At 37.6% G+C, this 72089-nt stretch overlaps 2 protein-coding genes and 1 pseudogene across 2 annotated transcripts; 1 reads left to right on the top strand and 2 right to left on the bottom strand.

Moving 5' to 3' along the window:
* Nucleotides 1–17454: 17454 nt before the first annotated feature.
* Nucleotides 17455–19353, bottom strand: LOC100671211 (putative olfactory receptor 10D4). The gene has a single exon (XM_003418292.3). It carries the CDS (start codon nucleotides 18870–18872, stop codon nucleotides 17937–17939), a length of 936 nt encoding a protein of 311 aa, XP_003418340.2. The 5' UTR covers nucleotides 18873–19353; the 3' UTR covers nucleotides 17455–17936.
* A 14259-nt stretch (nucleotides 19354–33612) lies between these two features.
* On the bottom strand, nucleotides 33613–35209 carry LOC100671496 (olfactory receptor 10N1-like; annotated as a pseudogene).
* A 22191-nt stretch (nucleotides 35210–57400) lies between these two features.
* LOC100671782 (putative olfactory receptor 8G2) lies at nucleotides 57401–58276 on the top strand. Its single transcript, XM_023558239.2, has 2 exons — nucleotides 57401–57907; nucleotides 57996–58276. Exons 1-2 carry the CDS (start codon nucleotides 57427–57429, stop codon nucleotides 58274–58276), a joined length of 762 nt encoding a protein of 253 aa, XP_023414007.2. The 5' UTR covers nucleotides 57401–57426.
* The last annotated feature ends 13813 nt before the right edge of the window (nucleotides 58277–72089 follow it).

Genomic DNA, 72089 nt, shown 5'->3' with positions numbered 1-72089 from the left:
TGGCCCCGAACAAGTCATTGTACCTTGATGGCCTTGGTTTCCAACATTTATAAAATGAAAAGGTTAGACTAGATCATCTTTAAGGATTCTGTAACATCTAAAAATTGTTTGCCATTCTAGTAACTGTTATTTAGAAGAAGCTGCCCATGGTTTGGGGGAGGGAGGAACATGTCCAGAGACCTCCTAATTTCTGATTTTGGTGGGGCAATGAATTCTATCTCCAGTGCTACTCTGGTGAAGCACCCCATATTGGCCAACCACTTGTCACTATTAAGTTGGACACAATCTAGATTTATCTCTGCACTGACTAAAAAAACAAACAAATAAACAAACAAAATACCCACCACCATCAAGTCGATCTGACCCCATAAGTTTTCTGAGCTTGTAAATCTTTACAGGAGCAGACTGCTACATCTTTCTCCCTGGAGCCATGGTGGACACTGACTTCTCAGTTATCAGTCAGCGGCCCATAGATTTAACTACTAAGCCACCAGAACTCATTACTGCACTGACTAGTTGGTAGCAGTGCAGATTCTGGGACTGAACTGATAGGGTAAAGAATGGTTGAAATGATGACTAGACTGTGTGACAGAGGTCTATGATGATCATTGTTTTCTGATAGCAACACTATGTGTGAACCTCTTTTGAGAGCAACACCTTCAAATACCTAGTCACTATCACTTTAACGGAGTCCTGGTGGTGCAGTGGTTAAAAGCTACAACTAACTGCTAACCAAAAGATCAGCACTTTGAATTCACCCACTGCTCCTTTTTTTTTCCCTTGGAAACCCTGTGGGGCAGTCCTACTCTATCCTATAGAGTTGCTATGAGTCAGAATCCATTTGACAGCAATAGGTTTGGTTTTTGGTACTAGTGTTAAAAGTAATCAAGACTCACTGAAATTTGAACATAAGATTTATTCTGAGCAGTTAATCTATATGCATATACCAAACCTGTTGCCGTCAAGTGGATTCTAACTTATAGCGACCTTATAGGGAAGACATTCTCACTGCAGTAAAAGCAAATGGCTCAAAGAAGGTAGGTACAATGGGGTTTATAAAGAGAAGGGGAGGAGAAACAGAGATCAACTATTGCCCAATTTTCACACGACTGATTGAAGCTCATCCTCCCTTTTTTACTGACATCATTTTGGGGTATCAGTTCACAAGACAGTCTCTGGCCCTCCACCCAGCCATATCTTTTGAGATTCAAATTTAGTAAGCCTGGCTTCAAACAGAAAAGAAATTATTTGCAACTTCTGCTGAAAGAAAAGTGGCTGGCAGAGTGATTTTGGTCAAGAATTTCTTTAAAAAGAATATTTGGTTTCATGGATAAGAAAAACTTTAAAATCAAAATAAGATGTCTTTTATTAATTTTCCTATTCAATGCTAGACAAAAAAAGTTGGACTCAAGGACAGGCTTGGGGATCTGCATCTGAAAGGTCACAGCTTTGAAAACCCTATGAAACACTTCTACTCTGCACACAGGCCTTTTCCATGATTCAGAGTCATGTCAAGGGCACCCACCACCACCAGCACCACCAGCCACCACTTGGTGCTCTGTGTATGTGACAGCAGAGATTGGATACAAGAAGTAATTTAGGCAGAAAGAGAAAAAATCTTGATGAAATCTGACTTGTGATTTAGAAAATAATATTGGAATCATTATTCCCTGTCCTTGAGCATAGAGAGTGTGACCTAGCTGAAGTTGGGCCCACAAGGACTCACAAGGGCACATCAACTTGGCCCTGAGTTAAAGACAATAGGTGGGACAATCTTAGAAGTTATCTTTTAGGGAAGAAAAATATCTTTTAGGGAACTTTAAAGCCAATCAAACAGAACACAAAAGACTTTCAACTCTTATCTTTTTCTATTTACATTTAGTGAGTAGAAATTGGTTGGACCAATGAAGGCCCTCCTAACTGTCAGTTACTGAGACCTATACCAACGATTGTTTAGAAGGCAATTCAAAATGTAGGATCACAGTTTCTAGCCAAACTGTGAAAAGATGAAACTTTCAATGATTCCACCCATTTTTGTGATTCAAATACACTGATGATTCTGTAACCTTCCTTGGATTTGGGCTGACATTAGCTCTGGCAGCATATTTGTCCACTTTCCACATATGTCTTTTTGAATATGTGCTGAATAAAACTTTCTTTTTGTTTTACTAAACTTTTTGATGCTTTTCCCCTACAACACTTGTAAAGGTCATGTGACCCTGCATTGTGAACTGGTCCAATGCTATTGCGTGCTGTTTGCTGACCACATACCCTTATTGATCCCTGTCTCTGTTACTAAAAACCATGGAGTTGATTCCAGCTCATAATGACCCTACACTAGAGAAGGGAATTAGGCATTTTCTTCATCACAGGGTGAGCTTGATCTACTTTATCTGGAAGCCCCAGGGGTTAATTTTAGCCTAGGAAATTGTGAGGTGACAACACAAAAAATTTTAGCTTCATTAAAAAAAAAGAGAATTTCCCAGAGGATCTTATGAATATTTCTTGACATAAATGTTGATAAAAGTTACACTAAATCTGACTGAAATTTTTGTGGTGGGGAAAGAAAGAGAGAAGCAGCTGTTCTTCTGTCTTATCTAGTTCTGTCAAAGAGAGAAATCAATAACAGATACCTTACTTTCATTTTGGGATTTTCTTACCCAGGAAACCAAATATTCACTTTAAAGAAATCCCTGACAAAAATTAATCCATCAGTGGTTTTTATTTATCCAAAATTGCAAATGCATTCTTTCTTGTAGAAAGGTAGGCTTACTAAATTTGAATTTCAAAATATATGGCTGGGTGGAGGGCCAGAGACCATTTTGTGACCTGATACCCATTGATCTCTGTAAGAGAGGAAAGGGAGGGTTCAATCAATCATGTTAAGATTAGCCGGTCATCTATATTTCTGCCTTTTCTTTTTTTTTTTTTTTTATAAGCCTCACTTTCCTACCTTCTTTCAGCCATTTGTTTTTTCTGAAATTCAAGTGGTCTCCCTACCTGCATATAGAGTAACTGCTCGGAATAAACCTTATGTTCAAATTGTGCTGAGTTTTTAATTATTTTTAACAGTTCCAAGGTAGAAATGGAATTGCTTCTGCAGAAGCTTTTCCACTTCCTTTCCTTTTTGTTTCTTCTGATTTCCCATAATCCATCAGTTTTTTGCTTATCTACCTCCCCCTCCTTTTTTTTTGTTTGCTTTTCCAGAAAGAGAAAAAAAAAAAAAAAAAATCCCTGAAATATAGCCCCCCCCCTCTTCCCCAAGTCTGAGACGCTGATGGACTTGAGGATGCTTTCTCCCTTCTTTTACTCCCTGGTTACAAGTAAAAACATACCGTTATAAGCCCATGTTTCTCATGTTAAAATTTTTTCTACCCTTTTTGTTTTCCACATTCAAATTTTAAGATTCCTTTTGTGCTAGCTTGTTAAATTCAGAACTTAGCATTGAAAGCTTTTTCTTTTTTGTATTAACAACTACTAGTAAAGGGAATCTCAGAAGAATGAAAGGGAGGAAAGGTTCCCTCTTCCCTCACTGCTGCAGCAATAAACACCCTTCTGTACTGTCAAGCCCCTTCTGATAAAGTCACAAATGAAAGCATTCACAAAACTCTGAGCCTTGAGAAAATGTTCTGTACTTCTGTTTTATATTTTTACAAGTTTGTTCTTGCAAATGTTACTTTAATAGTGGAAACTTTTAAGACACCTGGGCTGGAGATATGTTCTATGTCCTCTAAAATGTAACTTTTAATGTCTACAATGTCTGGTTTTCTATTTGGTTTCTTTAGCTGATAATTTGTTTCCTTGGTTTTATCATTTAAACCTAAATATTTTTCTGCAAGAGTAAAGATTCTAAATACTTTTTATTATACAGAATTCATTTCCTCTTCTTCCTTTATTTTTAAACATATAATATAAACCTATGAACACAATGTGTTTCTTATTGTAACTTTGCTTCTTTTTAAGTTAACACAAGTCATACTTGGTAGTATTGGGCTGTATGTTTTATTTCTCGTTTTGCTGTTAGAAGAACATGAGCAGTGTAAGCAGAGGCAGGGGCGACACGCTCTGCTTTCCACATCTTTTTAAATGCATGCCTACCGGAACTCCCATGTGTCTGTCAGTTTGTTTTACTGTGTTGGCTTGCATGTTGCTATGATGCTTGAAGCTATGCCACCAGTAATCAGATACTAGCAGGATCACCCATGGCAGACAGGTTTCAGCTGAGCTTCCAGACTAAGACAGACCAAGAAGAAGGGCCCAGCAGTCTACTTCTGAAAAGGATTAGCCAGTGAGAACCTTATGAATAGCAGTGGAACATTGTCTAATATAGTGCCAGAAGATGAGCCCCTAGGTTGGAAGGTGGTCAAAAGATGATGAGGGAAGAGCTGCCTCCTCAAAGAAGAGTCAACCTTAATGATGTGGATGGAGTAAAGCTCTGGGGACCTTCATTTGCTGATGTGGCATGACTCAAAATGAGAAGAAATGGCTGCAAACATCCATTAATAATCAGAACCTGGAATGTATGAAGTCTGAATCTAGGAAAATTGGAAATTGTGAAAAATGAAATGGAATCCAGAAACATTAATATCCTAGGCATTATTGAGCTGAAATGGACTGGTATTGGCCATTCTGAATCTGACAATCATACAGTCTACTATGCCGAGAATGGCAACTTGAAGAGGAATGGTGTTGCATTCATCATCAAAAAGAACATTTCAAGTGGAAAATAGATCTATCCTGAATTACAACACTGACAGTGATAGGATAACACCCATATGCCTACAATGAAGACCTGTTAATACAACTCTTATTCACTAAGACAACCACTAAGGCGAAAGACAAACAAATTGAAGATTTTTACCAGCTTCTGCAGTCTGAAATTGATCAAACACGCAATCAGGATGCATTGATAATTACTGATGATTGGAATGTGAAAGTTGGAAACAAAGAATAAGGATTGACAGTTGGAAAATATGGCCTTGGTGCCAAAGATCTAATGACAGAATTTTCCAAGACCAATGACTTTTTCATTGCAAATACCTTCTTTCGCCAGATGGGACACACAGGAATCAAATCGACTACATCTATGGAAAGAGACAATGAAAAAGCTCAATATCATTAGTCACAAGAAGGCCAGGGCCTGACTATGGAACTAACCATCAATTGCTCATATGCAAGTTCAAGCTAAAACTGAAGAAACTCCAAGCAAGTCCACAAGAGCCAAAATATGATGTTGGGTATATGCCACCTGAATTTAGAGACCATCTCAAGAATAGATTTGATGCTTTGAACACTAATGTCCTAAGACCAGATGAGTTGTGGAATGATATCAAGAACATCATACCTGAAGAAAGCAAGAGGTAATTGAAAAGAAAGAAAAGAACAAGAAGTATGTCATAGGAGACTCTGAAACTTGCTCTTGAACATCGAGCAGCTAAAGCAAAAGGAAGAAATGATGAAGTAAAAGAACTGAACAGAAGATTTCAAAGGGCGGATCAAGAAGACAAAATAAAGTATTATAACGGCATGTGCAAAGAGCTGGAGATAGAACACCAAAATCGAAGAACACGCTCAACATTTCTCAAGCTGAAAAAACTGAAGAAAAATTTTAAGCCTCGAGTTACAATAGTGAAGGATACTACGCAGAAAATATTAAACGACACAGGAAACATCAAAAGAAAGTGGAAGGAATACACAGAGTCTTTATATCAAAAAGAATTAGTCGACATTCAACCATTTCAAGAGGTAGCATATGATCAGGAACCGATGGTACCGAAGGAAGAAGTGCAAGCTGCACTGAAGGCATTTTTGAAAAACAAAGCTCCAGAAATTGATGGAATATCAAGTGAGGTGTTTCAACACACAGATGCAGTGCTGAAAGTGCTCACTCACCTATGCGAATATGGAAGACAGCCTCCTAGGCAACTGATTGGAAAATATCCATATTTAAGCCAGTTTCCAAGAAAGGTGATCCAAAAGAATGTAGAAGTTATAGAACAATATCATTAATATCACATGTGAGCAAAATTTTGCTGAAGATCATTTAAAAATGGCTGCAGCAATATATCGACAGGGAACTGCCAGAAATTCAGGCCAGATTCAGAAGAGGTTGCAGAACCAGAGATGTCATTGCTGATGTCAAATGGATCCTGGTTGAAAGCAGAGAATACCAGAGGGATGTTTATCTGTGTTTTCCTGACTATGCAAAGGCATTCGAATGAGTGGATCATGACAAATTATGGATAAAATTGTGAAGAATGGGAATTCCAGAACACTTAATTGTGCTCATGAGGTACCTTTACATAGATCAGGAGGCAGTTGTTCAGACAGAACAAGGGGATATTGAGTGGTTTAAAGTCAGGAAAGGTGTGGATCATGTTTGTATCCTTTCACTATACCTATTCAATCTGTACGCTGAGCAAATAATCCGATAAAGCTGGATTATATGAAGAAGAATGGGGCATCACGATTGGAGGAAGACTCCTTAACAACCTGCCTTATGCAAATGACACAACCTTGCTTTCTGAAACTGAAGAGGGCTTGAAGCACTTACTGATGAAAATCAAAGATCACAGCCTTCAGTATGGTTTACACCTCAACATAAAAAAAAAAAAAAAAAATCCTCAAAACAGGACCAATAATCAACAGTGTGAAAAACAGAGAAAAGATTGAAGTTGTCAGGGATTTCATTTTACTTGAATCCACAACCAACACCCATGGAAGCAGCAGTCATGAAATCAAAAGATGCATTGCATTGGGCAGATCTGCTGCAAAGGACCTCTTTAAAGTGTTGAAAAGCAAAGATGTCACCTTGAAGACTAAGGTGCGCCTGACTCAAGCCATGGTATTTTCAATCGCATCATATGCATGTGAAAGCTGGACAATGAATAAAGAAGACCGAAGAAGAATTGATGCCTTCGAATTGTGGTGTTGGCGAAGAATATTGAATATACCATGGACTGCCAAAAGAACATACAAATCTGCCTTGGAAGAAGTACAACTAGAACGCTCCTTAGAAGCAAGGATTAGGAGACTGCCTCTTACATACTTTGGACACGTTGTCAGGAGTGATCAGTCCCTAGAGAAGGACATCATGCTTGGTAAAGTACAGGGTCAGTGGAAAAGAGGAAGACCCTTAACCAGGTAGATTGACACATTGGCTGCAACAATGGGCTCAAGCGTAACAACGATTGTAAGGATGATGCAGGACCTGGCAGCGTTTCATTGTTCTGTTGTGCACTGAGTCACCATGAGTCGGAACCAACTCAATGGCACCTAACAACAACAACCTATGGGAAAGGAGATCTATAATTTTCTTCCTAATATAACAAATTGAAATGATTTCCTTGTAAAGTCAGTTTTAATAGGAGGCTCTGATTATTGTCAGAATCATTTAATTGGCATGTGCCATGGTATGCTAGGTAAATTGATTTCATATGATCTCATCCTTCCTCCAGGATCATTTTATAGGATCTAATCTTTACTTCAAAGCAAATTTTAAGTTGCTTTGTATCTCTAAAAGCACACAGATTAATTCCTTAAATATCATAATTAATCAATAAATGTTTGTTGGTTGATTCTTGTTTATGAATATATTTGTTAATGGTACATTTCATTACTTTGTCAAGCATTTATTGAATGTTCACTATGTGAAGATATTATGTTAGGTGGTGGAGATATACAGTTCCATCAAGGATCCCGTACCCTAGCTAAGAAGAAGAGTAAAGGGAATTAATAATTAAGAATTAGTGTTACCTCCATGAGCCAGCAGTAGGATAGGTACTTAATCAATATTATCTAAATCTGTCCACATCCAGATGAGGGAGTGCTATTACCCAGAACTGAAAAGGAGAAAACTGAGGCCCAGGATGTAATAAGCCCAGTTTCCCACAGCCAGTAAGTAGTGTCTCTAGGAACTAAATGCAGGTCTGTATATGTCATGATCTTTTTTTGCTTTAAAAAAGAGAAGTTTATTTTCTTACAGTAAAGTAGGCTGAAAATCCAAATTCAGGGCATCAGCTCCAGGGGAAGGCTTTTTCTCTGTTGGCTCTGGAGGAAGGTCTTTCTGGTCAATCTTCTCCTAGGCTAGAAACTTCTCTGAGCAGGAGCCCGGGGACTAAAGGATGGTGCTTCTTTCTTGATGGTATGAGATCTCTGTCTCTCTGCTCACTTCTTTATTTCTCTCTCTCTTTTTTATTGTGCTTAGTATTTACCCCATTTTTCTAATTTTAAACCAACTTGTATTTCTTTATATTGCCTTGACTTCATCTCCATATGAAAGATCTATGACTACATTTTTTAATCTCTCTTTATCGTTTTAATGTTGTCTTCTTTTACATAATGACATTTCTGTTCCCCTGTTTTGAGCCTTTTTTTTAATCTTGATTTATTTTTGTGATTTCCCTATCTGTTGCTCTGTCCTGTATGCTAGTCTTGTGTTGATATCTGATATTATTGATTTAGTAACCAGAGAACTCCCTTTAGTATTTCTTGTAGTTTTGGTTTGTTTTTTAAAAATTCCCCAAACTTCTGTTTATCTGGAAATGTCCTAATTTCACCTTCATATTTGAGAGACAGTTTTGCTGGATATATGATTCTTGGCTGGCAATTTTTTTTCCTTCAGTGCTTCATATAAGTCATCCCATTGCTTTCTTTCCTGTGGAGTAGTCTGAGCTTATTCTTATTGACTCTCCTTTGTAGGTGACTTTTCATTTATCCTTAGCTGCTCTTAAAGTTCTCTCTTTATCTTTTGTTTTGGCAAGTTTGATTATAATGTCTTGTTGACTTTCTTTTGAGATCTGCCTTGTATGGGGTTTGATGAGCATCTTGAATAGATATCCTCCCATCTTCCATGATATCAGGGAAGTTTTCTGCCAACAAACCTTCAACAATTCTCTCTGTATTTTCTGCTATCCTCCCCTCTTCTGGTACTCCAATCACACATAGGTTATTTCTCTTGATAGAGTCCCATGTGATTCTTAGGGTTTCTTCATTTTTTTAAATTCTTTTATCTGATTTTTCTTTGAATATATTGGTACCAAGTGTTTTATCTTCAGTCTCATTAATTCTGCCTTCCACTTGCTCAATTCTGCTCCTCTGACTTTCTATTGAGTTTCCTAATTCTGAAATTTTGTTGTTAATCTTCTAAATTTCTGATTGCTGTCGCTCTCTGGTTTCTTTCAGCCTGTTAAATTTTTCATTATGTTCCTGAGTAACCTTTTTAATGTCTTCAACTGCTTTATTTGTGTGTTCCTTGGCTTATTCTGTGTTTTGCCTATCTCCTTCCTGATCTCTTGGGGAGTTCTGTATATTCTATATTCTACATCTGGTAGTTCCAGAAATACACCTTCATCTGGAAGATCCTTGATTCATTATTTTGAGGGTTTGTTGAAGTGATTGTGGTCTGCTGCTTTATGGGATTTAATATTGACTATTTTCTCTGAGCCATCTATAAGTTATTTTATTTATTTATTTTATGTTTACTTACTGTATCCTAGCTTCTTGCTTTTTTTTTGTTTTGGTATGCCCAAATAGGCTGCTTGAGCCAGCTAGCTTGATGATTTGTGCCTTTGAAGCTCTAACATCCAGATAGCTAGAGCTGTTACCAGGTATATCAGCCTAGGAGTCCATTCATTTTTCATTTGTGGATTTAGCTCAGGTGCCCAAGTAGCTGGTCATTTAGTGTGTGGTACAGGTTCTGTCCTACAGTCTTAGAGGGCCAGGGGTGATTTTTGTAAGTGCAGGTATCTGGTTGCAGCAGGGGGTCACACTCTGAACAAGGTAGGGGTCTGACAACCATCTGCTGAGTGTCTGTGAGGAAAGTGCAACCCTGTTCCCTACAGTGCACAGGTGGGTGGGTTCTGCAGCTGGACCATCAGCACCCAAAACTTTTGGTTGTAAGGACTGGGAGGCACCACTTATCCTTGGACCCCTGTCCCAGGTTTCTAGGTGATATGGGTGGAGCCACCAGTCCTCACGCCCCTGATGTGGGTAGGTGAGGACCCTGTTTAAAAGGCAAAGTGGTGTCAAACATCAAAACCCACCTCTCCATTACACAGCTGAAACAGCTGAAGTCAGATCTCAAGCGCATACACTGTTGTAGTCTACCAACAAGGGCCTACTCTCCTGAAATGAGCCTGCACAGGTCCATGCAGGGGTGAAGGGTATTCAAAGTCTGTGGACAATTTGTGCCTGGACAGGAGCCGCTTCTATCCTGAGCTCCCCAGCTTCATGGAGCTGGCAGATTTTCTTTTCCCCCAATTGTGAATTTATTCCTTCTCCAAGGCCAGGAGAATGGCTCAGAACACACAGCAGAACCTATGTCAGGCCCAGGAAAAGAGACAGCCACTGAAGCTGGCTTGGGGGCTGGAGGCATGGTAAAATAAATGCAAGTACTTAGCTTTTGCTGAGAGTACTCTTCTTCTGTGGTTCTGAAGGTGTGAGTAGACTGTACAGTTTCTGGTGTCTCCCTGAGGAAGCCATGCCCAGAATACCACCACCAGCCCCACTGTGGTTGCTCCAGGGGATTGTGCCTGAGGGGCGCTGGTTCCCACCGAGTCAGGTCTGGCAACTCTTTGCTGCTTCAAAACCATCTCTCCCTCCCCATGCCACTCATTCTGATCTCCTAACTTTGCCTTTGATGTTCAGGGCTCCTAGCCTGTCATATACATAATCGTTTCACTTGGTTTTTGGGGTCTATCTGCCATCTTGGCCCCACCTCCTGTATTTCTCAGTATCTTTAAAATACGTTGCTGAAAGAAGCCCATCAGTAACAATATATACAAGCTAGAGATACTCAGAGAAGAAATCACCTCTCTAAATTTGAGATCATGGAAAAAATGCTATTTGAGAAGAGTCTAGATTGAAGATTGAGTAGCAGTTTATCAAACATTCTGATACCCATAGCACAGGGTATTTGAGAAACCACCACTCAGTTTCATGCCTTTGAAGTCAGGAGTATGAGGAGAGAAGTGGCAGGGATGTGAATAGAAAGGTCTGTAGGAATCGGGCCATGTAGGGTCCAACTGAGGACCAAAATATGATATTAGTTTTATTGCTGATAAAGCTGGATTAAGAATGCAGCAACATCTTGATTTGCCCTCCCTTCTGCTGAGGGGAGAGTGAGACACAAAATTCCACCAGCTTGTTGTCAAGCAACTCAGAGAGAGCTGCACAGATTTCATCATTGAAGAGATTATGGGAGGTAAGCAAGCAGTCCTCAGAATGGCCTGTAAAGTTCATGCTGCATCCTCAGCTAAAAATACACTCAATCTATTTCTCATCACAGATTTTGTCTAGCCACGGTATTCAATATTGCTTAACAGAACAATCACGACAGTGTTAAACGATGCCAAATAATACAGTGCTAACAAAATGAATCTGCATACAGCTATCAAATCTGAATATGAATCTTTCTTATTATTAAATTTGCAGAAAAAAGTTAAAATACAAGTTTGAAGGATCCTTTTGTTGTACATTAAACTGTGAAGAAATTAAGAGTTCAAAATCCTGCCCTTCATAATTTCATATTCATCTTTTTCTAAGATGGAGGCACCTTTTTCAGAATCATGGGAATATTCCTTTTCTGTGGCTAAATTCTGAGCTCTCCCAGGATGAAATGGGTGAAGCTCCTTTGTTGTTGTTAGTTTCCACTGAGTCTATTTTTGACTCCTAGTGGCCCTATGTGACAGAGTAGAACTACCTCCTAGGGCTTTCTAGGCTATAATCTTTATGGAAGCAGATCACCAAACCTTTCTTCTGTGGAGCTGTGGGGTGGGTTCCTACAACCAACCTTTCAGTTAGTAGCCAAGTACTTACTCTTGTAGCACCAGGTCTCCTTGGGGCTCACAGATACTCTTAATTAATTTCTACTTTCTCAAGTGGACATGTGTCATTTTAACAATACCAGTTCCATACCTAAAGGAAAAAAAAAAATTTTTTTGAATCTATTCCAACTCATAGCAACACTGTGGGACAGAGTAGAACTGCCCCATAGGATTTCAAAGGCTGTAATCTTTTTAGAAGCAGACTGTCACATCTACTAACATTTAGGTTGGCAGCCAAAGGCTTCTTGTTCTGTACCTAAAATATTAAAAACAAAAGCAAATTCTTAGCCATATAGCAATATCCTAAGGAAAATTGTATTTCCAGGACCCAGTACACAGCACTGATTCAACCCAGTTGCTGTGGCAGCCAAAAACTCTATGAGAGACTAGAGGTTTCTGGGGATAGGCATGCAGACAGAGAAAATATGAGAAGGGGAAAATCTTGATGTCAGGCTATAGATTCCTGTAAGTCTGAGCAGGGTCCCTGGAGCCCATACACAGTGATTTTGAATTTTAAAATCCAATTGGGAGAAATATCTCATTAAGAGATGTATCATAGTATTAGGCTGCCAACATGCTGGGGAGAATCCAGGTATAGATCTTCCTGTCTTTGGTAGGGGAATTTCATATATTCCTATATATTGAAGCATTTGGGAATTTGTAGTGGTAACAATCATAGTCTCTAGGTTTTAGTTAAGTCTTACCTCTTCTTTAATGTAAGTTCTTAAAGATGGGGCCCAGGTTCATTTGATTCACATCTGTACCCCTGGCTCCTAATCATTGTACATAATAGGAAATCAATAAATATGTAATGAATAAAAATACGTATACTTGTGTTTGTGTTATTACTTTCCATTTCTTTTAATTCTTGTGGTTCTGTCACACCAATCATGATTTAAGTACAGTCTTTCAATCTTCTCTTATTATCAGGGTACCCCACATTTGTAACTCCCTAAAAAAAAAAATTAAATACTGGATTTTAAACTGAAAGTTTGGTAGTTTGAACTCGCTAACAGGTGCCTTGGAAGAAAAGTCTGGCAATCTGCTTCTGAAAGGCCATAGCCCTGAAAACCCTATGGACCACAATGGTCTAGTCAGCAACTGATCATTAGGATGGTGCAGGACCGGGCAGTGTTTTGTTCTGTTGTGCATGGGATTGCCATGAGTCACAACCAACTTGAGGGCAGCTAACAACAACAAGCAATGTTGATGGCTTTGCATTCTCCCAGGCCAAAAATCTCATTCAGGGTACAGAAAAGATTTGCTCTAGGGTTGATTGCATGACACATATCACACACTCCCCACCTTCCATCCCCTGCAACAAAGGGCAAATGTTAAGTTAGGGGTTTGCCATTTAACTGTTTCTAGCTCACTTAGGTGGATTTTACACAAAGTTATTTCATATCATGTGCTCAAAGGTGGCAACTAAAGGAAATCTATGCAGATTTGATATTAACATGTTAACAGGCAAAGCCACCATGTTTTAGAAGTCTTCTGCATTAGTCTGTGTTTAATTGTCCCAGGCCATTGGACTCTCAGGCTTCTGGCTAACACAAAGTAGAGGACAATTTTGTTTTGTAGAAAATGGGAAATTCCAAACAGCACTGGGTGGTGTAAGAGTGCAGTTTAAGACCAAGTGCTGAGTGAGATGAATTCTAGAAAGCTGATTCCTTTTCTAGTTCTGCAGCAGCTGGGTCAAAAATGCACTCAAACCAGAGAACATGAACTGCAGAGTCTAAGGGAAATTGTTGAGGGCTTTATATATGTCTGAGTGTATTCCATTGGATAATCACATTGTAAACTTGTATAACACTGAGACTGACCAGATATACCTGGGCCAGCCTGAGGTAGTTGGTAGCATACATATACAGCAATTATCTAGTCTTATGTGCTACATTAGCCTGGGTCTGAAGGGAGTCAATGTGGATTCCAGAGGCTCTCATGTAAACTTACTCATTCCTATATTATCATCAACAACTCTGTGTTCATTGGTGAGTTAGGTCCAGGAAGTTTGTATCTTTTGTCTTGAAAAAAATGTTCTTGATTACTCTGTAATATATCCTGATTATGCCACTCATCTTCTATATTCTTAAAAAACAATAGATCCTGTAAGCTGCTTGACTGGTGTTCTTGCCTAGTCTTTCATATCTGATATAAGCAACTACCCAGCACCAACCAAGTGGAGGAAGGAATAGTGTTTTATTTCTTGGCTAATTCACCAAAGATTTCATGCCAAAAGGAAAAAAAAAAAAAAAAAAAGCTTTGTATCCCATTATCATCTCCCATTTACATTCCTTCTTCTGTCCCTACCCTGCTTTCTTTAACCTAATAAGTTCTTCCACATGTTAAGAGACAGCCTTCTGGAATCACAGAACTAATATTTCAGAGTTGAAGGGAACTTAGAAGTCATCTAGTCCAGCACAGAAATCTTCTCTGATATCCTTTACATCTCTTCTCCTAAGAGGGACACTCCTTCCCCAGTGAGAGATGATACTTAAGTATGGCCATCTCATTCCATGATTTCACCTGACAGCCTTTCTCAGGTAGGTGTCATATGCTTTATTCAGTTTTTTGGAATGCCATTTTAAATGTAAATAAATGAATAAATAGGGAAGGAGGAGAAGCTCTTCCTTTTAGTTAAAGTCAATTAATAAATGTAGAAGGAATGGCAATGTTGGAAAACCACCATCTGGAAACTATGAGAATAATAATGAATTCAGGTAAGAATCATTCATGGATGCTAAAATTTAGCAGGTAGAAATTCGAGAAGTAAATGAATATTTATATGATATGAAATTGCCCCCGCCCCCAAAAAAAAGAATTACAAAGGGTAAAATGTTAACTTTGCAGTTGAGGAACCTGGCAGACACCACCATAATCAAAAGAACAAAGTGAACCTTGCTAGTAATGGGACAAATCCACAGAAAAGTACCTCTTAATATGTTGTACTGAGAAAAACATCATGATTTCTGAGTTAATCCTGGCAATAAAATGCCTAACCTGAATCCAATCAGGAGGAAACATCAAATGAACTCAAATTGAGGGATAGTCTACCAAAAAAATAAAAAGAATAAAAAACCGAACAGATTGCTGTCAAGTCAATTTCGACTCATTTTGACACTACAGGACAGAGTAGAACTGCCCCATAGGGTTTTCAAGGAGCAGCTGGTAGATTCGAACTACTGACCTGTTGGTTAACAGCCATAGCTCTTAACCACTGTGCCACCAGGGCTCCATTCTACAAAATACCAGGTTTAAACTCCTAAAAAAGATCAATGACATGGAATACAAAGGACAAGTCAGAAACAGTTATATATGAAAGGAATGACAACATTATTGCAATGCATAATCTTGGAATTTATTTTACTATAAAAGCCATTATTAGGAAAATCAATGAAATCTGAAGAAGGCCTGTAATTAAATGAGAGAATCGCATCAGTGTTAATTTTTCTTATTTTGACAATTGTACGAATGTCCTTATTTTTTAGGAAACACACTTTAAGTAAGATATACAGGGTAAAGCAACATTATGACTTACGTCTCATCATGTCCACAAGTTATCCTGGTTCACACAGAAAAAAAAAAAAGAGAGAGAGAATAAACTTGTATAATATAATGTTAACATTTTAGGAATCTGAGTAAAGGGTGCACATGGATTTTTTTAAACTACTTTGTGGTTTTTCTCTAAGTCTGAAAATATATCTAAACTAGAAGAAAGCTATTTCATTAGTTTTTAGTGATGCTTCATCAGAAAAAATAACTAGCAAATACTTATAAAATTATTCCTTTGTGTAACATATATTTTGACCTATAAAAGCTTTTATACGTTATATGTTAAAAAAAAAAAAAAAAAGTTAGGAACAGTAAAAATCTGTTTCAATAGACAGAGTTCTACAACAAAATGTTCAGTTTTTTTTTTATTTAATACTTTTATTTTTATGATGACTTATCTGGGGAATAACTAGTTTGTTGTAGAAAGTTCATCCATAATTTTCTAAGTTGGCGTTGTAAGTTTGTGGAGCAGAAAGAGAACTAAAGTGCAAATGAGAAGTCTTGAATTCTAGCTTTGGCTCTTCCATTATTAATTAAAGGAATTTCTGAGTCCAAGCTATTAGTCTCTAAACCTAACCCTTGAATGGGAGGTACAGAGTTTGGGAGAGATAAGGAAGTCAAGAACAGCTGGAATTACATTTTAATACACACTATAGAAAAATTATTAGGGTAAGATTTGGGGAAATTTTCTAAACCATTGGAACTTTGCAAGTATTTATTATTCTTTGTATCACCATCTCTTTCTTTGTACTGACAAGTGGTAAAATGCTTAAAGCAAAAAGTGTGTGTGTGTGTTATTAAAGAACAGAAAAGTGGAGGTTGTGAAACGTTGTCTACTTCACCATTTGCCTGCCAAAAAGCAGAGTACAGGGAAGAAAGCACAGGTGTTTACATTTAGAAAGCATGAATTCTTGCAGTTAGAAGAAGAAAGAAAGAGATGACTGGGCACCAAAACAGAGGACAGCATTGACTGCTGGGCTACACATCTTGCAGAATATTTAAGACCATGCTCACATTGCTCTAATGGACAGTCATTAAATTGTTTGATGTGTTCATTATGGAGATAAGGTAAAACTGAACCTTTATTCACATTTTATCATTTAATATTTGACATGTTTAATTTTTCCATCCAGTTGTTGCTTATCTGGAAGGACCTTCAGTGTCACTAAGGCTGCTTGCAATTGGCTTAGCGTCCGTTTGATTTCTAACAGGATTGACTACCTAGTTTCTTGTGTAGTGCAATTACAGTAGCTCACATTAGAGATTCTTATACAACAAAACAGAATGAACTGATGACTACCATCTCCTGTCACTGGAGCCTGTTTTGTATTTTCTAGTAGCTTAGTCCACACTCAAGGGTGACGACTCACAATTTCCACATAGTGAACTGATTTTTCAATCACCTGCATCAATAGACAGAAGTTGAAGGTCAGAAAGACAAAAAAACATTCCATTTTGAAGCAGCCTGGTTTACTTCTAAAATATAGCTTTATTTATTCCCTGCTTATTTCCAAAATTAGACGTAATATGGCTTACAAGAAAACCCATAAGCACCATTTTAGTAACATGTAAAGGAAAAGTGAAAACAAAGTGAGAAAAGGAAGAATGAGAATATGTTAGTTATAAAATTTAATGTAGTTTCTACAAATAAAATTTGCATTATTTTCCTCAGCATCCTGGCGCATAGAGTATAAAGGAAGCAAATCAATTTACATAGATCTTATTATGAGAAAGGAAGAAAAGTAATCTTTCCCATAAGTAGCCAAATTTATTATTGCTATCTGAATTTAAATGAATATAGCAACATGAGCTTTCTGTGGTAGACACATAAATACATAAGTTTTCCCCTTTAAAAAAATGCGGTAACATACTTAAACTCAATTATTTTTTTTCTTGGCCACCTTTTACAAAAGTTAAGGACATGATATTAAACTGAAGCAGATTCTTCTAGGAGCTAATAAGAAGTGATCCAGCTTCATAGCCTTCCAAGGGTCTAGTTATCCAAGGAGTATCTAGGTTCCAAATGAGTGAAAAGGTCACATGGATACTAGAAAAATCTTACCTGAAGCATTATGTCAGTCTGAATTTGGATATTAATTGACAGAAGATAGGAGATTATACTCTCCAAAAGACAGGGCCTAGAATTCTGATATTCTGTATTAAGCTAGGCTTTCTTGAATTTTATTTGGCTCTTTCCATTCTCTCTGCCCTCTAGATACACACAAACATGCTTTTAACAGAGTCTTAGAGAAAACAAATGCACTCTCTTAAGCTTTTCTTAGATCGAAAGAACTAAGGTATATGTCTGGTGAATGGTGATGTTGGAAGAGAATCCATACACAAAAATGAATTCAATGTCTGCTTAGTGACTCTGTGAAATATATTTCATGACAAAATACAAGATAATATAAAAAAAGATATACACTTCAAAAGTAAACAAACATAACTGCTAGGCTGATTCAGGGCACATTTTATTTCAACATGTCTTGGGTTCTCCAGATGAGAATTCGTCCTCAGAAATTGAAAATCAAACTTTGTCCAGTAAGAATTAAGATTTTCTTATGTATTCTCCAGGGTAAAGCTTCTCTTGGAAAATATATTCCTCAGGGCTGATTTTACATCCTTATTTCTCAGGCTATAGATCAGTGGATTCAACATGGGGGTTACAAGATTATTCAGTATCTGAATTGTAGCGCCAAGCACAGGACTGGGGTTGGGCTGTAGATAGATGATGATGACTGGCCCATAAGCACAAAGGATGGCAGTGATGTGGGCACTGCAGGTGGAGAATGCTCGCTGCCTGCCCTCTGCTGAGCGGATTTTTGATATGGAAATCCCAGTGTGAATATAGGAGACAAAGATGAGAAAAAGGCAAATGAGAGACAGAAGACCAACATTTGTAAAACCTACCCTCTGGGCTAAAGATGTATCTCCACAGGCTAGTGTTAAGACTGCAGGGATGTCACAGAAGTAGTAGCCCACCTCATTAGAGCCACAGTAGGGTAACTGGAAGGTGAGGGAGGTTAGGATGATAGCATGGACACAACCACCCATCCAGGTCCCTGAGGTCAAGACAGAGCAGACTCTGTGGTTCATGATGACCTTGTATCTCAAAGGGTGACATATGGCCACAAAGCGATCATAGGCCATCACAGTGTATAGGAAACACTCAATGGACCCTAAGAAGTGGTAGAAGAAGAGCTGGGATGCACAGCCCTGAAAAGAGATAGCCTGGCTCTGCCCTGAGAGGTATAACAGCATCTTGGGAATAGTGGTTGAGGAGAAACCCAGGTCAAACATGGAGAGATTTCCCAAGAAAAAATACATGGGAGTGTGAAGCCGAGAGGAAGAGAGGATAGCTGTAAGGATGAGCACATTTCCCAAGAGGGTACATAAATATAATGATGAGAACAGGAAAAAAAGAACTGTCTCTAGTCCCTTTGTCTCAGGGATTCCCAGCAGGATGAATTCAGTCACCATTGTGTGATTTCTCATTTTTCTGGAAGAATCAACTCTTATGTGTCTGTGAAAAAAAAGTTTGTGATTAAATTCAGTATGTATTTAAATGATCTATGTCTAAATCAGTGAAGTAGGAAAGCAAAAAATATTAAAATTTGCATCAGAATAGGGCTTCCTGATACATTTGTCCTGATCTGCCTGTCTCTGCATTCTGCTATCTCTCTGCAGTGCGGTCTCTAATTGCAGATGCCTCTCATTAACACTCTCACCCAAAAGCTTTACCTTATCAAATTCAAAATATGAGAATATTCACTCCTAACCATCTATCTCCCATTCTTCACCTACACTATTAAAGTACATTATTCCAAATTCTACTTTGTAATTCTGAAGGGACAAAGAAAATTACTCGATGTCTATAAAAAGGTGTTATTCCAGGTCTTGTATTTATTTAAGGCAATTTCGTTACATGAAAAACCCCAAAACCAAACCTGTTGCCATTGAATCTATCCCCACTAATAGCGACCCTACGGGACAGAGGAGAACTACCGCATAGGGTTTCCAAGGAGTGGCTGGTAAATTCCAACTGCCGATCTTTTGATTAGCAGTTGAGCTCTCAAGCATTGTGACACCAGGGCGCCATGGTTAAATTAACCATCTAAAAGTCATTTATGATCATATAAGCCACACATAGAAAAGATACAACATCTTTCCCACATTCTCCCCTTAGGTATGAGGATCAAAATGAGAAATTAGCCAAAATAAGGGTCTTAGACCCTTAATCTTAATAAACAGAAAACTAGATAAAGAGGGCCCATATACTCCGGAATAACCGAGTAAACTGGTAGCCTCCCTCTAGGTCTCCAAAGTCTGCAATTGTCTAACCGGAAAAAGTTAAGCAATATCCTCATTTATGGCTCCAGAAAACACAGGGACAGGGATAGTAGAAACTCTCTCAATTCTCATATTTTAAAATAGTCTAGAATCTTTTCTGCTTGTTTTAACTGGTCCTAAACAGTGAGATCGTTAAATTATAGATCAACCATGAATCTCAATGTCTAAGTCCTCATCTGTATCCATATATTTTTTTCTTGTTATTGTGAGTGGAGGGAGAGAGTGAGAGCAAAAGTGGAAAGTGAAGGACACAATTTGGACACTTACATGGCAAACAAGGAGCGCAGCTGCCTGGTGCTACTGGGTGGTGTTTTTCTTTCCTTCCCCATCAGAAGGAAGGAGCCCTCACCTGTCTAAATCCCCATCAGCCTGCATCCTGCAGGTAGATATTCTGAACTCTTCTCCTTTTCAATCACTTTGAAATAGAACGTCACAAATCCAAATGTGCTTCAGCTCCTTACAATAATTTCTTCTCTAACCCCCAGAACAGCAACAACACACAAACACTGGGGATTTTAAATAATCTTTTGGTGGAAGACTTTTGGGTATAAATCCCTCAAGACAGGGACCTTATTGTGCAAAACGGCAGTTAACTCCTTGGTGTAACTGCACCTTAGAAATAAGACAGAAAGAGAGAAAAAATGAGAGAGAGAGGAGAGGACACAATAAGATATTTTATAAGATTTCTGATTTCCTTTGTCAAATTACTTCAGTGGAATAATCATTTTCAAAAAATTCATTTGGCACACATATTATACATATTTGCTGTGTAGTTTTATGTTTATTAATTTTTTATGTATAAGTATTGTTTTTATTAATAAATTGTTATTTTACTGCACTGTTCCGCTTAGTGAGAGCTAATGATTGAGAGTCCAGAAGTGGAACGGCCTAATTTACCTTTTACACCTAGTGCTTGATAAGCTGGGGTGTGTGTGTGCAGTGATGGGAGGAACATAGTTTCATTTAAACATTATCACACTAAAAGCCATGTTGAGCCCATACTTGAGGAGAAAGACTGAAGGCAGTTTGAAAACTGAGAGGTCCAGTTAAGACATAGTGAAAACTTGAATTAACTGTGACACAACTGTAAGAAAACTGAGAAGGAATTACAGAGATATTTTGGGGATTATTTAGAAAATGGAATCTTCTTGTTAGATGATTCCCAGATTTCTGACTAGGGTAATAGGTATCATTTCATGCGATTAAGAATGAAGCGTGAGTTTACCAGTAAACTCTTAAAGATTAAGCCTCAGGCCCTTCACTGTCAGGCCCCACCAGAGGCTCAGGAATGAGCTGCTCCCAATGTGCTTACATGGCTATAAGAGTTTGTAAATTTTGCAAAATTAAGGTGCTTTTATATTTTTCCTCTTTTTTTTTTCTCAAAAATTATCCAAAATTAAACAAGCTTCAGGCTCTACAAAACCTGAATCTATCATTCAGTTACAGAAGAAAGAACACATTCAACCTTTCTTCTCCCTACAAAAGAAAATCGCTCAAAAACAAATGCAAAACAAACAGAAAATACCAAAGGTATCTTTGGGTCAAAGTTTATGATCTTTCTGATTATCAAGTCTCATTGTTTACGGAGTGTGTAGGTAGTTCCACTGTTCCAAATTCACCTCAGATTTTTATTTAAAAAAAGAGATGATGCTTTTGGTGCACATCTAATGATAAAAGGATATGAAAGGTTTATAATACCACTATCCTATATATCCTTAATGGAGTCCCCAGTGGCCCCAACAGTTAAGCACTTGGCTACTAACTGAAAAATTGGAGGTTAGAATACACCCGGGGTTCCTCAGGAGAAAGATCTGACAATCTACTTTTAAAAGATCACAGCCATTGCAAACCCTATGGAGCAATTCTACTCTGAAACACATGTGGTTGCCATGAGTCAGAATTGACTTGAGGGCAACTGGTTTGCTTTTTGGTTTTATTTATCCTTGATTCTCTTCAATGTTTTGATTCAAACTCATTGGCTTAAAAGATATTATGTGCAAATAAAAAAAAGATGATAAATGTTCTTTTTTAAAAAAGACATTGTGGTAAAATGTATGTAAAATAAAATTTGCTACTTTAATTATTTTTAAGTTTATAATTAATTGACATTAATCACATTCGTAATGTTGTACACCCATCACCATTATCTACCTCCAAAAATTTTTTATCACTCCAAACAGAAAGTCCGATAAATGCACTTTGACTGGCAGGCACAATCTCATTAAATTACCTTGATCTGGTAAGAATTTCTTCACAGAAGGCAAGTATCATGGACTATGTTAGATATACAACCAGAATTTCTTAGAATGTAGGTAGATATGCTAAGTTAATATAAATGTCACAGTAAAAACACTAATATTCTACATTCCCAAAGTTCAGATGTTTCCAGTGATGATACTGGTTTCAGAACAAGTCAGTGATCGTATCCTAAGTGCAGACTTTAATAAAAGAGCTCAAGAAATTTTCTTATTTTTCTTTATGCTTCCTTTCCTCCATAAAGTATAAATATGTACAGTTTCCAGAATTATAAGAAATGGAAGTATAATTACATTAAGAATGGTTGTGGTAATGACTGTACAACATGATAAATGTAATCCATGTCAGTGTTATAAATGTAAATATGGTGGAAATGTCAAATATTTTGTTACGTATATTTTGGCAGAACAGAAATAGTGAAATTATAAGTTGTATTTTATCTGCATTTTTTGAAGCAAATACTAAAGACTTATTTTTCATCAGCTATTTGTGTTAAATGTAGATTTTATATGTTTCAAATATATCAAGTATTTATATTTAATGAAACTTGACTTTTTAAATTAGTGTTTTATTTACATTTTACTCAGAAAAACTACGTACTCAGGATTTTTATTTTCTTCAAGAGATGGAGGACGAATTAAGGAAATGATCATGAAAAAAAAAAACTTTTTAGCCTTTAGGGGACTGAATATATTAAACACTACATTTGTTCAAAAAAGCTGAACATATGTATGGCACTGTGCTTGATAGTAAAGTTTGAATACAAGACTAAACGGCAGAATGGTATACTTGAACTAGTTTCTCAATATGGGTTGGGGAAAGGGTAAAAAGCAAGAAGCACCAGCAGGGAAGAAAGCCATTCCTGCTTTCACTCCTTGTTTCATGTTTCAGCTTTTCCTGCTATGACTGGTAGCTCATTTACTATAGGTCCTACTGTCTCCAATTCCATCAGGAAAATGGAAGGGTCTTCACATGGACTCAAGTTTAAGTCACATTTTGGAATCAACAGAGAACCTTGTGAGTGTGGGAGAGAGAGAATATGAAGACACAAAATTCTAACTGCAGTGGGGAGAGTATTTGCGGAAACCACTAGTGCATTTAGGGATACAAATAAGGAAGATCACTGTACTATAGAATATTGAAGTATTGGTCAAGGAAAAAGGAGAAATGGTAGCTACTAGGTCAGACAAAAGTTACTGAGAATCTATGTGGATTAAGGCCTGGTTTATCTGACAACATGAGGCTACAAGTTATTTTAGGCTTTCTAAGATTCTATAACTGAATAGGCGCCCTGGTGGTGCAGTGGTTAAGATACTGGCTCCTAGACAGTTTGAATCCACCAGCCACCCATTGGAAACCCTGTGGGGCAGTACTACTCTGTCCTGTATGGTCACCATCAGTTGGAATCGATTTGACGGCTAGTGACTTGGTTTTAACAAGTTATACCTGAATATATACTGAGAACCAGACTTCTGTTCTAATAATCAGGTGAGGACAACCACACAGATATCTTCCGGGAACACCCAGATGATTAGAACCTACAGAGAGTAGCCATAAGAAGAGAATGAGGCTAGTCAAATCTCATTTTGTGGAATTAGAATATTTTATTATAAATTAGTTGAGGCAGGATTTATAAATAACATACATAAATACCACACCATTGGGTTTAGAAATGGCTGTCCAGGTTTTCATCATAATGAATTGCTCTGGGTTTTTTTTTTTTTTTTTCCCTTAAACTTCATGATTCAGATACTGTATTTTCACACAAAAAAATGCACTCATTATTATTATTATTTTTTTTTGCCAACTGTGCAACCCCCTCACACCTTCTTTTCTTAGGAGCACTAGGTGTGTTATATGTGTGGGCATATTATTTACTTGGACATGGTATTTGCCAAAAATACGGTAATCTGCCTCACTACATCCCGCAATGAGGTGTTCTTTTTTCCTCTTGAAAATAGCTTTTAAAAAATAAATGTTATGAGGTCATTGTTAAAGATGACAATATAGAAAAGTACAACGAAGAAAGTGAAAATCACCCAAAATCAGATTACTCATTTTTAACATTTTGGATAAACAGTTTTTAATTATCCATTGATACACACGCACAAATTTATACGATGACCGAAAAAAAAAAAAAAGCCTAAATGTTCACATTTTTTTTTTCCTGCTTCCAGCTGCTGTGGGAATTTTGTCTTTGACTATCACATTGCCTGGGCCTTTATTTTGTAGCATAAGTATTGGGTAAAGAGAGAATTGAAGAAGTTAGGAAACAAAGATTAATGTAAAATGGAAAAAGTCTATAGTAAGTAGTGGAAAATAAAGAGTTACAGAGAGGTGGAGCCAACATGGATCCCTGGACAGATATACCATGCTATCCCTCTGCAGAAAAGACTCAAAAACTAAGTAAAACAGATACAAATGTCAATCCTTGAACCCTAGTCATCAAATGAAGGAATAAAGAACTAGACCAAACACTGAATGAAAGAAGAAACTGAAGGAAAACAGAGAAGGAGGGGAGATATGGAGTCGATGTCCCCTGCCAACGAACACAGCGCAGCAGGGCCACCTTAAAGCACAGCCAGCAATGAACTCGGACAGGGAGTATGGGAAGGCAACTTCCCAGAGCTCCTGAAAGGAAACAGAGAACCCGGTAACCAGAAAAATGTGCTTTCCCACTGTCATGAATTGAATTGTGTCTCCCCAGAATATGTGTCAACTTGCCTAGGTCATGATTCCCAGTATTGTGTAATTGTCACCATTTTGTCATCTGATGTGATTATCCCAAATGTTATAAATCCTCCTCTATAATGTTGAGGCAGGATTAGAGCAATTATCTTGGTGCAGGATTTAACCTACAAGATTAGGTTGTATTTTAAGCCAATCTCTTTTGAGATACAAAGGAGAGAGATGAGCAGACAGGGGGACCTCACATCACCAAGAAACAAGAGCCAGAAGAATAGTGTGTCTTTTGGACCCAGGGTCCTGGCTATGAGAAGCTCCTCTACTGGGGAAGATTGATGATAAAGACCTTTCTATAGAGCCAATAGAGAATGAAAGCCTTCCCTTGGACTTGAATCCCTGAATTTGGGCTTCTAGCTCACTAGACTGTGAGAGAATAAACTTCTGTTTATTGAAGCCATCCACATGTAGTATTTCTGTTATAGCAGCACTAGATGACTAAGAAGCCCAACCCTCAACGTTCTGCTGACTAGAAGCAAGAACCCCCCTCCCCATCCCGGCTAATCCCACCACTGGGGTCCACAGCATGGCTTTTATTTTTCTCTGTCTCTCTTCCATCTAGCCCCATACACCAATCTTCTTCTTTTCCCATAGGACCCACTGTGCCATCATGGCTAGAAAGCCATTGGCCCACAGCTACCCCAGGTCTGCCCTGCCCCCATCTGCTGGCTCCCACTCTGTTGCTATTTTTTTTCTTTTTCTCCCTTTTCTTTCTCCACCCACCAAGTCTCATATGCCATATTCACTTCTTCCTACCAACCCTCGCTGTGCACCACAGCAAGAGAGTCACTGCACACCTGGCCACTGCTGCCTGGAGTCTGCCCCTCCCCCCCCACCAGCTAACACTCTATGCCATTTTTTTCCTTCTACTCCCTTTTTATTCTCCCTTTCACCTATCCACATCCTCCCTCTTCCCACTAGCCTCTGCTGTGCCACTGAGGCAAGAGAGCCACCAGTGCCTAGGCACATCACTGGCCCAGGTCCAGCCCACTCCCATGCACTGGCTGTCATTGTGCCATTTTTTTCTTCTTTTTAAAAATTTCTTTTCTCTCTTTTGTTTCTCCCTCCCACCTAGCACTGTAATGTCACCCCCCACCGCATTCCCTTTGGCCACCAGGTCTTCCTTGCCCACACTCACCAGCCTCCACAGTGTTATTTCTTTTTCTATATGCTTTCTTTTTTCTTTTCTTTCTCCCTCCAATATACCCATGCATGCTACTTCCCTCCCCTTCCTGCCAGACCCCCCTGTGACCCACATATAGACTGTCACTGGTGCTGTGGCCTGACACAGTCCTTGGTTTGCCCTGCACCCATCAGCTAGCTCCCACTGCACAGCTACTTCTTTCTTTTTTTTCCTTTTCTTTCTTTCTCCCTCTCACCAAACCCCACATGCCACCTTTTCCCCGTTCCCACCAGCCCCACCACAATGCCACGGCTACAGTATCTCTGATTCTCAGACCTACTGTGACACCAGGTTTGCACCACTCTTCCCCTCCTGAGACTTTACCAACTGCTGAGTGGTGAGAAATCAGCTCATACCACTCCCTGTCTGACAATCTGCTTATGTGGTGAGGGGCTGTAATGCTCCCACACCACTAGACCAACATCGGGAGGCAGATAGCATCTGCCCAGTCCACCCTCAGCCACCTCACCTAACCAGTGTTCAGGTAAGAGGGCTCACCTTGCTTGTTGCTGCCTGCCCATTCAGACAAGGTGGTGAGAGCTATCTTGTCTGCAGGTGAGCAAGCGACAAAGCATACCCTGCCTGCCTACAGTGCTATATCAAAACAAAACAAAAATGCAGGACAAAACAAACAAACATGCAATCAATAAACAAAATAATGCCTTAATGTCTTGAAGACAGCAAACAATATGAAAGCATATAAAATGGCAGGACAGTATCACTCCAGCAAGTGACCAAAATAAAGAATCATATAACCTCCAAGTAGAAGAAAAGGCAGTGGAACTACCCAATATGGAATTCTAAAGACTAATATTTAGGGGGACTCCTAAATTAGGAAAGAGATCAAGAAAAACAAAGATGAAACCAACAAAAACATAGCCAAGAATCAAGAAAAACACAGACAAAACAAATAGAAGAATTCAGGATAATAATAAAAGATCAAAACATCAAAATAATCAGAATTTATGCAAAAACAGCATCTAGAAATCGAAAAGATAAACAAAAAAATTTCGGAAATGGAAAAAACTCAATAGAAGGCTTTAGGAGTGAATTTGAAACAATGGAAGACAGCACCAGCAAGATTAAAGACAAATTGACTTTGTTTAAGGAAAAATCAGAGAAAAGAATGAAGAAAACTCAGGAATTATGAGGCAGAAAATCAAGAGCAAAAATTTGCTTTTGATCAGAGTTCCAGGAGAGGGGGAGAAAATAGAAAGAGCAGACAAGATTGTTGAAGATTTGTGGGCAGAAAACTTCCCAAATATCATGAAAGATGAAAGCTGACCATCCAAGAAGCTCAAAGAACCCCATATGAGATAGACCCCAAAAGAAAATCATGAAGACGTATCATAATCACACCTGGCAAAACGAAAGACGAAGGAAGAATTCTGAGGCAGCTTGGGAAAAACAGAAAGTCACACACAAAGGGGAAACAATAAGACTAAACTCTGATTACTTGGCAGAAGCTATGTAGGCAAGAAGGCAATCGGAGTACATACATAAAACCTTGAAAGAAAGAAAGAAAAAAAAAAAACTGCCAACAAAGAATAATATATCCTGCAAAACTCTTTATCTACTATGATGACAAAATTAGGACATATCCAGAGAAACAGAAATTAAAGGCATTTGTAAACCAAACCAAACTTATAAAAAATATTAAGGGGGACCTTTGGTTAGAGAACCAACAACATCAGAAAACAACCTGAGTCTATAACACAGGATGGCATTAGCCAGATACCTACCTAGGTTAAGAATTCTCAATGATAAAACAAAGCTAAAAGACATAAAACAGAGAACAAAAGATGTCAATCTGTCAATGACAACAATGTCAAAACAATATAATGGGGAATAAATGGTGTAGGCATAGAACTTTCAAACGAAGCGGAACTCAAGATGATATCAGATAATAAAAAACTGATTCAAATTTAGGAAGATAAGAGTAAATTTCAAGGCAACCACAAAGAAAGTTAACAAACCTACTCATCAAAATAAAAATAAAACCATAAAGACTCATTAAACACAAAATCTATAATAACAAAAAAAGAGAAGAGAAAATCCAGGAACAAAAGGAACTCAGCACAGGAAAGTAATAGGAATAACAACAACAAAAAATCAGCACCACACAAAAAGCACAATATGACAGCAATAAACACATACGTACTGATAATCACACTGAATGCAAATGGCTTAAATGAATGTGTAGAGAGAGAGAGTGATAGAATGGATTAAAAAAAATAATAATTATGCTGTCTTCAGGAGACACACTTTAGACACAGAGACATAAATGTATTAAAAATCAAAGGATGCAAAACTATATCAAGCACACAGTAAACAAAAAAGAGCAGGAGTGGCAATACTAATCTCAGATAAAATAGACTTGAAGGCAAAAACCACTTCAAAAGATAAGGGCACTATTTAGTGATTAAAGGGACAACCCATCAAGAAGACATAGCCCTAATAAATATCTACACAGAAAAAAATACGGATTCGAAATACAGAAAACAAACTCTAGCAGCCCTGAAAAAAGAAATTAGACAGTTCCAGAATAATAGTAGGAGACTTCAACACACGACTCTTGGTAAAGGACAGAGCAGCTAGAAAGAATCTCAACAAAGATACAGAAGATCTAAATGACGCAATGAACCAATTTGACTTTATAGACATATATAGAAAACTCTACCTAACAGCAACAAAATACACATTCTTTTCCTACACACATGGGACATTCTCTAGAATAGATCACATTTTACGCCACAAAGCAACCATTCGAAATCAACAAAGGTAAGAAGAAGGCGGGAAAAAAAAAAAAATCAAATACATGGAAACTGAATAGCACCTTGCTTAAGAACAACTGGGCAATAGAAAAAAATCAAAGAGGGAATCAAAAAATTCCTAGAATCAAATGAGAATGAAAACACACCATACTCAAACTTTTGGGATGGAGGAAAGGCAGTGCGTAGAGGTCAATTCATGGCAACAGATGCACACATCACAAAAGAACAGGCCAAATCAAAATATTAGCCCTACACCTCAAATAAATAGAAAGAGAAGAGCTGAAGAAGCCCAAAGTCACCAGAAGAAAGGAAATAAGAAAGATTACAGCAGAAATAAATGAAAAAGAGAACAGAAATATAATGAAAAGGATCACCAATGCAATAAGTTGGTTCTTCGAAAAGATCAACAAAATTGACAAACCGTTGGTCAAACTTACAAAAGAAAAACAGGAAAGGAAGCAAATAATCCAAATAAGAAATGGGATGAGGGACATTACAACAGACCCACAGAAATAAAAAGGATCATGACAGAATACTATGAAAAATTGTACTCCACAAATTTGAGAACCTAATGGAAGTTTTTTGTTTTTGTTTTTTTTTTTAATGGAAGTGGACAGATTTCTAGAAACACACTACCTACCCAAACCAGTATAAAAAGAGCTAGAAAATCTGAACAGGGCTATAATTCAAGAAGAGATTGAAGAGGTAATAAAAAATCCCTGCCCCCCCCCCCCAAAAAAAATTCCTGGCCTGGATGGCTTCACTGGAGAATTGGACCAAACATTCAAAGAAAAGCTCAGACCAGTAATATTCAAACTACTTCAAAGCATAGATGTCATGGATAGAATTGTGTCCCCCAAAAATATGTGTATCAACTTGGCTAGGCCATGATTCCCAGTATTATGTGATGGTACAGCATTTTGTCATCTGATGTGATTTTCATGTTTGTAAATCCTACCTTTATGATGTTAATGAGCAGTTATGTTAATGAGACAGGATTCAATGCACAAGATTGGATTGCGTCTTGAGCCAATTTCTTTTGGGATATAAAGGAAAGAAGTGAACATACCACCAAGAAAGTAGTGCTGGAAGCACAGCACATCCTTTGGACCTGGGGTTCCCGCATGGAGAAGCTTCTAGTCCAGGGAAAGATTGATGACAAGGACTTTCCTCCAGAGCTAACACAGAGAGAAAGCCTTCCCCTGGAGCTGACACCCTGAATTTTTCTAGCCTACTAGACTCTGAAAAAATTAATTTCTCTTTGTTAAAGCCATCTACTTGTGGTATTTCTCTTAGAGCAGCACTAGATAACTAAGACAATAGATAAGGAAGTAATACTCTCCAATTCATTCCATGAAGCTAGAAAAACCCTGATACGAAAGCCAGGCAAAGACACCACAAAAAGAGAAAATTACAGAACAATATATTTCATGATTGGTCTGTAATTTTCTCTTTTTGTGGTGTCTTTGCCTGGGGATATTTCATGATTATAGATACAAAAATTCTCAACAAAATTATAGCCAACAGAATTCGGCATTAAATCAAAACAAATAACACACTATAAACAAGTGCGATTCATACCAAATATGCAAGGATGGTTCGACATTAGAAAATCAATCAACATAATCCACCACAAAGATAAAAGAATCACATGATCATTTCAGTCAACACAGAAAAAACATTTGATAAAGTCGGACATCCATCCCTGATAAAAACACTCAAGAAAATAGGAATAGAAGGGAAATTTCTCAACATAATACATTTCTATACAAAATCAACGACCAACATCATTCTCAATGGAGAAAGGCTGAAAGCGTTCCCCATGAGAACAGGAAGAAGACAAGATGCCTTTTATCACCACCCCTATCTGACATAGTGCAGGAAGTTCTAGCTAGAGCAATAAGGCAAGAAAAATAAATAAAGCGTATCCAAATTGGAAAGGAAGAAGTAAAACTATCCTTATTTGCAGATTATATGATGTTACACATAAAAAAAACATAGAGAAGCCCAAAGATTCCATAAGAAAACTACTGGAACTAATAAGATCCAGCACAGTAGCAGGATACACTAAACCCACTGCCGTCATGCTATCAACATACAAAAATCAGTTGGATTCCTACACACCAACAAAAAAAACTTTGAAAAGAAAATCACGAAAATTACACCATTTATAATAATTCCTAAAAAGAGAAAATACTAAGGAATACATCTAACCAGGGATGTAAAAGACCTATACAAAGAAAACTACAAAATACTATTGCAAGACGCCAAAAGAGAACTACATAAATGGAAAAATCCACCATGCTCATGGATAGGAAGACTCAACATTGTGAAAATGTCAATTCTACCCAAAGTGAATTACAGATATAGTGAAATCCCAACCCAAATACCAACAGCATTCTTTAATGAGATGGAAAAACTAATCACCAACTTTATGTGGAAAGGAAAGAGGCCCCAGATAAGCAAAGCATTATTGAAGAGAAAGAACAAAATAGAAAACCACACACTATCAGATCTCAGAACCTGCTATACAGCCACAGGACTCAAAACAGCCTGGTACTGGTACAACAACAGACACATAGATCAATGGAAAAGAATTGAGACCGCAGATATAAATCCATCCACCTGTGGTTAGCTGATCTTTAACAAAGGGCAGAAGTCCATTAAATGAGGAAAAGACAATCCCTTTAACAAACGGTGTTGGCAAAACTGGTTGTCCATCTGGAAAAAATGAAACAGGAGCCATACTTCTCACCACATACAAAAACTAAGTCAAGATGGATCAAAGGCCTAAAAATAAAACCTAAAATGGAAAAAAAAAAAAAGGAAAACACTAGGGGCCCTAATACCCAAACCCACTGCCACCAAGTCAATTCCAACTCATAGCGACCCTATAGGACAGAGTAGAACTGCAAATAGAGTTTCCAAGGAGCGCCTGGTGGATTTGCACTGCTGACCGGTTGGTTAGCAGCTGTAGCTCTTAACCACCATGCCACCAGGGATTTCAAGCGGCCCTAATAGATAGCATAAATACAATACAAACCATAACAAACACGTACAAACACTAGAAGATAAACTAGATAACTGGGAGCTACTAAAAATGAAATATTTATGCTCTTCAAAGGACCTCACCAAAAGAATAAAAAGGGAGCCTATAGACTAGGGAAAAAAATTTTGGTACAACATATCCTGCAAGGGTCTAATCTCTAACATATACAGAATACTTTAGCACCTCAACAACAACAAGAAATAATCCAATAAAAAATGGGCAAAACATACGAACAGACACTTCAGCAAAGAAGATATTCAGACAGCTAACAGACACATGAGGAAATGCTCCTGATTATTAACCACTAAAAACTAGAGAAGTGCAAATCAATACTATAATGTAACTTCAGGGACCAAGCTATTGGGGCTGAGGGGTGGGGTCTTAGTCTCAGGGAATATCTAAGTCGATTGGCATAACACAGTTCATAAAAGGTTCTACATCCTACTTTGATGAATAGCATCTGGGGTCTTAAAAGATTGCAAGCAGCCATCTAAGATACATCTATTGGTCCCACCCCATCCAGACAAAGGAGAATGAAGCAAACCAAAGACACTAAGAAAATATTAGCCCAAAGGACTAATGGACCACATGAACCACAGTCTCCACCAGCCTGAGCCCAGAAGAACTAGATGGTGCTTGGCTACCACCATGTACTGCTCTGACAGGATCACATAGAGTCCCAGACAGAGCTGGAGAAAAATGAAGAACATCATTCAAGTTCACAAAAGACAAGACGAGACTTACTGATCTAAAAGAGACTGGAGAAACCCCCAAGACTATGGCCACCAGACACCGTGTTCACTCAGAACTGAAGCCACTCCTGAAATCCACCTTTCAGCCAAAGATTAGACAGGCCTAAAAGCAAACAATAACACATGGGAGAAACATACTTCTTAGTTCAATGAAGTATTCAAGACCAAATACGCAAAACCTGTCCACATCCTACTTTGATAAGTAGCATCTGTGGTCTTAAAAGATTGCAATCAGCCATCTAAGATTTATCTATTGGTCCCATTCCATCCAGACAAAAGTTCCTTTGAAGGTAGAAGGGACAGGAAAAGTGGGTGAATGAACACAGGGGACTTGAGAGGTAAAGGGAAAGGAGGAGAGTGTGGACACATTGTGGGGATTGTAACCAATGCCACAAAACAATTTGTGTATAAATTTTTGAATGAGAAACTAATTTGCACTGTAAACTTTCACCTAAAGTACAGTTCAAAAAACAAAAACAACCCTGGGATGGGGGGAAGAAGAGTTACAGAAAGAGGGCTAATAAGGAAAATCTAGAGTCAATGCTGGCTAGGAGGAGGGACTTTGGAAGACTTGAAGACAAGAATAAGAAATATTATCAGTCACTCTTGAGTAGCACAAAAGGTTGGCATGATTGGCTGCTAACTGAAAGATTGGAGGTTGAGTCTACCAGGAGATACCTGAGAAGAAAGGCCTGGCAATCTACTTCCAAAAATTCAGCCACCAAAGTGCGGAGCACAGTTCTACTCTGATACACATAGGGCCGCCATGAGTCAGTACACTGTTAGATATAGAGCTGTTTATGGGGTAACAGGCGTTACTGAAACACACAAACAAAATCTCACTAGGCAAACACAATATAATACTTTCAGAGACAGCATCTCCATTTCTCAATTATTTATTTAAAGGGGAAAAATAGGAGGATGATCCCTAGTGGCACTCTGGTTAAAAGCTCAGGCAGCTATCCAAAAAATTGGCAGTTTGAACACACCAGCCGATCCTTGGAAACCTTATGGGGCAGTTCTACTCTGTCCTATAAGGTCTCTATGAGTCAAAATCGACTTGGCGCCAAAGTGTTTTTTTAATCCAAAGGGACAAAATGTTTCTAAAACCCAGTGCTAAACCCATAATTTATTCCAGAACAGTAACTACTACATTGTGGAATACACTTTTCAGGGGACTTTTTACTTTCTTGTTCCTTAAGGAATAAATTAATAAGTTCAGCATGGGTGACACAAGATTGTTTAATATTTGCACCACAGCACCAAGCAAGGGTTTGGGTGTGGGCTGCAGATAGATGATGATTACAGGTCCGTAGGCACAGAGTATTGCAGTGGGGTGGGCACTGTAGGTGAAGAAAGCTTTCTGCCTCCCTTCTGCTGAATGGATCCTCAAAGTGGCAATGCCAATGCGAGTGTAGGAGACACAAATACTGAGCAAAAGCGTTACAGCCAGAAGGCCAACATTAGTGAAACCCACCCTCTGGGCCAGGGAGCTGTCAGCACAAGCCAGGAGTAAGACAGGAGGAATGTCACAGAAGTAGTCCACCTGATTGGTGCCACATAGGTGAAATGAAAAGTACGGTGGCATCAAGACAACCCACCAACCAGGTCCCCATGACCAAACCCACACAGACCCTAGGTTTCATGATAAGCATATACCTCAGTGGGTGACAGATGGCCACAAAGTGATGGTATGCCATCCCAGAGTAGAGGCAGCCTTCCATACAACTCAGGAAGTGATAAAAGAAGAGCTGTGTAGCATACCCCTTATAAGAGATGGCTTGGCTCTGACCAGAGAGATAGAAAAGCATCTTGGGACAAGTTACAGAAGGGAAAAGTATGTCAAAAATAGATAGGAGTCCCAAGAAGAAATACATGGGGGTGTGAACGGTAGAGGAAGAAACAATGGCCGTCAGGATGAGTAAATTGCCAAGCAAGGTGAAGAGGTAGATGAACAAGAAGATGACAAAGAGCACAGTCTCCAGTCCCTTGGTCTGAGGTATTCCCAGCAGAATGAACTCCCTCAGCTCTGGGTGATTTCTCATGTCCTTTGGAGAATGGTCTGGGTAGAGACAACCAATGTGAAAACATGAGTGTGGATTGTGATGGGCACAACCCCAATACATTCATTCTTACCAATCTTTTTTAAATAACAAGATGATTCTGAAATTAAGAATTAGACATTCTGCCAAAGACACTTAAGGGCTAGTAAAGCTAATCTTCATACCTCGAGATATCATATTCCTTCAGGAAATTTTACTGGATACAAAACAAGATAAAACATTAACACATGAAAAAATACTAGAAGGGCTAATAGAACAAGATGTTGATAATAAACAAGAGCATAAAATTTAATTAATGACAATGATGAATATCTTAAAACAGACTAACATGAAACAGCCTGATTCCTCTACTTCCTTTTCAGAGCATTCCTACAGTTACTCAAGGATGGGGTCAGATACTCTAAAGGTTCATCAAAGGGCATTCTGGGTACCCACACCTCTGATGGAAAAAATGGTTGACCAGATAGTGTGATGAGCATGAGGACTTAAGTTGTCGTGTTGATATTATTTGACGTGGATATATTCTTAGATGGAGTATTTCTTATTTGATGATGTTCATTCAACTGAAGAGAAACTAACAATGTCAAATTTGATCATTATTGTGGGATTTTAAACTATTTAAAGGTCTGCAGTTAAGTATTATTACTTAGATTGTAAGTTTTAGTGAAGTCACCTTCTATGAAGAATTAGGGATATTTAATTCTTGCTAACCTCTGGAATTTTCTAGTCCTTAGTGCAGTAAAACAAAAATATGTATGTCCTGCCACTTTGTGTTATTTGTCTGTTTTTGTTTTATTTTAAAGGGAAAAAAAATAGGTCACTGAATATTCTAAGACTGTGAAACTGCCACAGGGGCGTGCTGTGATCGGCTCTATGTCACAGTACTCGAGTTTAAGGGATCTAGTGAATTTTCCATCTGTAAGAGATGATATTTTCACTTGAAGTTTTTATTTTCATGCTTTTTTTGAGATTCAAAGTATATGAAAATCATCTACTTATAATTGTTCTGCCTTCTAATTACAATTCTTGGTGAATTTTTCTAATCCTCTTTTATAATTCACTGTGTTACTGATCGACAATTTCATCTATGAAAAAAGCATGGAGGTGGTAAGGTAGGTTAATTCTATCCAGATACACACAGAAAATTCTGGTGGATTTGATTTCAGGTTCCATTAGCCTTTAAGGTCCCTGAGAGCAAAGACTGCATAATTTGTCACCGAATCTGCAGCATTTATTCCAGTATCTGTGAATGGTTGGCAGTTAAATATTTGTTGAATGAATGAATGAGAAGTTGAAAATTAGCTTATAAATAGACTTAGTCTGTAAGTTCCATGAAGAAAACATGGCTATTGTTCACTATATATTTGGGATTTGGGGAAATGGTAACACTCATAAATAGGCTTAATACAATAGAATTTTCAAATGCTCTGAAATAATTCCTTTTGCCCTTAGACTGTTTTAAGTTGTTGGATTAACCCTGGAAAGCAATGATTATAGTAAGCCTGCTTTAGGTTCCAGATGGCATGCCTAATGAGCGAAATTTAGATATTCATTGAAATGTAGAATACCTAATTCCTCACTGAGGCAAGATAGGATGAGCCTTGAGTATCTTCATAATTATTTACACTGCTAATTGCCACTTGCTGGGGGAGAAAAGTAAATGGGAGCTGGGGTTAGAGGGTTAGCAAAAAAGACTGGCTTTCCCTGAGAAGAAGGGAAATGAGAAAGTCATGATTAGCTGAAAGTTCTGTGTCAAAAAGAAAAGGAATTAGTGGCAAAACACTTGACATAAGGCAAAACTTGTTTACACAACCAGAGGTACTGGATTTAGATAGTGCATCTTAGTTCATGTGAAATTAGACCTAAAAGAGAGTTATCACACTACCTTAACACAGCTCATTTCCTTTGCAATTATTGTTTTTGCAGTAATACATCTATGAAAACTCTGTTTATTGGGTCCTTTAAGTCTTTGAGTCTTTTAGGGTTTCTTCCTGGAGCAAAGCCAATTATTTCTTTTAATATTTTTTTCAAATTACCTTTTCTGCTTTTAGTGGGGACCATCTAGAGCTGAAGTCTCTGGAGCCAGTCTGTATCACTGCTGAAGCTCTTGGTGGCCCCCGTACTCTGGATGAGCGGTGTTTTAACGCAAGCATCCCATACATTTCTGATCTAGGTTCAGTGATCAGAGAGGACTAAAAGAATGACTGCTAAGAAGATATTTTGGCATATTTCCAGGAAAAGACTTATAATGCAGAGAAAAAAGTAGAATTTAATATGTGACTTTGAAACTATAAAAATGTAAATAAATAAAAAATAGAAATGTAATTAATGTAAGCTAAAAAAAATTTTTTTTATGAAAGTTGTTCTTTATGAAAGTTTCAAACAATGAAAATGTAAATTCATGGAAAAACAAAACTAAGATGTTGAAAACCAAAATCAAATGATGGGAAGATACTGCTGCAATGCAAATCCGGAAAAGACAGAATTTTATTGCTGTCTGGAGGAGGGAATAAGGTAATGAGTGAATGGTGATAAGAAAAGGCAAGATTTTTGAGCTGGACAGATTCGGTTTTGAACCCAGGCTCTTTTACTTACTAATTTTGTGAACGGCTGAGTCACTTTACCTTGCTGTGCTTCAGTTAACTTATTTATAAAATAGAGATGGCATTACCCTTTGAGAGTCATTTGATGGATTAAATGGCATGAGGCAGCATGTAAAAGCTAATGTGGTCCCTGATATATAGGAAGTGCTCATCAACTGCTATTTACTCCTTTAATTTAGGCAAGAGTCTCTTGCAATATATTGACAATATCGGCATGAACATAGCTAATCCTTAATAATTCACAATTTGGGGGAAGTGTCTAGGACCTGCCCCTGGATACCTATGAAGGTTTCCCCTGAATTATACTGAAGTACAAAACTAAATCACATGGTGGAGAACATTGGTAGCCATGGCATAAGTGCCTGCCCCATTCCCACACCATGTGCACACCATTCCCAACTTCTCAAAACACAGCAAGTTATGAATTGTGCTAATACATGACATCAGTGATAAGTTAGGTGAAACATGTCACATTTCTGTTCATTCCAAAGGAGTATAAATATTATTTTCTTTAAGATAAAAACTGAAAATAGAAACTGTGAGAATTATCTCATAAAAATAATATTTCAGTTTGCAATATTTTTCACTAGGAATTTTTTTCTTTTTCATTTTTTCCTGTAACTTCAATATATATGTGTGTATATCTATACATATATATATATAGATATTCAAAATCTTAAACATCCAAGCTCTTCACCATTCTAGAGCTAAAACTAGACAGGTTTGTAGGCATACAAAAAATATATGGAGCTGAGAAGGAGAATTAAAGTAGTAATTTAACGTTGCCCCAGAATAGAAATAGATACAGCTTTCCTAGAAGATTCAACTCAAATTCGAACATTTGCCTAAGAAAAGGTCAACCATGGCATATGAGAAACAACTAGGATTAGATGTCTAAAGACCCAAGTTCAAGTTCTAATTTTTGAAAATGTGACTCTAAGCAAGCACTTTATAATCTCTGAATCTGAGCTTCTCATCTGTGCAGAAGCAGAACACACTCCCTGTATCAGCAGCCTCAGTCCTCATCAGTCAAAATCTATCATTCCAACTAGAACACTTTTGAGAGTGATTATGGGCATGTTAGTAATTAACAGGGGTAAGTCAGAAAAGTCCTGGCAAACCATTGAGCAGTGTCCTTAGTCATATGTCCTTCATCTGTGGCAGTCTGTTTCTGTAAAAATTTACAGCCTTCAATACCCGACGAGGCAGTTCTACTCTGTCCTGTACAGTCAATATGAGTCAGAATCGACTCCATGGCAACTGGAAATGGGGTTGCATTTGCAAGGCTCTTTTCTGGAACAATTCTGAATAAAAATAGCAATAGGAAAAAAAAAAACCTTATTATTCTTAAAGGAACATCAATCTATTTCACCAGCAAATATTATGCTATTTTCCTGCATCTATTGAGATGATTACTTGTTTTTTCTCCTTATTCTGTTATAGTGTTAATTGACTTTCATTAATTTTCAAATGTTAAACAAACTGCATTAGTTGGATAAACTCCACTTTGTCAGGTTGTATTGCTCTTTTTGTATATTATAGGATTTTGTTAAAGACACAGTGTCTTAATTTTTATTCCTTGTGATATCTTTGTCAGATTTTGGAATCAGAATTATACTCGTCTCATAAAATGAATGGCTACGTGTTCCTTCCTGCTCTCTTTTGTAAAAGAATGTTTATGCTTGACCTTATTTATCCTGAAAATTCTTATAAAACCTTCTTGGCCTTGAGTCTCCTTTATAGAAAGGTTTTGATTACATATTCAATTTATTTAATGGTCAGAGGACTAACATGATTTTCTCTTGCAACTTGTGTCAGTTTTAGAAATTTATGCTTTTTAAGGCATTTGTATATTTTATCTAAAGTGTTAAATTTATTGGAAAAGAAAAATGAAACTTTGTATAACTTAAACATTTCTGGTCATCAAAAACATCATTAAAAAATCTGGTTCTGGTTAAGATGGAGAAAGTACACTCCACCTGGCCTATCACACTGAATGCATGGAGCTGCTGTTTGAAGACTCTGAAAGGTAAATGCTAGCAGGGAGGTCAGAGAAAAAAAAAAAAAGAGAGATTCAAATTAAGGACAATCCAGCAGTGAATGTCCTGTTTTTTTGTTTTGTTTTTAATTCCAGTATCCCCTGGCCTGAACTCAAAGGCAGCTTGAAATGCAAAATTGTATAATTTTTGCCCACAGAGATATCTCTAATAGTATCCCTCTCTTTCTGATCTAAAGAGTTTAAAAGAGTGGTCCAAAGTCAGAGTTATTGTTGGTGTTAGGTGCTGTCAAGTTATTTCCTACTCACAAGTGACCCCAATGTACAACAGGAGAAAACACTGCCTGGCCCTGCACCATACTCACAATCCTTGTTCCATCTGAGCCAGTTGTTTCAGCCTCCGTCGAGGGTCTTCCTCTTTTTGCTGACCCTCTACCTTACCAAGCACAATGATTTTTAGTGTCTTCCAACCTGTATCAGACAGTGTCCTGCTGATATCCATAACATTTTCACTGGCCAATTTTTTCAGAAATAGACCACCAGATTCTTCTTCCTAGTCTGTCTTAGTCTGGAAGCTAAGCTGAAATACTGGTGGCATAGCTACTAGCATCACAGCATCACAGCAACACGCAAGCCCCCATAGTATAACAAACAGACAGACGTGTAGTGGAAGGGTCAGAAAAAGTGAGGGAAATCCCCGGTTCTTGCGTGTTTTTTGTATCCATTTTCCCCTCCCCCCTCCTCTTACCAGGTAATACTGAGGGAGCAGTGACTGGTGGTGACGGTGAGGACAATGATAGCTAGGCAAGTGTCTAAAACCATGTTTTCAAGGAAGTGAGAAGAAGCCCTGTTGCATTTTCTCTGTTTACTCCCTGCTTGTCCCTAAAGGCAGATGCCATCACAGAAATGTGAAGCAGAGTGGCAAACTGAAGTTCCAACTTTCCAGCTAGAAGATGAGTGAAAGGAGCTAAAACTGGAGCTCTCTAAGACTGTCCAGAGGTAAAAATTTGTGATCCCATGAAGTTTGTTTATGAATTCCTGGGCTCATTCCCAAGCTGTACATTCATGGATCTGACCATTAAAGAAAGAAACTAAAGGATTTGATAATATGAGATGTAGCACTGCCCCAGTCCTAGATTTGCCGTGATGTGGTCCGCATGTAGGACAAATACAAACAGGATGGCAGATGTTCCAAAACTGACCTGACGTTAAGCCTGAATTTATGATAAACTATATAAATGAAAACCAATTTCTTGAAAGCCAAAAATTATCAAGATTTATCCTAAAAGACATGGCAATCTGGATAGCCATATATCTATTTAAAAAAATTGAATTGGTACAAAAAAACTTCCAAAAATGGTACCTACAAACCCAGATGATTTCATTGGTCAATTTTTCCAAACATTTAAAGAAGAAATAGCATCAATTCCACACAATCTTTTCCAGAGAATATGACAGATTGGACCACATTCCAACTCATATAATGAGGCTAGCATATCCTGATATCAAAAACAGAAAGGACAGAAGAAGTAAAAACAATCCAAAAGAAAAAAACACACACACACAAAATCACAAAATAAGACCCTAAAGACCTATATTACTTAAAAAAATACACAGAAAAACCTTTAACAAGACATTAGCCTCTAACGATTTTGATTTATTTTGTATCATAACAAAAAACAAAGACACCTTAAATTAGAAGCAGAAAGGAATCTTGTTAAAGTCAAGATCTACTAGACTAGTGGTTCTTTTACCTAGATAGCACCCTTTGATTTTGTCCGCAAAACTTTTTTATCAATGGATAGTGGGAAAATGTCTAAATTAAAATTCAGGTGGCTGCTAACTGAAAGGTCAGTGGTCCGAAACTACCAGCCATTCTGCAGACGAAAGATGTGGCAGTCTGTGTCCCTAAAAACCCTATGGGAAATCTCTGTCCCAAAGGGTCACTATGAGTTGGAATCAACTTGATTGACTTGAATCAACTTGTTTTTTAGATACTAGTCCTGATTTTTCTGCTCGTCAACTGTGGAAAACTCACTAACATTAACTGAGCTTTATCTTCTTTGTCTGTAAAACAGGTGTCACAGGTTGGGTTCCCTAGGGTAGCAAAACTGGTGAAATGTGGGTGTATATATGTATACATACATACATACAGGGAGAGAGATTTATATCAAGAAAATAGCTCACATGGCTGTAGGGACTGGAACATTCCAAATCCTTGGGTCAGGCTGGTATCTTCTCCTGACTCATGTAGCTGCAGGGGTTGTCTGACCCAAGATTGGCAGGTAAGCTTGCAAGCCACTGGCTCACAGACTGTTGAAGCTGATGAATCCCAAGATGGGTAGGTAAGTTGCTAGCTGAGGTGCCAAGAACAGCAGGTCAGATGAATAGGAGCCAGCTGTGGGATCCAGAACAAGCAAAAGCCCTCAAACTGTGCCAGAAAGTCTGCCTATATTGGACGCAGGTCACACCACCAAAGAAATTCCTTTTCAACTGATTGGCTGTTCATGACCAATCTCATCATGTAGGTAATTATGTTACTTCAGATCTCATTATGGAGGTGTTTACATCATTGTACAGTTGCCAAACTGCATCATAACTGCCAAACCACTAAGAATCATGGCCAACCAAGTTGACACACAACCTTAACTATCATAATTTATACCAAACCTTTACAGGGATTCACTGAAATGAGATGATGCTTATGAATATGCTTTTATAAATGGTGCATCTCTAGACAAATGAGAAGTACATAACTGAGTAGCCCACTGCATATGCATAGCCTTTTTGTAGAAGCAGAGTTAACTCAGAACTTGAGAGTATAAACCAATTATGTCATGACAGGGATATATTCTCTTCTTTCCTCTTACAGAAATACCTTTCCCGAATACTCAGCATGTAGAGGGTGACAGACATCAACATGTGGGCTGAAGTTGACAGGAAAGGCAAACTCTTGCCTCCTCCATCTGGGCACCGACACAACTAAAACAGGGAATAACAGAATTGGAGAGATTCCCTTTCCATTCGTAACAAAGAAGCAGGTGGGCCCAAGAGTAAGAAGGAGTGAAAATATTTAACAATGACCTCGCAAGGTAAAGGCATCATTGCTGTATACTGATAAATGCTGTTAATAATCTAGACACAGTGTAAATATCCCTTTCTTGAATTTTGACTTGAAAGAATTAAAATCTGTGACGTTTATGGGTAATACTCAGAGATATTTTTCCTCAATGATTGACTAATTTAGCATCCTCTAAGTATTTCAGGGAGCCCTTGTGGTGTAGTGGTTAAGCATTTGGCTGCTAACCAAAAAAGTCGTCATTTTTAATCTACCAGCTGCTCCTGGGATATCTTATGGGGCAGTTCTACTCTGTCCTATAGGGTCTCTAGGAGTCGGAATCAACTCAGCAGCAGTTGGTTTGGTTGTTTGAAGTGTTCCAGATAGACAAAGCAACTTTTAGGTTAACCTCTTTGTTCCTCGTCTCCTGGGAGTCCAAGGTAAAGCTGTGCTGTGATTTCCCTGAAACACACGCCTTGCCAATGAATTTGGGTTTCAGGGTAGTCAATGTTCAGTACGAGGAAATAACAGATTTGAGATCGAACATGGCAAACAATATACCTAAAAACCAAACCCGTTGCCATCGAGTTGATTCCGACTCATAACAACCCTATGGAACAGAATAGAACTGCACCCACAGAGTTTCCAAGGAGCGCCTGGTAGACTCGAACTGCCAACCTTTTGGTTAGCAGCTGTAGAACTTAACCACTATGCCACCTGGGTTTCTGGCAAACACTATGGAGGGGGAATAGTGAAAGGATTCAATTTTTAAATATGAGAAAAAGCCTCAGATGCACACAAGCAAAAGGAGGCATTCAGTGAGTTCATTGTCTCTAGGGAGAAATGAAAGTAAACCTTTAATTATATTATTTTTAAGATTTCCAAGAAAGGCATTTGTAGTATCGTTAGCCACCTAGACCAGTGTGCCATAGCACTTCAATCCCTTGTTCTGTGGATTCCATTTTCCTCAAAGCTTGATAAAAATGAAAGGGACCTTGTAGGCAATAGAGTTCAAGTCTTTTTCTTTGGAAATGAGTCAACGAATGTCATGAAGTGCCCAAGGCCACTTAAATAGATACTTATATATTGTGACTTCTCCACACTGAGTTAAAGACCATCAAAGGAAAATAGGCTACTAAGTTCATAAATTGGAATAGTAAGTGAACATGTATGTAAGCTTATCACCATACATACTTAGGGACTCATCATTCAGAAATGCACCTCTTTCCAACTCAATTCATTCCTGATTTCCAACAAACAGTGCAGATTTTGATATCACATCTAGAAAATAAAATGGAAACAACCAATTATGGTTATATTTATTCTTCATGGTTCTACAAAGAATCAATTAATTTTAGAGAAATTACTCATTCAAAAATAGAGTTAGGGGAGAGTAAACTGAGGACCAAGGAGGAAACAACAAAGATAGAATTAGAAAAACAAGTGAATGTCTCTTTCCTTCCTTGTAGAGTAAATATCTTGACAATACAATCCATGCCTATCTCATTTTTGTGTCTTTCACAACACCCAGCTTATTGTCTGACACATAATAAGAATTTGGTGTTTACTAGACGATGAAAATAAAGGAATTAATTAACTTCATGTCAAAGCTACTCCATATGGCTTTCAAAGCCCGATCTATCTGATGCCACCCACTTCATCTGTTACTATTCTACAGAAAAAAATAAAACAAAATAAACGCTCATTCTGCCCAGAACAGCCTGAATATTCCACAAGCACACTGCTTCATCCACATCCTGTTTATAATCATTTTACTCCATTTATTTAAAACTACGATTTCTATATCCTGTTTAACTTTTATTTCTTTGTCTTCAAGACTGAATTGATACTTTCTCCTTGCTTCCTTCTCTGACTTCTAAAGCACATGGTCAATGACCTGACATTCAATTTGTGATTCAAGTTTACACTTGAGTCTTCCATTACTTACTGTTTGGTGACAGGTTTTAGTCTAGCCTTCTAACAACTCCGTGAAAGCATAAGCCTTCTCTGTATCCCTTCAAGTCAAATCTTAGTTGCTTAATCAATATTTCTGTGATTGAATATGATTACTATAAGTGTAGTTGTATAAAGAAAGTTAGAAGAAGAAAAACTGTGCTGTTGACTCAATTCTGACTCATAGCAACCCTACAGGACAGAGTAAAACTGCCCCATGGGGTTTCCAAGGAGCAGCTGGTAGATTCGATCTATTGACCTTTTTGGTTAGCAGCCAAAATCTCAACCACTACGTCACTAGGGCTCTAAAGCAAGGATAGCCAGAGTGAAAGGATAACTTTAGTTTATATTAAGTACTCCACATATTCATAGTGCAATGTATATTTCAATGAATAAATCCAATCCTTTTCAGAGCTCTGATTCCAACCATCATGTTGGATTATTTACAATTTTGTTTTTACACATAAGGAAATAAATGTCTTGGATTAAAATTAGCAAGATGATTCTGATAAATCAGTTCCTGTAGCAGGCAGTATGAGGTTATTCTGAGAGCAATAGACTGCCATCAGCCTCATCCTCCATAGCTCAGGCTATTGATTTGTCAGATTCGTGGACAATACTGGACAGTACTATGTGTGAGCATCATGGTCAAGGCACTGGAGAGTAGCCCCGATTTTAGACACTCTTCAGATGCAAAAACAAACAAAAAAATGAAATCCAGAGAAGTGGAAGACCTGAAACATTGTCATGTAAAGAAAGGGGACTTGATAGAAAATGAAGAAGCTCCTCTTAGAAAATTTAGTGTGGCTACAGAAAATTATTAAAGATACATCTAGAATAATTTTTCTGGAAATACCATTGAATTCATGTTAAGAAATGTGCTAATGCATGATAATAGTAACTAATATTTTCTACATAATTAGCATATTTCAGGCATATACATTAAATTATTCAATTCTTACAATAAATCCATGACATAAGTACTGTTATTAGTGTTATTTTGAAGATAAGGAAACTGACTTCTACATACATAAAGTCACTTTTTCTGTGTCATGCAGTTAGTAAAGGGCAGGACAAAGACCTGAGCTACAATTCATGTGGCTCCAAAGTTCATGTTCTTAACTTGTACTATCTCCCAAAAGACAAAAATGTATTTCTAGACAAAATCCTGTGATTGATATACATGACCAAAGATTTTCAAGTCAGGGAAGGGCTGAAGGTACCAATTGACAGGTTAAACATAAAACACTACTCAGATTTACATATGTTACATTTTGATAATTTCTGGATAATATCTTTTGAAAGTGAAGTTGACAAACTATCGGACCCACATAAGTGGCCAGAATGTTGAGGGCTTGAGAAAAGTTACATGAAATATGACATGAGAAGCATTTGACAGGAGATACTTTAGTGCTGTGGGGATGAGAAATTTCCCACACCTCTTCCACTTTGCTGTCAAGATGGATATAACATAACCCTGGAGGAGAACTTCTGGGTTCCATCACTTTAGTGACTTCCTCTAGTTATGCAAATGCTTGGATGCTTGAGGCCAAAAATGGCAAGGTTTCATTGCAAAATGAACCTGTCTTCCACGGTAAGTATCACTGTTACAATTTTATGCTTAACTGATTTCTCGCTCTTCCACTAACTAGCATTGTCCAATAACACTTCCAGCAATAATGGTGATGTTCTCACTGCATCCCCAATACAGTAGTAACTGGTCACCTGTGGCTATTCGTCGGCACTTGAGATGTGCTTCTGTGACTGTGAAAGTAAATACTTAACCTAATTGAATTTAATTAAATTTTAAATACCCACATGTGGCTAGCGGCTGCCATATTGGGGAGCACAGCACAGTATTAGATGGTCATGTCCCTGAGAAAAGATACTGTAGTTTGCTCACTTTATAATATTAGCACCCAGCACAAAGCTTTGTGCATAACAGGAAATAAATAATTTAATGGACGATTGAATGAATGGTTTTAGCGGTCTTTAGCCACAGCATAAACTCAGTGTTTTTTGTTTGTTTTTGTTTTGCTTTTGTAACAGGTAATCACATATTTCAGGTTTCCATGCACAATTTTGGTTTATAATTGTTGTCTTTGTGTAATTATTGATAGTGACTTCAGGCTCTAAAGTTGATTAATCTTTCTGTGGTTCAGTTTCCTCATTCATGAAAGACGATAATACATGTAGATAAACATGGGAGGAGTAAAGCTGTAGAGTGCTTCAAACATTGATGTATAAAACCAAAATAACCAAACTCACTATTTCGAGTAGTTTCTGACTCACAGTGTTTCCATGTCCCTAAATCTCTAAGGAAGCAGACTGTCACACCTTTCTCCCTTGGAGATGCTGGTGGTTCAGAACCACTGACCTTTTGGTTAGCAGTTGATCACTGTAATCACTGCACCACCAGGGTAAGTACTATGTAACTGTTTACAAAACACGTATTAAGCTCAGTTGAAGATAAATTTGTTTAAAAATACAGTTTTGTATTTCTAAGTGTATATTCTAGCACACTGAGCCCTGGTGGCACAGTGGATAAGAGCTCAGCTGCTAACCAAAAGTTTGGCAGTTCAAATCCACCAGCCTTTCTTTGGAGACCGTATGGGGCAGTTCTACTCTGTCCTGTAGGGTTGCTATGAGTTGGCATCTACTGGACGGCTACTGGTTTTTGATATTCTAACACCCAAGATAATGTTTTGCCCATTTGTTAAATGAATAAATGCTTGAAAAACGTAGCATACTAAATGTAGTCATTTTATGGGGAAACTAAAGTTCATCTGACTATCTGGGTAAGTGTAGGCAAATTACCTTTCTTTGGCTCAGCTCCTTTATATTTTAAATGGGCATAATATAAGAAGTTAAATCATAGGAAATTGCTACATGATTCAATCTAATATCTTCCACACTGGGCTGTGTGAGGATTAAATGTTTTAACAAATGCAATAAGCTCAGAATTGTGTGTGGCACATAGCAAGTGTTCAGTAAATCCCGGGTATTATAATTATAAACAAAAGTTTATGCACAGAGTCTTCAAAACTACAGACAGCAACACCAACAAATCCAATGAACATTTCTCTGAACCTTAAATAAATAGAAAAGGGATTAAAATTATGGCTTCAAATAGTTCAGAAATTATATTCATGTTAGAAGCTGTTGTCATGACAACCTCCTACAACAATGTCTGCCAGACCTTAATTTTTAGTCAATAATGTACTGTCTACTATTTCAAAATGGAGACAGAATATTATACACAAGGGAGCTAATGAGAGCATCATAAAAAGGACGAGAAAAGGAAATTTTTATTCCTCCTTATTCCCATTAGCTCATCCCCCGGTGAACAGAAATCTTTAGGGACCTTCTGTCTGTAAGTTTTTGATGAGACCTTTTGTATATCCAACCCCCGAGTAGAAACCTGCCACTTTGGCAAGCATCTCAGGTAGCACTATGAGGGAGCTAGAAGAGGGAATCACGACTTTTGATTCACAATGTTTACATGAGCAACTCAGAAACTGACATCTGCATACTGAGGCTTCAGTAAAAGAGAACCAAGGGGTCTCTGTTTTGAACCTCCACCACCAAAATTACTAGCAGCTGTTTCCTTTAGAGGGCACTTGGTCTAAAGCATACAGAGTACCCGAATCCCATCTGTCCTAGAACATTCTGATCTTCATGAAGTCTTAGCCTCCTTACAATAATACAGGAATTTCCTAAAGCTACCTGTCAAATGGTTACCAATTTTTTCCTGTAATGCATTCAAAGAGAGAAAATTAACTTTTTTTCATATTTTGACCTATCCTACTTTCAGACACGTTTATAGTTAGAAAGGTTCTGATGTTGAGATATTATATGTAGCTCTGCCATCTGAGGTGACATGCAATAAGTGTTATTAGTCATATGGATATTTGCTATAAATCATCTGGATCCAAATCACCAATTTTCCTGGATAACTATAATTTGTAAAGGATCGTCCTAAAATCCAGCACCTGGAACCTATGCACCGTTCACCAGATGCAGTCGATCTTGTGTGGCTCTCATGTCTGTTATACCAGATGTTATCTTCCCTTTAATGAATCCTTTGGAATTCATTGCATTTTTAAATTTTTTCTCTCGATGCAAATCTTTTGAACATGAATTTCTGTTAGTTCAATGCTTCTTAATTTTAAATATTGTACAAGCATGGCTTATTGCTACTTATCCTTCTAGATTCAGGTTTCTTGTGGAAGCCTTCATTCCAGGGCTTAGGAATGGCAGTGGGCACACAGGGGCAATCTCTAAGTTGCTCCCCACACACAATTTCAAGATGAATAGATGTTGATGGTAGTGATACTTCTGCAGGAATGCCCCTCCCACGCCCTTGTCAGGCTGCCTCAGCCAGGTGCCTTTCATAAATGTGGTGCCTCTCAGTGTCATCCTGCCTCTTGTCCGGCACCCCCTTGGACTTGTTCATGTAAATATCATGGACTTGCCTCTCTGTGACCCACCGCCCCGCTACGCCTCTGCAATGACCCCCCCATCTTGAGTTAGTACCATGTTCACTGTGTTCCTGTAGGACCTGTGCAATCCTAACATTTATTACAGTTTCTAGTCTTCCTGTATTTCTTTCCAGTGACATCCTGAAGAGCAGGGAATCCAATCCTATTCACCTCTCTATTTTGAGCGCCCTAAATAATTTCTGACTCATGATAAGTGCTCAAATATCCATGAAATGAATGCATTTATATTTCACAGAAAAGTATGTTTATTGCTGTTAAATTTATTCTTTTTAAACATCAGTCCATATTCACAGCCTAAGAATATTTTCTTGAATCACTATCATAATGTAGCTATCCATTCTTCTTTTCTATGTAGATGCCATCTATAAATTTTATAATAATTTCTTCTATGGCTTCATTCAATTATTCCTAAGATGATTTTTCAAGATAAGACTATGTATAAAGTCATATGGAATGATAATTCAAGATTATTCACTTATATTTAGTCTTGAGATGCTCTTTTGAGTTCACGTAATTATAAGATATTTTTCTGCATCTTCCTTCACCACACACAACCACATCATGTACATAAGAATATTATGAGATGTTCAGCAAATACTCTACTAAAATCAAGATAACCTAGGACTATAACATTCTTTTATTCTACCAAACCAGTAAAACTCAAAACAAAAAATCTTGGCATACCTTAACAACCTTATGCTGGCCTTAAATCACCACTACTTTCTTTTATGAGAGCTCACTATATATATATATATATATATATATATAAAATCTTTTTTTTTTCCCCCTTAAGCTATTTTGCTCAGGATTTATTGAATTTTTTTTTTTTTTTTTTAAGGTGAGTCAGTCGACATAGACTAAGACCACTGACACAGGGCAGGTGATTTTGTGAATCCTCCACAAAAAGCAGTCACAGGGCTTTCAAACAGACAGGTGGTGTTAAACAGGGTTGCAGAACACAGAGCAACAGGAATTAAAAGCATGTGTAAGAGTCAGTTTTCAAGTGGACTGGTCACATGTCCTGTATTTTTACATAAATAACACGGGCCTTCTACATTTGTTTCCCAACTGCTCCCTTCCTCTGAAATATTTTCAAAAGTGTCACTATCCCAATTTTTAACATAATTCTTTCCACAGCACACTTACTAAAATGCCACAAGGGAGGTGGGAGGGAGTGACGGCAAACAAATGTAGAAGGTGCATGTTATTTACGTAAAAATACAGTAATGGATCACAGCCCCACGAGCCCCACATCCGCAGTGAGAGTTACCAAGACTGCACAATAGACACTGGGGCTTCTCTGGTGGGGGCTGTTATGAACGGGTCAGCCTTGTGAGGCAAAGAATACAGGGGACACAGTCAACTGGCCAATGTAAAGAGTCAGGAGGATACAGCAGCTCAACTCCTTGAAGAGAAGTAAACAGATTGATTTAAAAACATAACTGAGATTTTATAAAAGGCAACTGGTAAATCACAATTTCTGGGGTTACAAGAGCAGCAGCATGTTTGGCTTGATCATGAATTGCCAGTTTTATACTCTAAACATGTTGCCCCTGATTTGATTCTGATTCATGGGGACATCTTGTGTTATAGAACAGAGCTGAGGTCCATAGCTTTTCAGCTATAAACTTTATGGACACGGATTGCCAAGCATTTCTTTCATGGTACTGCTGGGTGGGTTCAAACCACAGACCTCTCAGTTTGTACCAAATGCAAGTCTCTTGTACTTTATAAAAAAAATAAATAAACACACTGTCGTCGAGTCCATACCGACCCATAGCGACTCTATAGGACAGAGTAGAACTGCCCCATAGAGTTTCCAAGGAGCACCTGGTGGTTTTGAACTGCCGACCTCTATGGTTAGCAGCTGTAGCACTTAACTACTACACCACCAGGGTTTCCTTGTACTCTATAAAAAAATGATAGATATCTTTAAATTCCTCATAGGAAAGTACAGAGCTGACCCAGAGATGGCGAACTGACTATCTAGGAGTCACGGGGAAGCTGACGTCAGGTAACACATTACTGGATACCTCACTTAAATCTGCTGGGCACTAACTGACAATCTATGCAGCTATATTGTGATTTCAGACCTTCTAAGCTATGTTTAAGCTATGTTTAGGAGCACTTGTGGTGCAGTGGTGAAAACACTCATCTGCTAACTAAAAGGCAGTGGTTCAAACCCACCAGCCACTTCCTGGGAAAAAGATGTGGCAGTCTGCTTCTGTAAAGATTTACACTTTGGAAACCCTATGGGGCAGTTCTACTCTGCCCTGTATGGTAGCTGTGAGTCAGAATCAACTTGATGGCAATGGATTTGGTTTTGGTTTTATGCTGTGTTTAAGGAGTCCTGGTCACACAATGGTTAAGCACTTCACTGCGAACTGAAAGTCTGGTGGTTCAAATCAAGTCTTCGAACCAGTTCAAACTGGTTCAGTCATGGCAGACAAAGCGATACAAAACCATACACACTTTTTTTTTTTAATTTGGATAGTCCAGAAACATAACTGGAATGGGAAAAATTATGAGTTGAAGCCCTGGAATGGGAGACTAAGAAGAGGCATAGTGAGTCCTTTCAGGAGCCTGCTGTGTGAGATCGGATTATTGCCAGGACTGAGGATGGTAACACACATTCAAAGTTGTATGGTCCGCTGCCACCTTTGAGTTGGGCACATTGTTTCTGACTGCCCTCAAAATCTGACAGGCGTGAGACTTGGTTGCTATGTAACACTTAACGCTGCCCTTGTTTTCTTAGAGGGAGATTAAGTTTCTAGCAAGGCTTCAACCTGCAATTTTTTCCCTCTAGTTATGGTTCCCGTTCACCCCAATTTAAAAAATTTGGATCTGTTCTGATTTTGCTTCTTGGCCATGATTGAACTGAGAAGAACCATTGGAAGCCCTGGTTCAAATCCACCAGTGGCTCCATGGGAGAAAAGACTTAGGGACCTCCTCCCATAAAAATTACAAGGTAGGAAACCCAATAGGGCAGTTCTACTCTATACTATAGGGTCACTGAGTCAGAATCTACTCCACAGGCAAGAGGGTTTTTTTGGAAGCTGTATTTAAGCAGTTGAGTGCTCACTACTAAACCAGGGCTCCTTTACCTATTCTAGATACTAGGCCCTTATTAGAGATATGCTTTGCAAATATTTTCTTCTATTCTTTAGGTTGTCTTTTCATTTTTTTGTTAATGTCTTTTGATGTATGAAATTTTTATAATTTTGATGAAATCCAATTTATCTACTTTTGTTGTTGCTTTTACTATTAGTGTCATATCTAAGAAACCATTGCTTAATCCAAGGTCCCCAAAATTTACTCATGTTTATTTTAATAGTGTTGTAGTTTTATGTTTTTACATTTCAATCAATTATATATTTTGAGTTTATTATGTATGGTATGAAGATGGTGGTCCAATCTCATTCTTTTGTAACTGAATATCCAGTTTTCCTGGCACAGTTAGTTGAAGAGACTATTCTTCCCCCATTGAATGGTCTTGACGCCCTTGTCAAAAGTCTGTTGACCATAGATGTATGGGTTTATTTCTGGGCTTTTGATTCTGTTCCATTTATTTATATGTTTATCTTTATGCCCACATCACACTGTTTTGATTACTGTAGCTTTGAAGTAAATTTAGAAATGGGAAATTTTAGTTCTCCATCTTTTTTATTCTCATTAAAGTTTGTTTTGGCTATTCTAGGTTCCTTGATTTCCTTATGAATTTCAGGATTAGCTTGTCAATACCTGCCAAAAGAAAAACCTGAGACATTAATACTGATTGCTTTGAATCTGTAGATAAATTTGTAAAGTATTGTCATCTTAACAATATTGAGCATTTGATCTCTTAATATGTGATTTTTTCCATTGACTTCAGTCCTTAATTTCTTTCAAAAATATTTTCTACTTTTCGGTGCACGTGTCTTGTATTTGTTCTGTTTAATTTATTTCTAGTTATTTTATTCTTTTTAATGCCACTGCTAATGGATTTTTTTTCATTTTTTATATTTCATCTTGTAGTGTTCTTTGTTAGCATATGACTGCTGCTTCCATGGGTATTGACTGTGGATCTGAGTAAAATGAAATCCTTGACGACTTCAATCTTTTCTCCATTTATCAAGATGTGGTTTATCAGTCCATTTGTGAGGATTTTTGTTTTCTTTATGTTAAGATGTAATCCATACTGAAGGGCGTAGTCTTTCATTTTCATCAGTAAGTACTTCGAGCCCTCTTCACTTTCAGCAAGCAAGGTTGTGTCATCTGCATTTCAAAGATTACTAATGAGTCTTCCTACAATCCTGATGCTATGTTTTTGTTTATATGGTACAATTTCTAGGATTATTTTCTCAGCATACAGGCTGAATAAGTATGGTGAAAAGATACAACACTGACACACACCTTTCCTGGTTTTGAACCATGCAGTAACCTCTTCTTCTGTTTGAACAACTACTTCTTGGTCTATGTACACGTTCCACATGAATACAATTAACTGCTCTGGAATTCCCATTCTTCACTATGTTATACATAATTTCTTATGTTCCACAGAGCCAAATACTTTGCATAGTCAATAAAACACAGGTAAACATCTTTCTGGTATTCTTTGCTTTCAGCCAAGATCCATCTAATATCAGCAATGATATCCCAGTTTCTATGTCCTCTTCTGAATTGGCTTGAATTTACTGGCAGTTCCCTGTTGATGTACTATGCAACCATTTTTGAAATATCTTCAGCAAAATTTTACTTGTATGTGTTATTAATGACAGTATTACAAAATTTTCACCTTCTGTTGGATTACTTTTCTTTGGAAAAGCCCATGTATGGTTATCTTCCATTAGATTGGCACAGTAGCATTCTTTCAAATTTTTTGGCACAGAGGATAAGTGCTTCCAGCCCTGCATCTATTTGTTGAAACGTTACAATTGGTATTCCAACAATTTCTGGAATTTTCCAGCAATGCCATCAGTGAAGCTTGGACTTCTTTCATCATATGCTCGATCATATGCTACCTCCAGAAATGGCTGAACATTGAGCAATTCTTTTTGTTACAGTGACTGTGTGTATTCCAGTCATCTTTTTTTTTTTTTTTTTGATGATTCCTGCATTGCTTAATATTTTGACCAGAATCCTTCAAAATTGAAGCTTAAAACTTGAATTTTTTTCTTCAGTTCTTTTGGATTAAGAAATATTGAGCATGTTCTTCCATTTTGTTGTTCTAGTTGCAGGTTGTGGCACATTTCATTTTATACTTTATTTTGTCCTTTTGATCCACCCTTTGAAATCTTCTCCTCAGCTGTTTCACTTCATCATTTCTTTCCTTCACTTTAGCTACTCTGCTTTCAAGGGCAATTGTCAGAGTCTCTTCTGACATACATTTTGGTCCTTTTTTTTCCCTCCGCTTTCTGCCTTTTCATGACCCTTTGCTTTCTTCATGTGTGATATCCTTTATGTCATCCAACAACTTGCCTGGTCTTCAATAATTAGGGCTCAGTGGGTCCAATCTATTCTTGAGATGTTCTCTAAATTCAGGTGGGATATACTCAAGGTTGTATTTTGGTTCTTCTGAACTAGTTTTAATTTTCTTCATCTTCAATTTGAACTTGCAGAGGAGCAATTGATGGTCTGTTCTGCAGTCAGTTCCTGGCCTTGTTCTAACAGATGGTATTGAGCTCCCCCATTGTATCTTTCCACAGGTGTAGTCAAATTGATTCCAGTGTCTTCCATCCAGCAACTTCTACTGTTTGGTAGCCATTTATGCTGTTGTAAAAAGGTATTTCCAATGAATAAGTTGTGGGTTTTGCAAAACTTTATCATGCAGTCTCCCATGCCACTTCTATCAAGGCCATGTTTTCAAACTACTGATCTTTCCTCTTCATTTCCAACTCACTTCATTAAAAAAAAAAAAAAAAGTCAAATAATTGTGTACTTGAGAAGGTAAGCATTTTTTTCCTGGTATTATTCTTAAAGCCTAGGCAAATAACTTTTAAATCATAATTTTGCAGTGTTCTCATGTTTTCTGAAGACTAACAGGCCCTCACTCTAGAAGGATTCCTTCACAATCATAGGTAAACTCTATTCCTATAGATAAGAAGATTCAACAACAAAAGAAAACTATTTCCTATTAACAAACAAAAAAAAAGTGAAAATATAATTATTTAAAAATTTAGAGGACAGTAATTTTAACAATAATCCAGAAAGTACTAAGCATGTGAAAATTGTCAGTACCAAAGGTTGAGATTATAATAACCTTTGTCATTAGTATTGTACTTGAAACATCTTGGAACATGAAAGCAGAGGACTACACAGAAGGTGAAATTTTAGCTTTATATTTACTTGTTTTCAGGTATCGCTTACACAGTATAAGCCCAGATCCTTTCAGCAAATATTTTAGTGGCAGAATGGCACCTTGCTGTTATAATAGGAGAATTTTAGATGAAATTGACAATTTGGGAAAGATAATGACTTTTTTATTTATTTAAAGTTGTGATCTTAGTTACGCCCCTTTATCCATCCACCATCATTTGAGCAATCTGAGCATGGATTAAAAAGCAAGTGCAGGATTCATCTCTGTAGAATCTAGTCTAGATTCTGGTCTAATTGGAACCAAAGAAAAATGTTAATTATTGATATCATGATTTTTTCCAGATCTTATATTCTTTGAATCTAGCATGTTTTTTGCATATTTTTTTTTTTTTTAATCAGATTGGTATTTCCAGAAGATATCAGTATTAGTTCAAGTCTTTTGTCGTAACTTTTGTTGCCCAGAGTTAAGTCAAATTTAAATGTAGTATTGGGGAACCATCATCCACATTTATATTGAAAATCCACAGAGTCACCATGAACAACTCACTTAAGTCTCTTAAGTTTCTTTTTCTTTTTTAATCTATAAAATGGGAATGGCAAGCTCATACCACATACGGTTGCTGGGGACAATGTATCAAATAATATTTATGAAGTGCCTGGGCAGTTCTAATCACATGATAACTCATTGCTGTTGAGTCTATTCCGACTCACAGCAACCCTATAGGACAGAGTAGAACTGCCCCATATGGTTTCCCAGGAGCACCTGATGGATTTGAACTGCTGACCTTTTTGTTAGCAGCCATAGTACTTAACCACTATGCAACCAGGGTTTCCAGTCACGTGGTAAGCACTAAATAATATCACCCTATAATAAATAATAACACAACCTTCAAGTTCATTTTTGTCTCAATACTCTTTTCCTTCTTTTTGACACGCCACCAATCTTTGATGATATCTCCTGGATCTCTTTCCTTTGAACATACAACAACATCACAATATTCCATGCCAGGAACTCATCAACTTTCTTCAAAACTCACATCTCAGAGATACATGCATTCTTTCTACTTTGGTCTTTAATGTCTTCAAAGAAGTGATAAAGATCTGATTTGAAAATGAGTGCAAAGTATACCAAGACCTCATGCCTAAGACATGGAAAGATAACATGGTCTAAATACCATGCAAGATTTCCATTCTGTAGCCATGGTCCTCTGGAACAAAATTGGCAAGGGTCATGGACCATGTCAGGTTATACAGGAGTATGTAGCACATGGTGTTCTGGGAATGAATGAATTTTTCCCTTAGTCACAGGAATTTTTGGCTTCTCCTCATTAGAAAATGAACTTCCTTCCTGGATGTGAGTTCGATTTGAGTGATGTACTAAATGTTAGCCATTCAGTTACTTTCCAGAGCCACTATTTCTATAGTTATGAGTTAGTGCCAGTAGTCAAGGTATTCTCTAAAGGGAAACCAGCCTACATGAGTATTCAATACATTATTTTTGTACTTTACATTAATACTTGCCACACATTAATTACAGTGAATAGTTTTCTGATATAACAAAGAGCTATAACAACAGGGCAGACATGAGTAGCTAAAAGAAGAAACTGAAGGCAAAATGGGCGAGGACCCACATAGAGATAGACAGACCTTTCTCATATACTGATCATTTGTTTATAATATGCCTAACTAAGAGCAAATAGTTAACCACTATGAACCTTAGTTACCTAATACATAAAACAAGTATACTACTGATTGTTGTGGTATTCCTTTATAGTGCAAATGGTTAATGTGCCTCAGAAGAAAATCTTGGTGATCTACTACCAGAAAATTAGACATTGAATAAACTGTGGGGCACAGCTCTACTGTGAAACACATGGGGTCTCCACGAGTCAGAATCAACTCCAAGGCAACCCGTGCTTAGTACTTGGTAATATTCATTTTGCAGAGGAGTTGAGAGGATTGCATGTAAGGCATGGAGAGTGCCTTGTTATAGTTATTGTTAGGTGCCATTGAGTCATTTTCAACTCATATCGACCCCTCGTAACAGAGTAGAACTACCACCACAGAGTTTTCTAAGATGTAATCTTTAGAGAAGCAGATTGCCAGATCTTTCTCCCATAGAGCCACTGGGTGGGTTTGAACTGCCAACCTTCCAGCTAGCAGTTGAGTGCTTAGCCATTGCACCAGCAGGGTAAAGAACACTCAATATTCTAAGTTATCAGAACAGTTTTTTGGATGTTCAGAGACTGGTCAATACTAAGACCCACTCTAACAGCATAGAAACAAAGATATAATTCCATCTGATATTTATTTGCATGACAAGAATCCCAGAGTCCATAACTTCCAACACAGAGCAAGGACAAGGAAGAACAACTGGAGTTACCTCAGTGATAAGACTTGTATCTTTTTCACACTGCATAAGTAAACACCAGCCTCAACATTCTTCTTTTCTGCCACAGAATTTCCAGAGGAAAATGGGACCAGGAAATCACTCCACAATGACTGAGTTCATCCTTGCTGGGCTAACAGACAAACCAGAACTCCAGCTGCCTCTCTGTCTTTTCTTCCTGGGAACCTACATGGTCACAGTGGTGGGGAACCTGGGCATGATCACACTGATTGGGCTCAGTTCTTGCCTGCACACACCCATGTACCATTTCCTCAGCAGTTTGTCCTTCATTGGTCTCTGCCAGTCCACTGTCATTACCCCCAAAATGCTGGTGAACTTTATGACAGAGAAGAACACCTTCTCCAAGCCTGAATGCATGACTCAGCTTTACTTCCTCCTTATTTGTATTATATCAGAATGTCAAATGTTGGCTGTGATGGCGTATGATCACTATGTTGACATCTGTAACCCACTACTTTACAATGTCACCATGTCTTATCAGGTCTGCTCCTGGCTGGTAGTTGAGGTATATATGATAGGCTTGATTGGTGCCACAGCCCACACAGGTTGCATGTATCAACCATTACTTCTGTGATGTTTTACCACTACTGGAGCTCTCCTTCTCCAGCACTTTTTATATCAATGAAGTGGTAGTTTTGTTCTTCAGTGCATTTAATATTCTTGCTCCAACCTTGACCATCCTTGGCTCCTATGTCTCCATCATTGCTGGCATCCTGGGAATCCACTCCACAGAGGGCTGTTCCAAAGCCTTCAGCACGTGTAGCTCCCACATCTTGGCTGTTACAATCTTGTATGGTTCTGCAGCGTTCATGTACCTGCAGTCATCAAATGTCAGCTCCATGGACCAAGGCAAAGTGTCTTCTGTGTTTTACACCATAATTGCTCTAATACTGAACCCCCAAACTATAGCCTGAGTAATAAGGACATCAAAGTTGTCCTAAAAAAAAATTGAGAAAAGACCATTTTGCACTTGCAAAGACTTAAAATTCTTAGCAAAGATTCAGTTAGGAAGGAGCTCAGAGACAGCAACATAAGTAGTGAAATTACTGCCAACTCTTGATTATTTGGAAGAAAGTTCCCAAGGATAAGACTGGATGCATAGTGTCACATTGAAGGCTGTCACATGGATGGCAGCATTAATTCTAGGAAGTCCTAGAGATCACCCACAGTAACCCATATTACCTCTAATCATTTTTTAAAAAAATCTTCAAAGGCCTTCATGCGAGGAGATTATAATTTATGTACATGGGATTTGGCACTTTGTGAGATAAGGCTTAACTGTCATAATTCATAGACTGATTCATTTAGTCTGTATCCTTTGATCTTCTTAATACTTTGTGTATTTGCCCTTTTTTACTAATAAGTGTATGAACAAACTTCTCTGGAAAAAATTATCTCTAATGTACATAATTTTTAACCATTTGATGTCTATAAAATTCAATCCCTACTAGTTACTAAATGCAGAGAACTCTATTAAGGAAAATGGAGGCAGATGACGGATGGTAAGACATAATTGCTGCCCACAAGATATAGCACTATGGAGGAAAAGACTGACAGAATAATCAAGGCTGAATTCATTATAGGTATTTTTACTTATTTCTTTATGCAGCATTCTTCTCTTCACAGTTTTAGTATTGTGCTGCCACTTCCATTTCCCTGAGAATCCTATATTCATTTTCCCCTATTTCTAAAGATTTTTCTTTTCATCCGTTTTATAGAATCACAGGTTTAGAAGTGTCATTCTTTGATTTTCATTAAAATTATATGGATCACTTATTCAGACACAAAAGTTAAACTTGAAAAATTGTTTTCTGACTAATCACATGTACCCTTTGTTCCCAAAGGCTCAATATATTTTTCTGGAAAAAAAATTGGCAGAACTTTTTGTAGACAGTAATTGTCTGGGGCTTCAACTAAAAATGTGTATAAATCTAGGAAAATTGGAAATCATCAAAAATGAAACGGAAAGGATAAACATCGATATCCTAGGCATTAGTGAGCTGAAACAGACTGGTATTGGCATTTTGAATCAGACAATCATATAGTCTACTATGCTGGGAATGACAACTTAAAGAGGAATGGTGTTGCATTCATCATCAGAAAGAACATTTCAAGATCTATCCTGAAGTACAATGCTGTCAGTGATAGGATAATATCCATACGCCTACAAGAAAGACTAGTTAGTACGACTATTTTTCAAATTTACACACCAAACACTAGGGCCAAAGATGAAGAAATAGAAGATTTTTATCAGCTGTTGCAGTCTGAAATTGATCGAACATGCAATCAAGATGCATTGATAATTACTGGCAATTGGAATGGGAAAGTTGGAAACAAAGAAGAAGGATCAGTAGTTGGAAAATATGGCCTTGGTGATAGAAACAATGCCAGAGATCAAATGATAGAATTTTGCAAGACCAATGACTTCTTCATTGCAAATACCTCCTTTCACCTGATGGAGCACACAGAAATCAAATTGACTACATCTGTGGAAAGAGACAATGGAAAAGCTCAATATCATCAGTCAGAACAAGCCCAGGGGCTGACTGTGGAACAGACCATTAATTGCTCATATGCAAGTTCAAGCTGAAACTGAAGAAAATCAGAGCAAGTCCATGAGAGCCAAAATATGACCTTGAGTATACCCCACCTGAATTTAGAGACCATCTCAAGAATAGGTTTGACGCTTTAAACACTAGTGACCGAGGACCAGACGAGTTGTGGAATGATATCAAGGACATGACCCATGAAGAAAGCAAGAAGTCATTGAAATGACAGGAAAGAAAGAAAAGACCAAGACGGATGTCAGAGGAGACTCTGAAACTTGCTTTTGGAAGTTGAGCAGCTAAAGCAAAAGGAAGAACTGATGAGGTAAAAGAACTGAACAGAAGATTTTGAAGGGCAGCTCGAGAAGACAAAGTAAAGTATTATAATGACATGTACAAAGAGCTGGAGATGGAAAACCAAAAGGGAAGAACACGCTCGGCGTTTCTCAAGCTGAGAGAACTGAAGAAAAAATTCAAGCCTCAAGTTGCAATAGTGAAGGATTCTATGGGGAAAATATTAAACAACGCAGGAAACATCAAAAGAAGATGAAAGAATACACAGAGTCATTATACCAAAAAGAATTAGTCAATGGCCAACATTTCAAGAGGTGGCATATGATCAGGAACTGATGGTACTGAAGGAAGAAGTCCAAGCTGCTCTGAAGGCATTGGCGAAAAACAAGGCTCCAGGAATTGATGGAATATCAATTGAGATGTTTCAACAAACAGATGCAGCGCTGGAGGTGCTTACTCATCTATGCCAAGAAATATGGAAGACAGCTTCCTGGCCAACTGACTGGAAGAGATCCATATTTATGTCTATTCGCAAGAAAGATGATCCAACCAAATGTGGAAATTATAGAACAATATCACTAATATCACATGCAAGGAAGATTTTGCCGAAGATCATTCAAAAGCGGCTGCAGCAGTATATAGACAGGGAATTGCCAGAAATTTTGGCTGGTTTTAAAAGAGGACATGGAACCAGGGATATCATTGCTGATGTCAGATGGATCGTGGCTGAAAGCAGAGAATACCAGAAGGATGTTTACCTGTGTTTTAATGACTATGCAAAGACATTTGACTGTGTGGATCATAACAAATTATGGATAACATTGTGAAGAATGGGAATTCCAGAACACTTAATTGTGCTCATGAGGAACCTTTACATAGATCAAGAGGCAGTTGTTCAGACAGAACAAGGGATAGTGATTGGTTTAAAGTCAGGAAAGGTGTGCATGAGGGTTGTATTCTTTCACCATACCTATTCAATCTGCATGCTGAGCAGATAATATGAGAAGCTGGACTATATGAAGAAGAACGGGGTATCAGGATTAGAGGAAAACTCGTTAACAACATGCATTATGCATATGACACAACCTTGCTTGCTGAAAGTGAAGAGGACTTGAAGTATTTACTAATGAAGATCAAAGACCACAGCCTTCAGTATGGATTACACCTCAACATAAAGAAATAAAAAATCCTCACAACTGGACCAATGAGCAACATCATGATAAATGGAGAAAAGATTGAAGTTGTCAAGGATTTCATTTTACTTGGATCCACAATCAACAGCCATGGAAGCAGCAGTCAAGAAATCAAAAGATGCATTGCATTGGGTAAATCTGCTGCAAAGGACCTCTTTAAAGTGTTAAAGAGCAAAGATGTCACCTTGAAGACTAAGGTGTGCCTGACCCAAGCCATGGTATTTTCAGTCACATCATATGCATGTGAAAGCTGGACAATGAATAAGGAAGACCGAAGAAGAGTTGACACTTTTGAATTGTGGTGTTGGCGAAGAATATTGAATATACCATGGACTGCCAAAAGAACGAACAAATCTCTCTTAGAAGAAGTACATCCAGAATGCTCCTCAGAGGCAAAGATGGCGAGACTGCGTCTTACATACTTTGGGTGTGTTGTCAGGAGGGATCAGTCCCTGGAGAAGGACATCATGCTTGGCAGAGTACAGGGTCAGCGGAAAGGAGGAAGACCCTCAACGAGGTGGATTGACACAGTGGCTGCAACAATGAGCTCAAGCATAACAACGATTGTAAGGATGGCTCAGGACCAGGCAGTGTTTCGTTCTGTTGTGCATAGGGTCGCTATGTGTCGGAACTGACTGGACAGCACCTAACAACAACAACATTAAGCCCTGTGATGAACTCGGATGACATTCTGATACTGAGTTTTTCTTTCATTCCCCCTGATCTAAGTATCTTTAAATATCCAAAAGAAAACAATTCTTCATTTACAATTCACATTTTCATGAACCATCAGGGTGTCACTGGTGCAGGCTTCAGATAGAATTGACTTTAACCTTCTGTATTAGTTAGAATTAGGTTTGGCTCTGAGTGCACACACACACACACACACACCAGACTGCCTTAAACCAGAAGGGAATTCAAGGCTGGTATGGTGAAAAAAAAAAAAAAAAAAAATTTTTTTTTTTTATGGTGGCTCACTCATCAGTGAAATAAGCTTATAATACAATTGTTTTAAATATATCTTCTGTATACATTGAGAACCACAGTAGAAACTGTTGTATTTTTTCTTCAATTGTCATACTTAATTTAGAAAATTCAAAGATGAAAAGTAATATGCATTGTATTTACCCATATTTTTACTCTTTCTGTTGTTGCTTCTTCTGTCTTTTAGCAATTCCTTTCTGTTTAAAAAACTTTCTTCAGCCATACTTTAACAAAGCTTGCTGCTCATAAATTCTCTTAATTTGCCTTCATCCAAGAATGCTTGATTTTCTCTTCATTCCTGAAGAATGTTTTTACTGCACATAGAATTCTGGGCCGACGTTCCTTTTCTTTGAACACATATAACATGTTGTGTCACTTCCTCGTGGCCTTCATTGTATTTGATATTTACTCTCATTCCGCCCCCCCCCCCCAGGAAGTTATTGTCTTTCTGTTACTGCTTTAAACTTGTCTTTGTTTCAGTGTCGATAAGTTTGTCTATACTGTGTCTTGGTGTGTATTTCTCTGGACTTATCCAGTTTAAGTTTCTCCCAGCTTCTTGAATATTTAGGTTGATGTCTTTTGCCGTGTTTGGGAAGTATCCAGCCATTAATTCTTCAAGTACTTTTTCAGTTCTATCGCCTTCTCTCGCTGGGACTCCAATAACATGAATGCTACATCTTTTGTATTAGTTTTACAAGTCTCTGAGGCTTTGTCCCTTTGTTCTTGTTGTGTTTATTTTCTCAGTTTTTCAGGTAGTTAATTCCTATCGTTCTTTCTTCAGGTTCACTCATTATTTCTTTGCTCTCCTCCATTCTACCTTACTGCCTATCCATTGAGTAATTTATTTTGATAATTGTGTTTTTCAGTTCCAAAATTATCATTTAGTTTTTCTTCATATCGTCTTAGTCTTTGCTGAGACTTTGTATTTCTTTGCTGAGGTTTTCTAACTTTCCATTTGTTTCAAATGTGTTCGTAATTTCTTGTTGAAGTATTTTTGTTATAACCATTTTAAAATATTTTTCATTTAATCTAAAATCTCTGTAATCTCAGTACTGGTGTCTATTTTTCTTTTTTTCATCAAAATTGATATTTTCCTGGTTTTTGGTAGAATGATTTTCAACCAAAACCTGAACATTTTGGGTATTATGTTAGAAGACTCTGAATCGTTTTTATTCCATCAGTTTAAGCTGGCTTCCTCTTATATTGGTCTGGCAAGAGAAGAGAGGGTCATAGTCAGGAGGGGATGGAAGCCAACGTATCCCCTGTTGATATCCAGGGATTGGAGCTTCCTTATAGGAAAAAAAAAAAAAAAAGAAGAAGAAAACATTTAAGGCAGGGCCAAGATAGCAGAATAGTCAGATGCTTCCTGTCATTCCTTTTACAACAAAGACCTGAAAAAACAAGGAAATCAAATATATATGACAACCTCGCGAGCCTAATCATCAAAGACAAAGCTGAAGCTTATCAGCAAACACAAAATCAACAGTAATGAAAGAGATGAAAAGAAAATACCAAAAAAAAAAAAAAAACTCAGCACAGAAATCTAAGTGGAACAAAGAAACTGTCAACAGCGCACACACACACAAATACATCAAGATGACAGCAGTAAACTCATACCTATCAACAATTACACTGACTGTAAATAGCCTAAATGCACCTGTAAAGAGACAAAGAATGGCAGAATGGATTAAAAACAAACACAATTCGATCTATATGCTGTCTCCAACTGTTACATCTTAGACACAAAGACGTTGTCATGGATTGAATTGTGTCCCCCAAAAAAGTGTGTATCAATTTGACTGGGCCATGATTCCCAGTGCTGTATGATTGTCCACCATTTTGTCATCTAATGTGATTTTCCTATGTGTTGTAAATCCTGCATCTATGATGAAAATAAGGCGGGAAGGGCAGCAGTTATGCTGATGAGATAGGACTCAACTTATGGGATTGGACTGTGTCTTGAGCCAGTTTCTTTTGGGATATGAAAGAGAGAAGCAGCCAGAGAAAGCAGTGCCAGGAACAGAGCATGTCATTTGGACTCTGGGTTCCTGTGTAGAGAAACTCCTAGTCCAGGGGAAGCTTGATGGGAAGGACTTTTCTCCAGAGCTAACAGAGAGAGAAAGGCTTCCCCTGGAGCTGGTACCCTGAATTTGAACTTTTAGCCTACTTTACTGTAAGGAAATAAATTTATTTTTGTTAAAGCCATCTACTTGTGTTATTTTTGTTATAGCACCACTAAATAACTAAGACAGACATAAAAAAAAAAAATCCAAAGGATGGAAAAAAAAAATCAAGCAAACAGCGGCAGGAAAAAGCAGGAGTGGCAATATTAATCTCCGATAAAATAGACTTTAAAGCAAAATCCACCATAAAGGATAAAGAAGGACACAGTATAATGATTAAAGGGTCAACACACCAGGGGGACATAACCCTAGTAAATATATACACACCAAATGACAGGGCTCCAAATACATAAGACAAACTAACAGCATTGAAAAGAGAAATAGACAGCTCCAAAATAATAGTAGGTGACTTGAACATACCACTTTTGGTGAAGGACAGAACATTTAAAAAAACCTCAGTAAAAAACACAGAAGATCTAAATGCCACAATCAATCAACTTGACTTCATAGACGTATATAGAACACTCCACCCAACAGCAGTAAAGCATACATTCCTTTTTTTTTTTTTTTTACTTACAATTAAGTTTTATTACAGTAAAAGAACATAAAAGAAGAAACAAAACACAAGACAAAGTCTGGGAGCATTCCCCAAACCCATGTCCATGTCTCAAAGGATGCATTACTTTCTCCTGTGCATTGATGTCTCTCATCCACCAGAAGACTCATGTAGCTTTTGTGTCCAGAGTTCTTACACTGGAGTCTCATTACATAGGCATGATTGACTGAATCATTACCCATGTGGTTGAACTCAATCTCCAGTCCACTCCCATGAGGTCAGGCTGCCATTATGTGTTGTGTCCTTCTGGCTTGGCCAGCTCCAACCCAAGAGTCACTTCATTAGCATAACCTGCCAGGTAGATTGGTCTGGAATCTTTTCAAAAATAATAAAAACTTCAGTAACTGGGGGGAAATTTCAAGGTTTTAGAAGTTATTTCTCCAAAAGCAAGGATGGAGATCTTATTTATTTATTTATTTTTTGGTATTATCAGCAAAACTTTTTTTTATTGTGTTTTAGATAAAGGTTTACAGAACAAATTAGTTTCTCATGAAACAATTAATACGCATATTGTTTTGTGACATTGGTTGCCAATCCCGTGATGTATCAACACCCTCCCCTTTCAACCTTGGGTTTCCCCATTACCAGGTTTCCTGTCCTCTCCTGCCTTCCAGTCCCTGCCCCTAAACTGGTGTGCCCATTTAGTCTTCTTTTGTTTTATATGGACCTGTCTAATCTTTGGCCAAAGGGTGAATCTCAGGAGTGATGTCATTACTGAGTTAAAAGGTTGTCCAAGGCCCATGCTCTTAGGGTTTCACCAGTCTCTGTCAGACCAGTAAATCTGGTCATTTTTTGTGAATTAGAATTTTGCTGTACATTTTTCTTCTGCTCTGTCTAGCAATCTCTACTGTGATCTCTGTCAGAGCAGCTGGTGGTAGTTAGCTGGGCACCATCTAGTTGTGCTGGACACAGTCTGGTGGAGAATGTGGTAGCTGTGGTCCATTAGTCCTATGGACTAATCTTTCCCTTGTGGCTTTGGTGTGCATGTGTCTGTTCCTATGATAGCTCTTATTTCTCTAGGATATATTCCTAAAAGTGTGAACTATTTATATCATTTCAGAAATGTGTTTTCTTCTTTTCTCTTACAGAATACTCAGTATGTAGAGGGTGACAAAGGCCAACCTGTGGGCTAAAGTTGACAGGAAAGGTAAATTCTTGCCTCCTCCAGCTGAGCATATACTCAATAAAAAAGGGAATAACAGAGAATTGGAGATATTCCCTTTCCATCATAACAAAGAAGCAAATGGGCTCAAGATCAAGAAAGAGTGAATCTGGTATCCCTGGATGGATATGCCGGTGTTTGTTCTAAATGTAGAGATTATAGTAGGTGGATACAAATGGGACTGACTTACAATGACTTCTTAAGATTTAGAAAAGTAGTCAAATGAAGGCCTCATTGCTGTATAATGATAAAGACTGATAATAATTTAGCATCAGTGTAAATATTCCCTTCCTGAATTTTATAACTTGGGAGAATTAAAATCTGTGATGTGTATGACTAGCAGAGACTCAGAGATATTTTTCCCTAAAGATTGAGGAATTCTAATAATTCCAGAGAAGCAGCACCACTTTTAGATTAATCTTTTTGTTCCTTGTCTCCTGGGAGTTCAAGGTAAAGCTGTGTTCGCAGCTCCCTGAAACAGGCATTGCAGATGAATTGTGGGTTTCAGGGTATAGTCTACATCCAGGCCAAAGGAATAACATGTCTGAGATTGATCATGGCCAAAACCATGGAAAGGGATGGTGAAAAGTCTCAATTTTTAAAGGTGAGAAAAAGCCTCGGAAGCACAAAAAGAAAAAGAGGCCATCAGTAATTTCATAGTCTCTAGGGAGAAATAGGAGTTAACCATTAATTATATTATTTTTAAGATTTCTAAGAAAGGCATTTATAGTACTGTTAACCACCTAGACCAATGTGCCATAGCCCTTCAACCCCTTGTTCTGTGGATTCCATTTTTCTCAAAGCTTGATAAAAACACAAAGGACCTTGGAGGCAATATAATTCAAGTCTTTTTCTTTGAAAATGAGGCTACAAAGGTCATCACATGACCAAGGTTGCTTTAATAGATGCTTTTATATTGTGACTTCTCCACACCGGATTAAAAACCATTGAAGAAAAATAGGCTACTCAGTCCACAAACTGCAATAGTAACTGAATATTTAGGTAAGTTTATCCCCACACATATTTAAGACTCATTATTCAGAAAATGCACCTCTGTCTAACTGGATTCATTCCTGGTTTATAACAATAGACGTAGATTTTGAGATCACATCTAGAAAATAAACGGGAATAACTAATTATGGTTCTAAAAAAAAGCAACTGATTTTAGAGGATGAATATTACCAATTATCACAGTCAAAAAACAGAGCTAAGGGAAAGTAAATTGAGGCGCCAAGGAAGGAACAATGAAGATAGAATTAGAAACCAACAGAAAAATAAGTAAATGTCTCCTTTTTGCCTTAGAGTGTAATCATTTTGTAATCATGTATAACTCATTTTTTTTATGTCTCTCACAACTCCCAGCTTGTTGTTTCACATAAGAATTGGTGTTTACCAGATAATGAGAATAAATGAATTAACTAATTTCATGTCGAAACTACTCCATATGGCTTTCAAAGCCCTGTCTACCTAATGCCACCCACTTCATCTCTTACTATTCTACAGAAAAAAAAAAGCTCATTCTCCTCAGAACAGCCATCATATTCCAAAAGCACACTGCTTCCTCTCATGTCCTATTTATAATCATTCTACTCCATTTATTTAAAATTACAATTTCTATAATCCTGTTCAACCTTTATTTTTTTGTCTTCAAGACCTAGTTGATACTTTCTCCTTGTTGCCGTGTCTGACTTTTAAAGCACATAATGAATGGCCTATCATTCAAATTCTGACTGAAGTATACACCTGAGTCTTGCATTGCTTAATGTTTTTTGACATGTTTTAGTCTAGCCTTCTAATTGACCTCCACGAGGCATGAGCCTTCCCTGTGTTCTTTCAAGACCAATCCCATCTCGGTTGCTTAATCAATATTTCTTCATTGAATATGATTCTTATAAGTGTAGAGGTATAAAGCAAGGATACCTAGAGTGAAAGGAAAACTTCATATTATGTCAAAGTCACCACATATTCATATTGCAATACTTTTCAATGATTAAATTCAATCCTATTCAGAGTTCTGATTCCAACCACCATGTTGAATTACTTATAATTTTTTTTTTACAAGTGAAGGAAATAAAATCTTGGATTAAAATTAGCAAGATTATTCTAATAAACCAGTCCATACAGCAGATAGTATGAGGTTATTCCATGAGCAACAGAATGCCATCAGCCTGCTACCCTGAGCTGAGAAGAAATGGACAAAAAAGAAAAAAAAAAAAAAAAACAGTAGAGGACACAAATAACCCAAACTGGAAATGAAATGGGGGACATTAAAATAGACCCAACTGACACAAAAAGGATCATGACAGAGTACTCTGAAAAGTGCACTACAACAAGTTTGCAAATCTAGAAGAAATGAACAAATTTCTGGAAACACATAACCTACCTAAACTAACATGAACTGAGGTAAAAATTTGAAGAGACAGATAACAAGAGAAGAGATTGAAAAAGTAATAAAAATACTCCTAACAACAATAACAAAAAGCCCTGGCCTAAATAGCTTCACTGGAGAATTCTATCAAACATTAAGAGAAAAGATCACACCATTACCACTCAAACTATTTTAAAACATAGGAAAGGAAGGGATACTTCCAAATTCATTTCATGAAGCCAGCATAACCCTGTTACCAAAACCAGGCAAAGGTACTACAAAAAAAGAAAATTAAAGACCAATATCTCTCATAAATATAGATGCAAAAATTCTCAGCCAAATTCTAGCCAATAGAATTCAGCATTCATACAAAAATAATAATAACATACCATGACCAAGTAGGATTCATACCAGGTATGTAAGGATGGTTCAACATTAGAATATCAATCAACATAATTCACCGCATAAATAAAATAAAAGAAAATAATCACATAATCATCTCAAGAAATGCAGAGAAGGCATTTGATAAAGCCCAAAATCCATTTCTGATAAAAACTCTCAATAAAATAGGAATAGAAATGAAATTCCTCAACATAATAAAGGGCATCTTTACAAAACCAACAAGAAACATCATTTACAACAGAGAGAGGATGAAAATATTCCCCTTAGAACAGGAACGCGATAACAATGCCCTTTATCACCACTCCTATTTAACATTGTGCTGGAAGTCCTAGTTAGAGCAATAAGGCAAGAAAAAGAAATAAAGGGTATCTAAATCGGTAAAATAATCCCTATTCATGGGTGATATGATCCTATACGTTGAAAACTCAAAAGACTTTACAAGAAAAATACTGGAACAAATAGAAAGATTCAGCAGAGCAGCAGGATATAAAATAAACATGCAAAAATCAGTTGTATTCCTATACATCAACAATGAGAACTACGAAAAGGAAATCAGGAAACCAATACCATTTATAACAGCCCATTTAAAAAAAAAAAAGCACTTAGGAATAAATCTAACCAGTGACATAAAAGACCTATACAAAGAAAACTACAAAACACTACTGCAAGAAACCAAGAGACCTACATAAATGGAAAAACACACCATGCTCACAGATAAGTGGACTCAACATTGTGAAAATGTCAATTCTACCCAAAGCAATCTACAAATACAATGCAGTCCAGATCCAAACACAAAGAACATTCTTAACAAGATGGAAAACTAATCATTAATTTCATTTGCAAAGGAAAGAGGCCCTGGATAAGTTGAGAATTATTGAAGAAGAAAAACAAGGTAGGAGACCTTGCACTACCTGACCTCAGAAAAACTCAAAAAAGCTCAAAAACCTCAGAAAAACTCACAGCTCAAAAAAACTCCAACGAAAACCACTGCCATCGAGTCTATTCTGACTCAGAGCGACCCTATAGAACAGAGTAGAACTGCCCTGTAGAGTTTCCAAGGAGGACCTGGTGGATTTGAATCGCCAACCTCTTGGTTAAGAGCCATAGCACTTAACCACTACACCACCAGGGTTTCCACTATACAGCCATGGTAGTCAAAATATCCTGGTACTGATACAATGACAGACACATTGAACAATGGAACAGAATAGAGAACCCAGATGTACATCTATCCGCCTGTGGTTACCTGATCCTCAACAAAGGCCCCAAATCCATTAAATAGGGGAAAGAAAGTCTTTTAACAAATGATGTTGGCAAAAAAGGATGTCTGTCTGTAAAAAAAATGAAACAGGACCCATAACTCACACCATATACAAAAATGAATTCTAATGGATCAAAGACCTACATATGAAACCAAAAAGGATAATGATCATGGAAAAAGAAGAAAATAGAATCAATGCTAGGGACCCTAGCATAAGGCATAAATAGGATAAAAAACAAAAAAAAAACCCAGTGCCGTCGAGTCGATTCCAACTCATAGCGACCCTATAGGACAGAGTAGAACTGCCCCATAGAGTTTCCAAGAAGCTCCTGGTGGATTCAAACTGCCGACTCTTTGGTTAGCAGCCATAGCACTTAACCACTACGCCACCAGGGTTTCCATAAATAGGATACAAACCATAATTAACATACACAAACTCCATAAGAAAAGTAAAATAACAGTTAGATAACTAGTATCTTCTAAAAAATTAAACACTTATGGTCATCAAAAAACTTCACCAAAAGGGTAAAAAGAGATCCTACGATTGGGAAAAAAAATTTGGTCATGATCTATCCAACAAAGATCTAATCTTTAACCTATAGGAAAATCCAACACCTCAAAAATAAAAAGACAAATATACAATTAAAAAATGCGCAAAGGATATGAACAGGCACTTCACCAAAAAAGACATTCAGTTGGCTAACAGACACATGAGGAAATGCTTGTGGTCACTAGCCATTAGAGAAATGCAAATCAAAACTACAATGAGATATCTCTCCCAAATTAAAAAAAAAAAAAACAGAAAATAACAAATGTTGGAGAGGTTGCAGGGAGGTTGGAATTCTTAGACACTGCTGGTGGGAATGCAAAATGGTGCAAGCGTTTTGGAAAACATTATGGTGCTCCCTTAAAAAGCTAGAAATAAAATTACCATAGGATCCTGCAATCCCACATTTAGGAATATATCCTAGAGAAATAAGAGCAGTCACATGAATAGATATATGCACACCCGTGTTCCTTATAGCATTATTTGCAATAGGAGAAAGATGGAAACAACCTAAGTGTCCACCAACAGATGAATGAATAAACAAACTATGGTACATACACACAATGGAATACTACACAATGATAAAGAAAATGATGAATCTGGGAACCACCTCAGGACACAGGTGAATCTGGAGGGCATTATGCTGAGTGACATAAGTCAATCTCAAAAAGACAAACACTGTATGAGACCACTGTTATGAAAACTCATGAAAAAAATTACACACGGAAACAATGTTTGATGGTTACTAGGGAGGGGAAAGATGGGAAGGAAAAAGTGCTAACTAGACAATAGATGAATGGTAACTTTGGTGAAGGGTAAGACAGTACACAATACTGGGGAAGTCAGCACAACTTGATCGAGGCAAAATCATAGAAGCGTCATAGACTTATCCAAACTCCCTGAGGGACCAAGTTATCGGCTGAGAGCTGGCGACCATGGTCTCAGGGGACATCTAGCTCAATTGTCATAACATAGATTACAAACTAAATGTTCCACATCCTACTTTGGGGAGTAGTGTCTGGGGTCTTTAAAGCTTGTGAGCAGGCATAACAGGAAAATAAATATATTTTTAATGGACAAATGAATGAATGATTTTGTGAGTCTTTAGCCAGAGCATTAATTCAGTATATATATATTTTTTATGATAGGTAACCACATATCTCAATTTACCTTGCACAATTTTGGATTTTACCTATTGTCTTTAAATAATTATTGATAGTGCCCTCATGCT

The sequence above is a fragment of the Loxodonta africana genome, chromosome 15, assembly GCF_030014295.1.
Source record: "Loxodonta africana isolate mLoxAfr1 chromosome 15, mLoxAfr1.hap2, whole genome shotgun sequence".
Lineage (NCBI taxonomy): Eukaryota > Metazoa > Chordata > Mammalia > Proboscidea > Elephantidae > Loxodonta > Loxodonta africana.
Note: the sequence above shows the minus strand (reverse complement) of the source record. Positions and strands in the feature narration are given on the sequence as shown.

What these genes read in the sequence shown, in the direction of transcription:
- LOC100671211 (XM_003418292.3), bottom strand. Translation starts at nt 18,872, where the DNA reads ATGAGAAATCACACAATGGTGACTGAATTCATCCTGCTGGGAATCCCT.
- LOC100671782 (XM_023558239.2), top strand. Translation starts at nt 57,427, where the DNA reads ATGGGACCAGGAAATCACTCCACAATGACTGAGTTCATCCTTGCTGGG. An exon ending in TGGTGCCACAGCCCACACAG is followed by an intron (nt 57,908 to 57,995) that starts GTTGCATGTATC and finishes ATGAAGTGGTAG; the next exon opens with TTTTGTTCTTCAGTGCATTT.